At 44.8% G+C, this 60,948-nt stretch overlaps 2 protein-coding genes across 2 annotated transcripts; both read right to left on the minus strand.

Moving 5' to 3' along the window:
* Positions 1-8,558: 8,558 nt before the first annotated feature.
* On the minus strand, positions 8,559-10,940 carry LOC141063320 (uncharacterized). The gene is made up of 2 exons (XM_073557371.1): positions 10,910-10,940; positions 8,559-10,292 (listed from the first exon to the last, which is right to left on the minus strand). Exons 1-2 carry the CDS (start codon positions 10,938-10,940, stop codon positions 9,268-9,270), a joined length of 1,056 nt encoding a protein of 351 aa, XP_073413472.1. The 3' UTR covers positions 8,559-9,267.
* A 21,829-nt stretch (positions 10,941-32,769) lies between these two features.
* Positions 32,770-60,714, minus strand: LOC141063253 (uncharacterized). The gene is made up of 7 exons (XM_073557322.1): positions 60,561-60,714; positions 43,699-43,848; positions 42,376-42,522; positions 42,169-42,292; positions 41,988-42,085; positions 41,699-41,789; positions 32,770-34,379 (listed from the first exon to the last, which is right to left on the minus strand). The coding sequence occupies exons 2-7, from the start codon at positions 43,774-43,776 to the stop codon at positions 33,019-33,021; spliced, it is 1,899 nt and encodes a 632-aa protein (XP_073413423.1). The 5' UTR covers positions 43,777-43,848; positions 60,561-60,714; the 3' UTR covers positions 32,770-33,018.
* Positions 60,715-60,948: the final 234 nt, after the last annotated feature.

The raw sequence follows: 60,948 nt of genomic DNA on the forward strand, positions 1-60,948 counted from the left end.
TGCGGATATGTTTCCCGTCCACAGCGCCCAAGCAGTTTGGAAACTGACATATCTGTTGAAACTTGTCAGCAATTTCAATCCACCTCTCTGTTGTGGGCTCTGGTAAAAACTCTTCAGCTAAGGAGTCCCACAGTGCACGGCATGTGTACTTCACAATTCCAGATATGGTGGAAATCCCGAGTCTGTACTGGAAATGCAGTGACGAAAGGGATTCTCCAGTTGCAAGAAATCTGTGGGGAATTAAAAAACAATAAATTAGTTTTAAATCACAGCATTACATACCAAAACTGACCTAACACTTGGAGATACAAACTACCACCAACAAGATTGCAGTGAAAGTGTGCTCTGATGCGAGCATATCCAATAAATGTGGCTTACCTTAAAGTCACCATCAGACGCTCTGCGGGTGAAACAGAGAAGCGGCAATAGGTGTCCGCTTTTCTTATGAGGTGTGCAATGCGCTCCACCAAGTAATCAAAATTCTCCATTTTCATCCTAACATATCCAAAAAATGTATCCGGGTTTCGTCGAAGGTCCATGCATAGTGTAGAATAGACCCCACGCGTCATTCTCTTGGCTGTGATGGGGTGGATCCACAAACGTCGTCTACAATGCCTGATGCGCTGCTGTCTCGCTCTCTCCTTCTCCAGAACAATCACCCTCAAACGATTCGCCTCCGCTGTAAAATCCGCCAAATTCTTCAAAATATTTCCAATGACAACATCCATCTTCGCCAGTAACTTGCTCTTCTCTCCAACCTGCACTTTCTCCTCTACAACCTGTCAAAGAAGGGCTGTAGGAACATGCTATATATAGTTTTCCAGTAGCCAATCCCGTTCGGAAGGCCACAAGGGTCAATTTTAAAAACCGGATCCGGCGTAATCCGTCGAAAAACGGATAGAAAAACGGATGAACCGGATGAGACGGATCCGGTTTTGTCTGTCCAGAAAAAGACGGATCCGGCAGAAAACCGGATCCGTCACATCCGGTTTTACGAAACATTTGCCGGATCCGGCGTTCCGGCACGACGCCGGATCGCGCCTGACGCCGAAAACCTGATGTGTGAAAGTAGCCTTACGCAAACAAAAGTCTTTTTTCTTGACCAACCAGAAATCAACGCTTAAATTTTAAAGCCAACATACAGATAACATTCTATTATTCTTCGTTTGCTAAAAATAGCCATCTGGTTAACTAAGATACAATGCTGTATATCTTCACAATGCCAAAAGTAAAAAAAAGTTTTAAAAAATATATAAAAAATATATAAAAGTTCAAATCACCCCCCTTCGCCCCATTCAAAATAAAACAATAAAAAGAAAATAACACATATACATATTTGGTGTCGCCGCATTCAGAATCGCTTGATCAATATAAATAAAGAATTAACCCGATCGCTAAGCGGCATAACAAGAAAAAGTCAAAATGCCAGAATTAGGTTTTTTTGGGTCGCCGCAGCATTGCATTAAATAACGGTTGTTCAAAAAATTGTATCTGCACCAAAATGTCATTAAAAATGTCAGCTCGGCTCACAAAAAATAAGCCTCCACCCAACCCAAGATCACGAAAAATGGAGATGCGACGGGTATCGGAAAATGGCGCCATTCTTTCATACTTTACCTAATAAAGAGTTATTTTTACTGATAAATGCTTGTTTTGAGTCGTTTATTTTCTGTTGGTATTTGGTTTATTCTATAAAACTCCCATATAATATTCTCACCTTGAATTTATCCTATAAATCTCCCATATAATATTCTCACTTTGAATTTATTCTATAAAACTCCCATATAATATTCTCACCTTGAATTTATCCTATAAATCTCCCATATAATATTCTCACTTTGAATTTATTCTATAAAACTCCCATATAATATTCCATCCTTGAATTTATCCTGTAAAACTCCCATATAATATTCTCACCTTGAATTTATTCTATAAAACTCCCATATAATATTCCATCCTTGAATTTATCCTGTAAAACTCCCATATAATATTCTCACCTTGAATTTATCCTATAAAACTCCCATATAATATTCTCACCTTGAATTTATTCTATAAAACTCCCATATAATATTCTCACCTTGAATTTATCCTATAAATCTCCCATATAATATTCTCACTTTGAATTTATTCTATAAAACTCCCATATAATATTCCATCCTTGAATTTATCCTGTAAAACTCCCATATAATATTCTCACCTTGAATTTATCCTATAAAACTCCCATATAATATTCTCACCTTGAAGTTATCCTATAAAACTCCCATATAATATTCTCACCTTGAATTTATTCTATAAAACTCCCATATAATATTCTCACTTTGAATTTATTCTATAAAACTCCCATATAATATTCTCACCTTGAATTTATCCTATAAAACTCCCATATAATATTCTCACCTTGAATTTATTCTATAAAACTCCCATATAATATTCTCACCTTGAATTTATCCTATAAATCTCCCATATAATATTCCATCCTTGAATTTATCCTGTAAAACTCCCATATAATATTCTCACCTTGAATTTATCCTATAAAACTCCCATATAATATTCTCACCTTGAATTTATTCTATAAAACTCCCATATAATATTCTCACCTTGAATTTATCCTATAAAACTCCCATATAATATTCTCACCTTGAATTTATCCTATAAAACTCCCATATAATATTCTCACCTTGAATGTATCCTATAAAACTCCCGTATAATATTCTCACCTTGAATTTATCCTATAAAACTCCCATATAATATTCTCACCTTGAATTTATTCTATAAAACTCCCATATAATATTCTCACCTTGAATTTATCCTATAAAACGCCCATATAATATTCTCACCTTGAATTTATCCTATAAAACTCCCTTATAATATTCTCACCTTGAATTTATCCTATAAAACTCCCATATAATATTCTCACCTTGAATTTATTCTATAAAACTCCCATATAATATTCTCACCTTGAATTTATCCTATAAAACGCCCATATAATATTCCATTCTTGAACGCACGCCGCGTGCATCATGTTTTTGTACAATTTGTGAATAATATATATAGGTTCTCCCCGTCTGAGTTATTTTTGAAGGTCAACAAAATACGATTTTCCTGTAATTCATTTCTCACACTCTCGGTATAATAATGACTTTTCCCTGTGTGGGATTTTTGATAAAGAGGTTGACAACTAGTTGGACAACCCCTTCTCATTCCTCATGTTTGGTCCTGTTAAAATAAAACCACTTACACAAACCTCCCATGCTGGCACCGTTTCAGTGGTGTCGGCACTTGCGTTCTTCAGTCTCTTTTGAGGTTGTTACATCATGTGAACCCTGTGCCCAATCAGCGCTGACGTCACTGTCCCCACCTTCGGACAAATCAAGCATCATGAGGCCATCAGAGAGCAGCCGCAGCCCTGGCTTCATGATGATGTTCAGTCCAAAGGAAGGAACAGTGAAGCTGCCTCTGATTGGGTGCAGGGCTCGTGTGATGTGAGAACCTCACATAAGCCCCGGGACAGTGAGTCTTGACACCGCTGAAGAGGAGCCGGCACGCCAGCGGAGTATGAGTGTTTTTATTTTAATGAGGCCAAACATGAGGAATGAGTTCACTGAGAAAAAAAAAAAAAATATATATATATATACCGTATTTTTTGGACTATAAGACGCACCTAGGTTTTAGAGCAGGAAATTAGGAAAAAAAATTAAAGCAAAAAATGTGGTCAATTCTGTACTTAATATCCCCTATCCTGGTATATATGGTCCCCTCACCCCCATCCTGATACACATAGCCCTCTCATCCCTATCCTGGTATGTAGGGCCCCCATCTCATCCTGGTATGCAGGACCCCATCATTATCATAGTATGCATGGTCCCATCCCTATTGCCCCATCTCATCCTGGTATGCAGGGCCCCATCAGATAACATAAAAAAAATTACAGTTACCTACCCGGTGCTCCCTCACAGCGTCCTGCTCCGGTGCCAGCAACTGCTTTATGCTTGTAAGCAGCACATGGCAGGGACGTCATGCATTGCTCACAAGCAGAGCACAGCTGCTGGAGTACTCACCGGGACTGTGTGCACAGAGAGCAGTGAGTATTCATTCCTCTTCAGTAGCGCGCAGTGTCAGCCACCGGCTTCCTGCTGCTGCCGGCAGTCACATGTGCCACTAGTCAAGAGAAATGAATATTCATTGGATTCATTCATTCATTCATTCATCAGGAGACTATTTAATATTGAACTATATTCAAGCGGGACTAGACGAAGAAAACCCTAAAATCATGTATCATGTTAACCGAAACAGTCAGAAAACTAGCCCCATATTGGCAGATCCCAGACCTCAGACTGTATACTGTGTAAGTTTATAAGCCCCTCCAGTGTCAGGAATAGATAGTATGTGAAAATACAGTATATACCACTCAGGGAACACTTACCTTTCAGAGATAATTTCCATATTCATACTAAATAATGGCACAGATCTCCCAGACATTATGACTGCACATATCCCTAGTCTTTATAACAATATTGCACTCATTCCCTGACAGACCGCAGCATGGTCATTAGTTAGAAGCTGCTAATGATCTTTGGAGCAGGTAAGTTTTCCCTGAGTGGTACATATTGGGCTGTCTGAAAACTGAGTTTAGTCTAGGACAATTTGTCTGCAATACTAATTACAATTTATACTCGTGTATAAGCCGACCTGAGTATAAGCTGACCCGCCTAATTTTGCCACAAAAAACTCGGAAAACTTATTGACTCGAGTATAAGCCTAGGGTGGAAAATGTAGCTGCTACTGGTAAATTTCAAAAATACAAATAGATACCAGTTAAAGTAAAATTAATTGAGACATCAGTAGGTTAAATGTTTTTGAATATCCATATTGAATCAGGAGCCCCATATAATGCTCCATACAGTTCATGATGGCCCCATAAGATGCTCCATACATAATACGTCCCATATAATGCTGCACAAAGGTTTATAAAGGCTCCATAAGATGCTCTATAGAATAATATGCCCCATATGCTGCTCCATAAAAGTTATGGCCCCATAAGATGCTCCATAGATTATGCCCCATATGCTGCTCCATAAAGGTTATGGCCCCATAAGACATTCCATAGATTATGCCCCATATGCTGCTCCATAGATTATACCCCATATGCTGCCCCTGTCACGGTCCAATTCTTGGATCCGTGTCAGATTATGGATTCCTTCCGGTAAACCTTTTTTTTCCTTTTCAGGCTTCTGGGGCTTAATATGGGTTTCTGCCCCTGGTGGCCACAAGTGTCACTACAGCCTGATAGGCTCTATTGGTTACCTTTTGCCCTCCGGTGGTCACTGGGGTTATTACATGTTTTTGGTCCCTGCTCATGTGACCGCTCCTCCTTTGCTATATGAGGTCAGCTGGTCTATCAACAGGTGTTGGTGATAGCAGCTTTTCCTTAGTTGGATTCCAACCACGGTGAAGGGAGCAGCTGGCTGAGTTGTTAACCCTAGAATGCATACCTGGGGCCTCGCAGGCCCGCCCTGTTAATTGTTTTCTATTTTCTGCAAGATTACTTTAGTTAGAATTTTGAAACTCTAGGTATTCCTCAGGTATATAGTTGTTTGTCATTTCCAGTTGTTCATTTATTTTTATGCTACAGACATTTCGGTATAACAACTCTTTTTTGTGAATACCCCATATTCACATACCTGGGGCCTTTTAGGCCCGTACTAGGTTTACAAGTGATCCTAAGTCTTTTTGTCTTCACTATTGCTGGGGAAGACTTTGACTCAGTCGTTATGACTCTGCTGTTGCTATGAAGAGTGTGAATTCTGCCTGACTACATGGTCTTGTGATCTTGGGAAGGAGGCTCCCTCACAACGTCATGCGTCTCCGATGTCATCATAGATCCTGAACACTGTTCATTGTGTGCTACTTGCTGAAGAGACTTTGGAGGAAGGCGTCAGCTTTCTTGTTTCTTGAAAAAGAAACTTTCTGAGTTCCAAAAATGCAAAAGCTTCTACTGCACCTAAAAGAAAGTGGTGACCTGCTGAAGGTGAGAGGAGGGGGGCTGCACTTTACCCTTAGCACACACTAACAAAGAGTGTACAACCCTGATTGTAATCTTTTTTTTTCATTTTAGTTTACTGACTTCTAAGGTTACAATGGCACAGTCTACATCCAGGGGTTTGACTGACCAAGAAATCAAAGCAATCATTTTTGATAGTGATGAAGACAGTGAAATTTCTTTGTCTGATGAAGAGTACATGCCACCAGCTAATGTCTCTACTTCATCGACCAGTGATTCTTCAGATGATGAAGAAGTAATGGATCCAGCAGAACGTACAAATAGAACATCCAAAACTAATGTTTTTTGGAACAGTACTGCTGAGGTTCTTGGGCGAACCCTATCACATAATATTGTAAGAGTTGCTCAAGGAACTTTAGGAATTCCACAATTCCTGTCCAAAAGAGATATGTTCTGTACATTTTTTTCAGATGATATTGCAGATGAGGTAGTTTTGTGTACTAACTTAGAAGGAAAACGTATCACTTCAGGAAGAAAAAAACATGGAAAAATATAACAAAAGAGGAACTGTATGCTTATATTGGCCTTACTCTTCTGGCAGGGAGTACAAAATCATACGATGTTCCTATCAGAGAACTCTTTATGAACCCTTTTTCAGATCCACATTACAAAGCTACAATGTCAGTCAATAGATTTGAGGATATTCGGAGAAGCCTTCGTTTTGATGACAAGAGAACTCGTCCTGTCAGTTGTTGCGGTCATTAGTAAAGTAGAAAAGGAACCTTTGAAAAGAGATATTCCTGCAGCATGTTTACTGCAACTTTTATATAAAAAAAACTTTTAGACAAAAAAACATTATTATAAAGAGTTATATCGAATGCGTATATTGGGCGTTTTAAGCCAGTTCAGTTACTCTTTTGGGTTTTTTTGCACATAGTAATGTTTGAATTATTCACATCTTAGGCTGTGTTCCCACTGGCGCTGGGGTCTGCCAGGAGGTGATCCGTAATGGATCTGATCTCTTGGTAACTCCAGTTAAGGCTCCTGGAATGCCGGGATTCCGCCAGCCTTAGCTGGGGTCACCAGGAGGTCAGATCCATTACAGATCTCCTCCTGGCAGACACCAGCGCTAGTGGGAATGCATCCTTACTTTGCAATTTTTAAATAAACTTTGAAAATTATTTTTGTTTGAGTTATTCCATGTTATTTGCACATGGGCCTAAAAGGCCCCAGGTATGTGAAAGTGTAGATTTTTATGGTCATGCGTTCTAGGGTTAACCCACTGCTGAAACCTGGTGAAGTGGGCAGCTGGCTCTGAGGTATAGAGCCACTGCTGAAACTGGTGTTGAACTCTGTCTGCCCGGTATCCGCAGCAGAGTGAGATGGTGAAGGTGGCAGCTGGCTGAGGTGTCGAGCCACTGCGAAAAGTTAATCCGGTGATGCACTCTGCTGCCCGGTGCTGCAGCAGAGCAAGATAAGTGTTTTTGGTGTTTTCCCGTTTGTATATTTTCCTTGGTGTGTATTAGTACAGCGGTGGGGAACAGTGTCTGCATCACCCAGTTCCCTAGAAAGGGATAGGTGCAGGCTGAGTTAGGGACACAGGTATCCTGCTCGGCGACAGGTGAAGAGCCTGTATAGGGAACGCTAGGAGTGTTCAGGGACACTGCCTCAGGGGAGTGCAGGAGGTCTCCACGTCCCCGTTTCCTATTGCAGGGCCCACCATTGTAACTGTTTTCCCTTCCCCTTTGTCTTGTTGTTTGTTACCGGCCTGCGGGTCGTGTCACACAGGACAGTTACACGTGTTGGTCTTGTTGTTTTAGTTACCGAACTGCGGGTCGTGTCACACAGGACAGGTACATGTGACAGCCCCATAAGTCGCTCCATAGAATAGGCCCCACATGCTGCCCCATAAGATGCTCCATAATTATGCCCCCATATGCTGCCCCATAAGATGCTCCATAGATTATGCCCCCATATGCTGCTCCATAAGATGCTCCATAGAATAAGCCCCATATGCTACTGCTGCAAATAAAAAAAAGTGACATAATCACCTCTTGTCGCTGGGGGCCAGGTGCCGGTGTCCTGAGCAGGTGGGGACACCGGCAATCTATGGGGACAGATGCTGGTGTCAACGCTGGGTCAGGACCCGGCACCTGAGATATTCATCTGTCCCCATTCCAATGCTGCTCGCCGCTGTCTGCCGGGTCCTCTGTCAGTGGCCTTCAGGCAGCAGAGGGCGCACACTATCTACATCATCACACCCTCTGCTGCCTGAATGTCACTGACAGAGGACCCAGCAGACAGCGGCAAGCAGCGTTGGAACGGGGACAGGTGAATATCGCATATAGTTACCCCCTCCTGGCGTGGTCTCTGCAGCCCTGTTCTCTCATTCCTGCCTTCAGCGGTCACGTGGTATTGCTCATTAAAGTCATGAATATGCGCATATTCATGACGTTAATGAGTGGTACCACGTGACCACTGAAGGAAGGTGCCTGAGAGCATGGGACAAGCAGGGGGGCTGACACCTCCCGCTCCCCCTCCTCCGCCGACCTTCTGGCATTTATGACTCATGTATAAGCAGAGAGGGGGACTTTCAGCTAAAAAAAATGGGATGAAAATCTCGGCTTATACGCGAGTATATACAGTAACAGCAGTTACAATACCAAACTAGGGAAGTCCCTACAGGAGAAAAAACACAAGAATTATACTGTATTTTCACAGACTATCTATTCCTGACACTGGAGAGGCTTATAAACTTACCAAGTATATAGTTTGAGGTCTGGGAACTGCCAATATGTGGCTAGTTTTCTGACTGTTTCGGATAACATGATTCATGATTTTAGTTTTTCTTTGTCTAGTCTCGCTTGAATATAGGTCAATATTAAATAGTCTGCTGATGAATCACCTTTGGCGAGGACGATGAAACCCATAGAAATGAGAGGCTTGGAGAGTGAGTGTGTAAACGTCACCTTACCCTATATACTGAACTGTGGGATATATGTTTTTTCTATTAGTCAGCTATTGACTAACCTTCAGGGGGCAAATTATGGGTATAGTTTTAGATTTGGAATCAATTTTATAAATTAATAAAGTTTAGTTTTATCCTTTTGTCAGCAAACATGAGGAATGACAAGAGACAACGCATTTAAGAATATTCAATTTTGGTTAAAACTATTTCAACACTACGAACATAAAAAAGGCTTCTCTCCTATGTGACATCTCTGATGTTTATTAACACTTGATTTCCAAGTGTAATATTTCCCACATTAAGAAAATGAAAAAGGCTTCTTCTCTGTGTGACTGCTCTGATGGCGATCAAGAAGCACTTTCTGGTTAAAATATTTCTTACAATCTGAACAGGAAAAAGGCTTCTTCCCCGTGTGAGTTCTATGGTGATCAGCCAAATTTGATTTCCGGTTAAAACATTTCCCACATTCTGAACATGAAAAAGGTTTCTCCCCTGTGTGAATTATCTGGTGATTAACCAATTGTGATTTCCGGTTAAAACATTTCTTACATTCTGAACATGAAAAAGGTTTCTCCCCTGTGTGAGTTCTTTGGTGCCTAACCAATTCTGATTTGTTGATAAAACATTTCCCACATTCTAAACAGGAAAAAGGCTTCTCCCCTGTGTGAATTCTCTGGTGCTTAACACAATCTGATTTACTGTTAAAACATTTCCCACATTCTGAACAGGAAAAAGGCTTCTCTCCTGTGTGAGTTCTAAGGTGACTAATAAGATGCTCTTTCTTGTTAAAACATTTCCCACATTCCGAACAGGAAAAAGGCTTCTCCCCTGTGTGAGTTTTATGGTGATTAACCAAATTTGATTTCCGGTTAAAACATTCCCCACATTCTGAACATGGAAAAGGCTTCTCCCCTGTGTGAGTTCTATGGTGACTAACCAATTGTGATTTCCAGTTAAAACATTTCCCACATTCTGAACAGGAAAAAGGCTTCTCCCCTGTGTGAGTTCTCTGGTGATTAACCAATTGTGATTTCCAGTTAAAACATTTCCTGCATTCAGAACATGAAAATGGCTTCTTTGCTTTAGGAGCAGTTTGTTTTTTAATGCCTGTTTTGTGACTTTGATTTTCCTTAGTAGTCAGTAATGAATCAGAAGATGGGACCTGTTTCATAGGATCAGATGACAGATCTTTGCTGTGAATGGATGATGGTATATCTGGAGTAATGGCATTCACTTCAGTTGTATCTTGCAGGATCTCAAGATCATTAGATTTAAAAATTGAAGATGTCAGCGGTCCTTCTGATCTCCTGGTACAGTCAACTGCTAAGATAAAAAAACGATTTTTTTAATAACATATCCTTGAGTTTTATATTTTTAAACATTTCTACTTAAACTGTCCATAAAAATGGCAAGCTATGTAAAAAACTTTAATTATTTACCAAGACAATGACAGTTCACAGTCTAATAGAAAACCTTGTTGGATGAGCCAGTAGTGTGTGGTGTTCAACTGTTTGTTCATTCTGCTTCCCAAATATCGAATAAAAAGAAACCAATCAATGTTATGTAGACGAAAATAATACCAATTCTTATCTCACAAAAAATAAGTCCCCACTCAGGTCCATAATTTGTCAATAGAAAAACAGATAAGGCAGGTTACAGTTACTGCAATAGTTAGGGTTACTTTTAGGTTAAAGTTAGGGTTAGTGTTATGCTAAAGTTAATTACTGTTAGGCTAAAGTTAGGGTTAGGCTAAAGAATTAGGCTTTTCTCAATTGTCTCCCCAATAATTTGGTCACGTCAGTCATGTCAGAGTTTTCTATTTCCGGAAAAAGAAATAAAAACAAATAAAATCACCCATCAGTTTTATAGTGCAGAGGAGGCTTATGCACTTTTTATGTTCTGACAGTGAAGAAAGTGCAACAACTACTACACCAGGATACCCCTATTTAAAACGCTGGTTGAACTTAACATGGGGGCTTGTGGGACCATTTGCAAAAACCGTTTCCACAATCATTGGTCAGCAAAAAGTTCTAAAAGGGGCAGTCAGGGGCTTTACACAATGGAGAGCTGCTTGTCCTTAAGTATAATAAAGATATTTTTATCCTGAGCTCGATCCACACAGATGCCACAAGGGCCACTGCAGACCAACAGGGATCCACTACTCCAAAACCTATGTCTGTCACTGACTACAACAAATATATGGGGTGTGGACCTTGTAGATCAGGTTCTACAGCCATACCAGGTATCAAGAAAATCATAGATCTGGTATAAAAAGTTAGTCATGTATTTGTTTCAGGTGGCCACATATAATTCTTTTGTGTTATACAAAAAAGCCGGAAATGCAGATACTTTCCTTGATTATCAGGAAAAGGTCACTGAAAATCTTGTTTTTGATAATTTTGTCCCCGCCAATCCTTTAGAATGTGAAGATGTGAGAAGACTCACTGAGCGACATTTTATTGCACTCATCCCAGTAACTGAAACAAGAAAGAACCCCAGAGAAGATGTCGTGTATGTTCCTAGAGAGGAATGAGGCATGATCCCCGCTATTATTACCCACAATGCCCATCACTGCCAGCCTTATGCCTCCATGACGGCTTTACAATCTTCCACACAGAACCACGTTTTTGAACTGTTTTGACATTCAAGCATTTGGTTTATTTAGTGACAGACACATTTGAGTAGAGCTGACTTAACAATTTCCGGGGGTAGGTGGGGGGAGGTCTCCAGAGACACAAGCCGGGCACAATATGTTATTGTGAGGCTTAGAGAAAAAATTACATCCAGCAAAATGTCACCGGCGATGGTGGCTCCTGCGCAGTAGCATCTATAAGTAAGAGATAGATGCTACTGTGCAGGCGCCGCCATCACCGGTGACATTTTGCTGGATGTAATTTTTTTTCTAAGCCTCACAATAGCCACAATATTATAGGCATTATCACCAATAATATCAATGCTATTATATGCATTATGTAATAATGGGGGCAGGTCAGTGAGGGATCAGCGACCTGTCATAAGCCAATACAGATGAATATGTAATCAGAGCACCACATAAAGCCCCGCCCACAGCCCCACCCACAGCCCCGCCCACAGAGCATGAGAGTTTCATTAACTGAAAACTACAAATACAGATTACACAACAGTAAACCAGAGTTGCCCTCATTTATGGTGGATCATTGGAGCTACTATGGATCCTGAGCAGAAGATTAGAGAAAATAATATTGCTCCCCATTTCAGGAGAGATTGTGCAGTAATCTGAATTTCTTAGGATCAAAAACATAATGTAATTTATGACGTGGAGAGAATCCATGACACCAGGGCTGGAGCCAACACATCTCCTGCAGGCGGGAATAAATGTATATTACAGCCCTCAGCCACGCACAGCTTAGAGATCTATCAGGGCACAGGTGGGATGTTTGTCCTGGAGATTCTCACAATCCTCCTTGAAGTTAGTTGGTTCTAATACAAATTGAAAAGTCAGGATAAAGGGAAACTCTGCTGTTATTGGACAGAAATTCACACTTGGCCTCACTGCACATTTACTGTTGTCGCTCATAAAAGGGAAGTTTGGCCAGAAAGACTGGACCTGGTCTTGTAGGGACCATGAGACATTCAGCAGCACAGAAGTGCCCTTTGGAATCCACGGTCTGTATGCAACAAGCTTCCTTTCCTACACAATTATTTTCTGAAAAACTCTCTGAATCTGTTGGCCCGCATGGAAACCTGGATTCAGGATTCTGACACTGTCTCTCCTGCTGCCATTTCCCATGGTGGCTTACAATTCTCCCATTCCCCGAGACTGACAAACAGACCTGGTGGTGGAGTCGGCATACTCCTGTCCCCACAATGGTCATCCATGGTTTCCAGGTCATCCCCCCAGTTCCATCACTCTCATTCCCTTCTTTTGAAGTCCACACCATCAGGCTCTTTCGTCCCCTCTCCCTCAGAGTAGCGGTCATATACCGGCCCCCAGGCTCACCCACCCACTTCCTGGACCATTTCTCTGCCTGGCTGCCGCACTTCAAGTCCTCAGAACTACCAACCCTTATCCTGGGAGACTTCAACATCCCCATTAACAGCCCCACTTCTACATCTGCATCCCAGCTTCTATCACTAACCACTTCTCTAGGCCTCTCTCAGCTCTCAACCTCTGAAACACACAAAGACGGTAACACCCTGGACCTGGTTTTCGCCCGGCTCTGCTCAATCTCCTACCTAGATAACTCACCGCTTCCCCTCTCTGACCACAACATTCTCTCCTTTACACTCACAAATCCTCGTTCACCCCAGCACCCTCCTACCTACCATTCAGTCAGAAATCTACAAGCCATTAACCCTCATACACTTTCAGACTCCCTACACTCATCATTGTCCCCAATCTCTTCTTTGTCCTGTCCTGATCTGGCTGTACATCACTTCAATGACACTCTTAGAAGCACCCTTGACCAAGTAGCTCCCCTCACCCTCAGAACCTCCAAACACAGAGTGAAACAGCCCTGGCTCACATCGCAAACTCGATTTCTCCAGCGATGCTCTAGGTGTGCTGAACGCTTATGGAGGAAAACACGCACACCAGAAGACTTCATACACTTCAAATTTATGTTAAGGACATATAACTCTGCCCTTCACCTCGCCAAACAGACCTACTTCACCACCCTGATCTCCTCACTATCCAACAACCCCAAGAAACTTTTTGACACCTTTCACTCCCTCCTCAGGCCAAAAGCACAAGCCCCTATCACAGACATTTGCGCTGATGACCTTGCCTCCCACTTTATAGAGAAAATAGACAATATCCGTCAGGAAATCCGCTCCCAATCACCAAATTCAGTGACTCCCATCCCTCCCTGCATTTCCCCTGGCTCACTCTCCACATTCGATCCCATCACAGAAGAAGAAGTCTCCAGGCTCCTCTCCTCTTCTCGTCCGACTACATGCACAACCGACCCCATTCCCTCACATCTCCTCCAGTCTCTCTCTCCAGTCGTCACAACTCACCTAACTACAATCTTTAATCTCTCCCTCTCCTCTGGCATCTTCCCCTCCTCCTTCAAACACTCTATCATTACTCCATTACTAAAGAAACCCACCCTCGACCCATCCTGCACAAACTACAGACCAGTCTCCAATCTCCCCTTCATCTCTAAACTCTTGGAGCGCCTGATATACTCCCGCCTTACCCGTTACCTCTCCACTCACTCCCTCCTAGACCCTTCACAGTCCGGTTTCCGCCCCCTACATTCGACAGAAACTGCACTCATCAAAGTGACCAATGACCTTCTGACAGCAAAACGTAATGGTGACCACTCTCTGCTCATTCTTCTCGACCTTTCTGCAGCTTTCGACACTGTTGACCATCCTCTCCTACTCTCTAGGCTCCAGTCACTAGGCATTAAGGACACTGCTCTTTCCTGGTTCTCCTCCTATCTTTCCGACCGCTCCTTCAGTGTTCTGTTTTCTGGCTCCACTTCATCTCCTCTTCCTCTCGCTGTTGGGGTACCTCAGGGCTCAGTCCTTGGCCCCCTTCTCTTCTCTCTCTACATGGCCCCAATTGGACAGACCATCAGCAGATTTGGCTTTCAGTACCATCTTTATGCTGATGACACATAACTGTACACATCATCCCCTGACCTTACCTCCACTGTACTACAGAACGCCACTGACTGTCTGTCTGCAGTCTCCAACATCATGTCTGCTCTCTATCTGAAACTCAACCTCTCCAAAACTGAACTTCTTCTGCTCCCACCATCTACCAACCTCCCTAAATCTGACATTTCCCTCTCTGTGGGTGGTACCATAATAACACCCCGACAGCAGGCGCGCTGTCTGGGTGTTATGTTTGACTCTGATCTCTCATTCACCTCCCATATACAATCTCTTGCCCGCTCGTGCCGCTTACACCTAAAGAACATCTCTAGAATCCGCCCTTTTCTCACCATGGAAACAACAAAAACTCTCACTGTCGCCCTGATCCACTCCCGCCTGGACTACTGTAATGCTCTATTAATTGGCCTCCCTCTCACTCGACTCTCCCCTCTCCAGTCTATCCTTAATGCAGCAGCCAGGGTTGTCCATCTGGCTAATCGTTACTCAGACGCGTCCGCTCTTCGCCAGTCGTTACACTGGCTGCCAATTCATTACAGGGTACAATTCAAAGTACTTGTTCTCACTCACAAAGCTCTCCACAGTGCGGCACCCCCTTACATCTCCTCCCTCATTTCTGTCTATCGGCCTAACCGACCGCTGCGCTCTGCAAATGACTTTCGACTAACCTCTGCCCTAATCCGTACCTCCCACTCCCGACTCCAAGACTTCTCCCGTGCTGCGCCAATTCTCTGGAATGCTCTACCCCAAGATATTAGGACCATCCACAATTTGCATAGTTTTAGGCGCTCGCTCAAAACACATTTGTTCAGAGCGGCCTATCACATTCAGTAATCAAAGTCATGATATGTTTGTGTGTGTGTAGCCCATTCACTATCTCCATCTAACCCCCACCCCCTGAAGGTGACTGGACCATCATTGTAAATACATCATTGTAAATACAAACCTGTGCTTTGTATCTCCCCCACCTCATTGTAGATTGTAAGCTCCCACGAGCAGGGTCGTCTTATTTCGCTTTAATTATTGTATTGTTAACGTTGTTACTTATGACTGTTGTGTTTGAAACTGTTTAACTGTAAAGCGCTGCAGAATATGTTGGCGCTATATAAATAAAGATTATTATTATTATTATTAAGGGAGAGAAGATTCATCCGATAAGATCTCAGGGATCTAGGAAGCCAACAGCATCATTACCCTCCGCTTTCTCTTACAGGCCCAGCATAAGATTTTTCTTTAAGTGATTTTCTATCTTGTCAGCACATTCTAGGTACGCTGTCATTTGGCTTTATAGTTACAGATCTGGGCAGGGAACAGTCATCGTCTCCCAATGTGAAGGAGAGAATGGCTGATGAAATCAATTATTAAACCTTATATACAGTAAGTCAGTTCAGATATGGTGTACCAAGATGGCGTCTGTGTCTTCAGACAACACTCTGGAAGGAATCCTTGGAATGCAGAAGCTGAGATACTGGATACCATATATGGAAGTGAAGGTGAAATGGACCTATCATAGACTGACACTGGCTACTCAGAAGATTGTGTGACACCCATCTCCTGTCACTTTGTCTTTAGAATAAACTTCAGTTGTGTGCAAGCCTTTACTGAGAAAGGAGTAGACATCTAACTCTGTGTTCAGTGTGACTCTTCAAGCGCGCACTCGGCCTATATTAGTTCAGGTACAAGCAATCAAATAGATCTCGCTTTAAGGGATCACCCTCACACTAATCCCAGGGGGTAGGTGGATACTCCAGGTCGTAAGTTCTATAGAAAAGGGCTTTCAATGCCCAAAGAAATTTGAACAGTTTTGGGTGGAGGAGAATGTTGTGGTCTAGAGGCAAAATGGTGATCATGGTAATACGGCCGAACTACACCACCGATAAAGCAGCCACAGCCGGTGACTGAGAGGAATCTGTGACTTCTCTGCATTCAGTGGTTACTACTCACCTGGGTAGTCATATGTGGGAATCTCCTCTTTACACCACTCATCACCCCTCACATATGTCTCTGTAGTATTAATATGGGTCAGATCTTCACCCTGAAACAAATATTGTAAAAGTCACAGACAGATGGAGAAGTCCCATCTATGATCAGCTCTAATCCTGCCATCTCCACCGTTCTCATTACACAAGTATAAAACATATAATACTGGTGGATAAAACAAGACTGAGCACAAGACCTTCACAGCCGTCTACACATCATAGATCTCCTGACACCTTCTCTCCATCTACCTGATGATCCTGAGGAGCACTGGGATCTTCTTGGTTACAGTCCTGTGGAAGAAGAGGACGGGGACATCTCTCTGGTGTTGTCCTCTTACTGGATAGATCTGGAGGAAACACATACAGGGACTTCATTCTCTACATACAGATAATTATAGGCCGTGTGTATTTAGTCCTGTCTATTACCTGGTGATGTGAGGGGCTGGGGAACCTCCATTATGACGTTCTTGTACAGATCTTTGTGTCCTTCTAAATACTCCCACTCCTCCATGGAGAAATAGACAGCGACATCCTGACACCTTATAGGAACCTGACACATACAATAATACCGTCATCCCCCCGATCCCTTCATAGTGTTACTGTATAATGTCCCAGCATTCCCAGCAGTGTCACCTCTCCAGTCAGCAGCTCAATCATCTTGTAGGTGAGTTCTAGGATCTTCTGGTCATTGATGTCCTCATGGATCAGGGGGTGAGGTGGAGGCCCCGTGATTGGGCTCAGGGGTCTTCCCCATCCCTCAGACACAGGGTCCTGACAGCGATCACTAGAGGTGTTCTTCACCACTGTGTAATCCTGGTTATGGAGAGACACATTAATAAATCTCACTCCAGACATTTCCAGAGTCCTCACCTCTCCAGTTCTGTCCATCTGTTATTCCCATAGATAAGAATGATGTAATATGACGTCATCAGAATCTCTCACCTCTCCAGTGAGACGGAAGAGGATCTCTAGGGTGAGGTGTAACATCCTCTCCACCATCTTGTCTCTGTCCATATCCATCCTTGATGGGTAAATCAGGAAAATTCTCTTTTGTAGAAGATCTTCACTGAGAGGATCCGATATTGTAGAGACCTGAATGAGAAGAAGATGATCCGATGTAACATCATAAGAATCCTGTGTAATAATACAATTACTGGAGATAATAAGGGAAACATATGAGGAGATTTATTATCTTACAGGGTTTAGTTTTCTTCCCTGACATCTACTAATAAAACCTATATATTTAGTCCACAGACAACAAGCAGTTTCCTCCTCGTAGTCGGCAGCTGAACACGTTCCTCATAGACTCATCTTCCATAACGCTAATTCTTGTCTCATTACCGACACTGGAATCGGCATTAGCAATACTGCAGGAGATATTCATTACACGCGACATGAGAAATAACTCCTTCATGATGAGGACGACATCTTCATCTTCTACTGCGGCTCTAGAGACAGATTTGGCCAGAGTCGGTCACTGCCTCCATCCCCACCGGCCGTCTATATGAAGGTTTCCCGTCTTCCCCGCACTGGAATCTTCCATCACGTTAGATCTCAGCTCTGAGTCACACACAGAAGTTTGAGGCTTTTAGAAAAGATTTTTTGTTTCCATAAACACAACGGACAGAAATGATCTGATCCCAAAGTCTCCATGTACAGTGATTTATGGGGTTTATTTCTGGCCTTAGACTTTCCTATATTACAAGAAAAACTCCAGAAAAAGCCGATATTAAAATGTTTCTAAGGAAAATTGGCTCCAACAATTCTTGTAAGAAGAAAAAAATAACAAAAAAGCAGAAGACACATTTTATAATTTTTAATATGTTAAACATTTATTAAAAAGAAATTAATCTTTTTGTGCCCCAGGACATAGATGAACACCGCAGGGACGGCACAGATGAGGATGCAACAAAAACCCTGACAGTTTAACCCCTTGCTGCTGTGGAAAGCAAGCATGACATCTAAGAAGGTGTGACAGAGTTTGGCTGAATGCCCCCCGCCCCCAAGTACTCGATAGTATGGGGCAGCCTAGTTACTCCGATACTTACATGCCTAATAATGGTGTCTGGGCTGCAATGTATGAAGGTCTATTAGGCCGGGCCAGAGGCAGCGTCCAATAAGTTACCTTATAACGCCCCCATACACATTAGACTAAAGTTCCATGAAAGCACTGATTTCGGGCGGTTTGGCCGACCATATAATGTATTTGGGGGCCTCCCGACAGATGATGTCAGGGCAGAGAAGGATCTGATATCCTGAATTTCAGAGGATAATCCGTTTGTTCTTCCTGTAGATAATCCTCCTCTAGAGGAGTCTGGAGGCGACTCTCTCATACAGACCACAGGAAAGCTGGAATATTTGTGTGTATGGGGGAGTCGGGAGAGATCGCCGTCTGCCAAATGACCGTTCAGCCAACTCTGATCTCATGTGTATGGGGCCGTTAGTATTACACTGACAGGCAGTGATGATACACGGCACTACAGTAGTACAGGGCATCACCGGAGCCATCAGAGGCTTGTATGTTGTGTGATCGCACTGATCAGAGGGGTTTAAAAAAGGTTTAAAGTGGAAAAAAAATCACAGTTTCAGCAACAAGAAATATCCATCACTATATGGAAAGCAGAGTCACTGCACAATGTTAGTTACATCACGTCCATAACTACTTTATTATACTCTATTATCCTGTACACAGTGGAGTAGATAGAAATCACAGATCCCACAGCAATAGCTGGAATTGGACCCTCCAACACAAAGAAAAAAAAAACTCTCTCTCTCTCTATCTATATACCCTGTTCAAAAAAATAAAGGGAACACTTAAACAACAGAATATAACTCCAAGTAAATCAAACTTCTGTGAAATCAAACTGTCCACTTAGGAAGCATCACTGATTGACAATCAATTTCACATGCTGTTGTGCAAATGGAATAGACAACAGATGGAAATTATTGGCAATTATCAAGACACCCTCAATAAAGGAGTGGTTCTGCAGGTGGGGACCACAGACCATATCTCAGTACCAATGCTTCTGGCTGATGTTTTAGTCACTTTTGAATGTTGGTTGTGCTTTCACACTCGTGGTAGCATGAGACGGACTCTACAACCCACACAAGTGGCTCAGGTAGTGCAGCTCATCCAGGATGGCACATCAATGTGAGTTGTGGCAAGAAGGTTTGCTGTGTCTGTCAGCGTAGTGTCCAGAGGCTGGAAGCACTACCAGGAGACAGGCCAGTACACCAGGAGATGTGGAGGGGGTCGTATGAAGGCATCAGCCTAGCAGCAGGACTGCTACCTCCACCTTTATGCAAGGAGGAACAGGAGGAGCACTACCAGAGACCTGCAAAATGACCTCCAGCAGGCCACAAATGTTCATGTGTCTGCACAAACGGTTAGAAACTGACTCCATGAGGATGGTCTGAGGTCCGGACATCCACAGATGGGGGTTGTGCTCACAGCCCAACACTGTACAGGACACTTGGCATTTGCCACAGAACACCAGGATTGGCAAATTCACCACTGGCGCCCTGTGCTCTTCACAGATGGAAGCAGGTTCACACTGAGCACATGTGACAGCCGTGACAGAGTCTGGAGACGCCGTGGAGAGCGATCTGCTGCCTGCAACATCCTTCAGCATGACCGGTTTGGCAGTGGTCAGTAATGGTGCGGGGTGGCATTTCTTTGGAGGCCGCACGATGTTGGGCTGTGAGCACAACCCCCATGGAGACACAATTGTGCCTTTACCTGGAGATAAATTCCCAGTGGGGGCAATTTCCAAAATGCAATAACTTAAGTGGGGAATTCAGCTCTTTTCACACTTAAGGGATCTGTATATGGAGACTACAAACTACAGTGGGGAAAATAAGGATTTGTTACGCTGACAATTTTGGGGCTAAAGTCACATTTTTGTGAGGAAAAAAAAGTAAAATTGTCATTTTTTCCTTCCACATTGCTTAAATTCCTGTCACACTGTCCGAATTCAGATATCGTCCTGCGAGAAAGGAGAATACAGGGAGCGAAAGGGTTATTAGGACTCACAGGAGGAACCGGCCCAGAAAGCAGAAGATCCAGGAGTGTCCGCCACATATATGACTGCTCTGTGCACAGGACCTGTGATGAGGTCACAGGAGGGGAGGAGTCAGGGGTCACATGATCAGGGGCCTCAGTGTGTGCAGGACTCAGTGTGCTGGAGCGCTCCCGATAATCAGCTGCGTGTGTCGCGCTGTGTGATAGTCACAGCACCTGCATGGAGGGCGACACATGCAGCTGATTATCGGGAGCGCTCCAAGGATCCGGGGTCCCGATGCAGCTATTCGGTAAGTGATATTAGCCAATAACAACTTCTCCGACAATATTCGCTCATCTCTAGTAATAACAGCTCAAAGAAATTCACCAAACTTTTCATTAAGTTTAATAGCAAGACCCTATTAAATATTGAGCACCAGCGGGATGAAGCATTGACAGCGGCATGTAAAAGTGTGGGCGCCCCTGGTCAAAATGACCGTTGTTGTGAGCAGTAGTAAGATGAAGATGAAATGATCTCTAAAAGGCCGAACCTCTAAGATGACACATGGCCTTTGTATTTTAGGCAAAAATAATAATAAAAATAGATATATATAGATTTTTTTACAATTTCATAATTGCAAAAAGGAAAAAGGGGCGATGCAAAACTTTGGGCACCCTTGGAGATTTGTGTACTGAGATAATTTTGACCAAGATTTCACACCTTAATTAGCTTGTTAGGGTTATGGTGAGATCACATGGTGACCAGGAGCTACAGTCTGAGGAAAGGGCTAAAAAGCCTTCACTAGACCCCTGTACAGCTGTATAATGAGGCCCAGGCTTTATAGTGAAGGGACAGGAGTGAGGGCCTGTGCCCAGGAGCTACAGACTGAGGAAAGGGCTAAAAAGCCTTCACTAGACCCCTGTACAGCTGTATAATGAGGCCCAGGCTTTATAGTGAAGGGACAGGAGTGAGGGCCTGTTCCCAGGAGCTACAGTCTGGGGAAAGGGACAAAAAGCCCTGTTCAGTCAGCTACTGACTGAGGAAAGGGCTAAAAAGCCTTCACTAGACCCCTGTACAGCTGCATAATGAGGCCCAGGCTTTATAGTGAAGGGACAGGAGTGAGGGCCTGTTCCCAGGAGCTACAGCCTGAGGAAAGGGCTAAAAAGCCTTCACTAGACCCCTGTACAGCTGTATAATGAGGCCCAGGCTTTATAGTGAAGGGACAGGAGTGAGGGCCTGTGCCCAGGAGCTACAGACTGAGGAAAGGGCTAAAAAGCCTTCACTAGACCCCTGTACAGCTGTATAATGAGGCCCAGGCTTTATAGTGAAGGGACAGGAGTGAGGGCCTGTTCCCAGGAGCTACAGTCTGAGGAAAGGGCTAAAAAGCCTTCACTAGACCCCTGTACAGCTGTATAATGAGGCCCAGGCTTTATAGTGAAGGGACAGGAGGGAGAAAAGTGGGGAAAGGAGCCAGAAGAGCCGGACTGCCCATCACTAACCTGCAGAGCCGCACTCCACATATATGGCTGCTCTGTGCACAGGACCTGTGATGAGGTCACAGGAGGGGAGGAGTCAGGGGTCACATGATCTCCGGAGTGAAGATGCTCCATGGAGCCTTCTCCTCAGTCAGTGACATTCCCGCCATTATTTGCCCCTCACTACTGGCACAATTACCCCGCGCCGCCTTTTCTACACAGTGTTATGTGTGGAATGTAACGTGTGTTTTCTCTGGAGGGAAATAGACCCCACACATGAGGGAATTCTCACCAGTTACCGGCCGTCTACTATATGGCGGCATATGATTGTGCTATCGACTCCACACCAGGAGCTAAAAAGCCCAAATCTCGTTTATTTCCCCCCTTCCAGAGTCCGGCTGAGGCTCATATACGGCCATGCTCCTCTTCAGTCACCGTGGGGGGTTTGGTAGAAGGATGGAGGGTTGGGCCTGTGAGTCACGGGTCACCTTCCCTATCCTTTACCCCTTATACCTGACCTGTTTATCCAATTATCTGGAGCTAAATGGTTTTACAAACTTACCATGAGAGGGGAATATAACCTTATAAGTGTACGTCAGGGGGACGAATGGAAGACCGCATTCAATACACCTGAGGGGCAGATATAAAATCTGATGCTGCCATTCAGGGTAACCAATGCTCCGGCAGTCTGTGAAAATGTCATTAATTATATTTTTTCTCACTGATTGGTAGATTTGTGGTAATTTTCCTGGATGATATAGTGAGTTACTCCCGTCCTCTGGAGGAGCATGCTGAGCATGTCAGACAGGTTCTCCAGGTTCTTCGTGACAACTATTTATTTGGTAACCTGGAGAAATGACAATTTGTGGTACAGCAGGTCCAGTTCTCAAGACATTTGGCTTCTGCATTGGGGGTTCAGATGGACCCCGTTACGGTCCCAGCAGTCCCTTCATTGGTTTGGACTATAAGCCGCACTAGACTATAAAACGCACCCCAAATTTTCAGAAGGAAAATAGGGCAAAAGTTAATGTGTCAAATGGGGGTCTGTCCCACAGTCTGAATTCAGTAAACCCGGGGGGGGATCGGCAGCGCTGGTGGAGCCGGGTCACAGGAGGTGTGCGGTGATCCGGCGATGACCTGACTTATCCCAGGCTGGTGCAGCAGGAGCCTCTGTAACATCTGTAATCTCACTGAGGCCATTTGGAGTAAGGGGGTTTAGTTTATAAATCCAGAAGATTTCTTCCCGATGTAGTTGTCCAATGCGATTCTGACCCTGTGGGGGAATCTCCTCTGTGGGGAATATTCTCAGTTGTGTGGAATCTTTCTTGTGTTTGATGGTGCAGTGACGTGAAAGCCCATGTTGGAGAAAACCCTATGGAGTATTGGAACGGTGTGAGTTCAGCCTTTTGTGGAGGGGTTGGGTCGTCCTTCCCACATATAATTTCTGGTATGAGCATATAATCACGTAACATAACTGGTGGAACATGACATGGGACTATTGGTCAGGAAAATTTCACCAGTAGAAATAAGGGTGAATTCAGAGAGACCATGGCAGATCGAGTCACAACAGAGGCAAGTTTTCAGATTGCATGTAAGGAGTTTATTCGGGAGACAGGCGATTTTTAGCAAATCTTCCTTCTCTTTTATGTTTCTTGGTGCTAGGACATTTTTCAATGATGGAGGTCTTCAAAATGTCAAAAAGGGATTGCTGGGTAATGTTTTTCCCACTCCAGCTGTCTGACATGCTCATGATGCTCCTGCAGAGGATGTGAGTAACTCAATATATCATCAGGTAAACTACCGCAAATCTACCCATCGGTGAGAAAAAAAATGACATTTTTAAAGACTACCGGAGCATTGTTTAATCTGAATGGCATCACCAAATTTTCACTATGCCCCTCCGGTGTATTGAATGCGGCCTTCCATTCATCACCATTGTGTATACGTATAAGAGTAATCATAAAGAATTGAAGGAATTGTCACCCAGATCCTTCTTACAATTTTATTCCATGGTGAAACGTGACATCAGACCATATTAGAGTGCGGCGTGCAGGTAGCAGGGAGCTATACAGATGAGAGAGCCTGACGGACTACGGCCGTTTCGCACTTGCTTAGCACTTCTACCGGTCCATGCTTGTCAGGGGGTTACCCCACTTCCTTTTAACAAGGGTTAGGGAATGGTTAACTGAGAAGTGCAAAACATTTATAGTGAGTACAGTGAAATGATTAATATAAAAAATTAAAATATAACATAGATCATAGCCACACAGACATATTCAATGTATCACTGAGGCCAATGGGAACTTGTGCATCGCAATCCTCAATCCATGCTGCTTCTCTTTTTAGTAGTAATCTATTCTGGTCACCGCCTTGTACAGGATAATCAGCGGGCTCAATTCCTGCAGATCTCAGCACATTGGGGTCCGCATTATGGACCTCTCTTATATCATTAATGTCACAGATCCTTCTCCTGTGTAACTGAATGGAAATGTTCTCTGAGCCTGATGTGCCGCGGTCTAATAGTCTGGGCAATATAATAATTGTCCTGGGCAGTATATGACATAAAGCGCTTGCTCTGTGCGGCCCGTGATTGGTTTATCTACCGTCATCGCCCCGATCCTCAGATTTCTCCTGTAAGATGGAGATGACAGAAGGAGCAATCCCCACAATGGAAATGGCCTCTTGGACGTCTTCCATGTAACCAGGTGACTTTATTGTTCTTCTCCTGGAATCTTTCCTGTAGCGATGTCATCTAAGTCACCGCTTCTTCTAGAAGCAATCGCGGGTTGTTCTTTGCTGCTACGGCTAAATCTTTATCTCCTCACAAATGCCAATTCCTGTTTATCGCTGATTTTATTACATTCATATTGGGATTAGGTGTAAAAGTAACAATAAACCTTTTATTATCTCGTCCTTTTTTCTGCTCTTCCTCCTGGATCTTGTAACTAGACCCACATGGGTTCCTCCGTCGCTCTAGCACAGTGTAATAATGTTGGCGGATGACCTCTGTGTAATAAGTCGTCTGTCAGGTTATTCGCTTGTTGTAGGAAACCTTCTTCTCTACTATTCACTGTTCTCAGCCTCAGATACCGGCTGTATGGTCGGCCTCTGTTAGTATGTTCCAGGTGTGCATTATTAGAATGGAGGGACATATTGGTGGCTGCAGGTTTTTATAGGTGCTGGTTATTATTCTACCATCCTCTATTTTATTATTCACATCTGAGAAATCTAAGTTATTCTGTCCAAATTGTGAATAAATCTCATATTAACCTTATTCTCCTCGATCAGATATGTAATGAAATCATTAACCCCTTTCTGTATCAGCCCACACCAGAAACACATCATCCACATACCGGTGGTCCGCACGGAGGTGTCAGGTGGGGTTTTACACTATAAATATATTTATTTTCACAGTCTGGCAAGAACAAATTAGTGAAACTGCAGCATCTGGCGCCCCCATCGCTGTCCCCGTCATCGGGGTGGACCAGCTGCCCCCAGAAGAGAAGGCCTTATGGGACAATATAACATTCAGGCTTTCCAGGATGAATCCAATATAGTCATCTGTTTCAGCAGTTTTTTCCATAGATTTTTTATTGCTTCCAGTCCTGTGATTTGTGGAATTCGTGCGTACAAGCTCCCGACGTCGATCAAAGCCAATTTATAACCCTCCTGCCAATCTATATCGGGCACAGTTCTCTATAAATCTCCGGTGTCCTTGATGTGAGCAGGTGCTATTCTCAGTAATGGTCTCACACACCGGTCTATAAATGTAGATAAAGATTCTGTTACTGATCCGACCCCGCACACTATCGGGCGGCCTGGTGGGGGCGCTGCGTCTTTGTGGACTTTAGGAATATAATACCAATGCGGCTTGTGTGGAAATTCAGGGAAGAGTTTCTCTGATATTTCTTATACAATCATCCCTTCTCTATGTGAAATCTCAGAGAAGATCTTAGTTGTTCCTTCTCGTTATTTGTGGGATCAGCGCTTGTTTTTCTATGTGCTGCTATCTGATCGCTGTCTTTCTGCTTCCTTAATATATTGTTCCATTGCCAGCGGCGTATCTAGGGGGGGCAGCTGGGGCTGTTGCCCCTGGCGCAGCCAGCAGGGGGGCGCAGTCGGGCCGCCTAATGCAGCGGTCCGCAGTGTCCTCCCTGGCAGCTGCGTTCTGCCGCTCCCCAGCCTGAGAGTCAGCGGTTCTCTGTGTCAGCTGTCAAGCTGACAGCCGGCGCAGAGAAGGTGCCGTGTCGGCTCCCAGGGAACAATTATATACAGACCCCAGTACAATTGAAGCTCTGACCGCCGGGTCAGAGCGACGTCAGCAGCATGATCAGGTCATGTGATCACGCTGCTGACGTCAGTCCCCGACACCCAGAGTGAACGCTGGTGGTAAGTAACTGTGCTCCAATGTGGAGCTGAAAAACCACCAAAGATGGGAGATGGGGGGTGTTAATGTGGGGAAGGGGGTTAATGTGTGGGGGGGTTAATGAGTGGGGATTAATGTGTGTGGGGGATTAATGAGTGGGGATGGGGGTTAATGTGTGTGGGGGGTTAATGAGTGGGGATGGGGGTTAATGTGGGGGGTTAATGTGTGTGGGGGTTAATGAGTGGGGATCGGGGATAATGTGTGGGGGTTAATGAGTGTGGATGGGGTTAATGTGTGGGGGGTTAATGAGTGGGGATGGGGGTTATTGAGAGGGGGGTTAATGAGTGGGGATGGGGGTTAGTGTGTGGGGGGTTTAATGAGTGGGGATGGGGGGTTATTGAGTGGGGGGTTAATGAGTGGGGATGGGGGTTATTGAGTGGGGGTTAATGAGTGGGGATGGGGGTTAATGTGTGTGGGGTTAATAAGTGTGGATGGGGTTATTGAGTGGGGGGTTAATGAGTGGGGATGGGGGTTAATGTGTGTGGGGATAATAAGTGGGGATGGGGGTTATTGAGTGGGGGGTTAATGAGTGGGGATGGGTGTTATTGAGTGGAGGGTTAATGAGTGGGGATGGGGGTTAATGTGGGGGGTTTAAAGAGTAGGGGTGGGGCTTAATGTGTGGGAGGGTTAATGAGTGGGGATGGGGGTTAATGTGTGGGGGGTTAATGAGTGGGGATGGGGGTTAATGTGTGGGGGGCTAATGAGTTTGGATGGGGTTAGTGTGTGTGGGGGGTTAATGAGTGGGGATGGGGGTTAATGTGTGGGGGGATTTAGAGTGGGGGTACATAATGTGTTGGGGGCTTTGGGAGTAGGGATGTGGGGTTATTGAGTGGGTGTGGGGGATATTTAATGTGTGGGGGGATTTGGGAGTAGGGACAGGGGGTTATTTAATGTGTGGGGGGATTTGGAGTGGGGATGGGGGTTATTTAATGTGTGGGGGTATTTGTAGTGGGGATGGGGGGTTATTTAATGTGTGTGAGGGATTTGGAGTGGGGATGGGGCGTTATTTAATGTGTGAGGGATTTGGAGTGGGGATGGGGGGGTTATTTAATGTGTGTGAGGGATTTGGAGTGGGGATGGGGGGTTATTTAATGTGTGAGGGATTTGGAGTGGGGATGGGGGGTTATTTAATGTGTGTGAGGGATTTGGAGTGGGGATGGGGGTTATTTAATGTGTGTGAGGGATTTGGAGTGGGGATGGGGGATTTAATGTGGGTGGGGGGATTTGGAATGGGGATGGGGGTTATTTAATGTGTGTGAGGGATTGGGGATGGGGGGATTTAATGTGTGTGGGGGGGGATTTGAGGACACAAAATGAAGAGTGTGTATGAGGAAACAGTATGGGGGATGGGTGCAGACAGTATAGACAGGGAGCAAACGAGTTAATGTATGTGGACACAGTATGGGGAGTGAGGGTGATGGGATGTGTGCAGACACAGTACCATCCACCTTTCCTACAGCCCCTACCCAACATCCCTACAGTCCCTTCTGTACACTTGCTTTGGCAAAACTAATGTGTATTTAGTCCTGCCAATAAAGCTTCTTTGAATCTTGTATGGGGAGTCGGGGGTAAGTGTGAGCAGACAGTATAGTAAATATAGGAGGAGACAGTATGGTGAACAGGGGGGATGTTAGAGGAGACAGTATGAGGAGGGAGGGGAATAGTGAGGTGACAGTATATTGCAGATATTTTTATTTAGGAGCACTATAATGACACTTCTATCTTTAAGGGCATCGTGTGGAGATTTGCAGCAGAAGACCGGAGAAGATGGAAGTCTGCAGAGACGGCTGTGGATGAGAAACTCATCATGGGGTCTGGACAAGAAGAAGAAAAGGAGACCGACTCCAGAAACAATGTCATCTGTAAGGTACCTGGATGTAAGTGTTATCTGTGATACTGACTAATTCTCTTGTTTTTATTTATGTTAGGAGCATTACAGGGGTTCTCCAGGTTTGTGCTGAGTCTGCAGACATTCTATGTGACTGCAGACTTCTGAATTCTCACAGTGCTCACTGAACGCTGTCAGGATTCTCTCATGCCGGTAATTTACATACATGCGGTCACATGCTGACTAGACATGTGTGGCCTCACTCAATGAAAATGAACAGAGCGGGGCCGGGCACGTCTAGTCGGAATGTGGCCAGAAGTATACAAATCACATACATGTGCTGACATTACTGTACATCGGCAAGGGAGAATCCTAAAAGTGTGCAATGCATTCGTTGTGAGGATTCAGAAGCTGCAGTGTCAGGATTCAGCTCTGCAGGTTCCCGTGTCATCACATGGACACGTCACTCATATGCGACTCTCATACTTATGGTCCTGTGACAACGAGCTTCTCTTCCTGCTTCTCTCAGTTCTCACTGAACATTGAGAGCATTAGGGAGAGCAGCTCGTCAGAACATGACTAAGTGTGCAAGTTGCATATGTACTTTGGGGGGGCAAACCAAATTCTTGCCCCGGGTGCCAGAAACCTAGATATGCCTCTGTCCATTAGTATTAACACTACATTATTGCCTTTATCGGCTTCTCTAACAGGATCTTGGAGTTTTTATCTCCTTCGGTGCTCGCTGTTCTTTTTTGTTACATTATCTGTTGTTTTTTGTGCAGCACTGCCTGTGTGTCTTTTACCCCTCTGTAAAAAACATAAAAACAATTAACCCGATCAGTAGTGTTGAGCGATACCATCCGATATACAGAAGTATCGGATCGGATTGGATCGGCCCGATACCCAAAAAAGTATCGGGTATCGCCGATATCGATACCGGAAGTCCCATTCAAGTCAATGGGACAGAAATATTGGAATTAAAAAAAAACCCTTTCTTTCCTTGTACATCCTGTTCGGGAGGGGGGGGAAGAGTGTGGGCGGACACTGTGCGGGTCTGTACGGGCCTCGGGGGTCTGTACGGGCCTGATGGGGGTCTGTGCGGGCCTCTCGGGGGTCTGTACGGGCCTGATGGGGGTCTGTGCCGGCTGCCGGGGGTCTGTGTAGTCTGCCGGTGGCCTGTGCGGGCTTCTCGGGGGGTCTGTGCCGGCTGCCGGGGGTCTGTGTAGACTGCCGGTGGCCTGTGCGGGCCTCTCGGGGGTCTGTATGGGCCTGCCGGGGGTCTGTGTAGACTGCCGGTGGTCTGTGCGGGCCTGCCGGGGGGTTGTATGTGCAGGCATCGTCCAATAGGACTACAAGTCCCATCGGGATATGCCTGCTACAATGACAGTGATTGACACATTAGCCAATGATGGGACAGTAGTAGTCCCATCATCCGGCTAATGTGTTGAATGTAAAAAGAAAAAAAATACTACATACTGTATATACAACATACATACTACATACATGCTTCATATATACAAAATACATACATACATACTACATGCATAATTCATATATACTACATTCATACAACATACATACTACATATATACTACATTCATACGACATACATACTACATATATACTACATTCATACGACATACATACTACATTCATACGACATACATACATACGACATACATACTACATTCATACGACATACATACTACATTCATACAACATACATACTACATTCATACAACATACATACTACATACATACATACATACTACATTCATACAACATACATACTACATATATACTACATTTATACTACATATATAATGCTACAGACATACAACATACATACAATACATACTACATTCATACAACATACATACATCATGCTACAGACATACAACATACATACATACATTATACATACATACTACATACAGACATACAGTACATATAACAGAGTACATACTCAACATCACTTGTCACTTTGTTCCCTGAAGCCAGTGTCATCTATGAAAAAAATTAGAAAATAACAAACAAGCGATATACTCCCTGATCCGCAGAAATCCACGAGTGTCCCACGCTGATCTCCCATGGAGAACAGCAGCATCAGCTGATGCGACCGCTCTCCACGGGGCTTCAGGAATCTAATTAAGGGTAGGTAGGTATCCTTCCGCACTGTATTCCTCTGCCACTGTAAAAAAATAGTCCCTAGTCTCACTTTTGGCATTGCTGTGTGAGAAAGTTCCCACGCAGCTTTTGCCATAAAGTGAGACTAGGGACTATTTTTTTAGAGTGGCGGAGGAATACAGTACGGAAGGATACCTACCTCCCGTCATTGGATTCCTGAAGCCCCCTGGAGAGCGGTCGCATCAGCTGATGCTGCTGTTCTCCACGGGAAATCAGCGTGGGACCCTCGTGGATTTCTGCGGATCAGGGAGTATATCGCTTGTTTGTTATTTTCTAATTTTTTTCATAGATGACACAGGCTTCGGGGAACAAAGTGACAAGTAATGGTAAGTATGTACTGTATGTTATATGTACTGTAGGTCTATATGTATGTATTGTATGTAGTATGTATGTAGCATGTTGTATGTCTGTAGCATGTTGTATGTATGTAGTATGTATGTTGTATGAATGTAGTATATATGTAGTATGTATTGAATGAATGTATTGTATGTAGTATGTATGTTGTATGAATGTAGTATATATGTATGTTGTATGAATGTAGTATGTATGTTGCATGAATGTAGTATATATGTAGTATGTATGTATGTTGCATGAATGTAGTATATATGTATGTTGTATGAATGTAGTATATATGTAGTATATATGAATGTTGTATGAATGTAGTATATATGTATGTTGTATGAATGTAGTATGAATGTAGTATATATGTAGTATATATGTATGTTGTATGAATGTAGTATATATGTAGTATATATGTATGTTGTATGAATGTAGTATATATGTATGTTGTATGTAGTATATATGTATGTTGTATGAATGTAGTATATATGTAGCATGTATGTAGTATGTATGTTGTATGAATGTAGTATATATGTACTATGTATGTAGTATAAATGTAGTATATATGTAGTATGTATGTTGTATGAATGTAGTATATATGTAGTATGTATGTAGCATGTATGTTGTATGAATGTAGTATATATGAAGTATGCATGTAGTATGAATGTTGTATATATGTAGTATGTATGTTGTATGAATGTAGTATGTATGTTGTATGAATGTATTATGTATGTATGTAGTATTTTTTTTTTTTTTTTTTTACATTCAACACATTAGCCGGATGATGGGACTACTACTGTCCCATCATTGGCTAATGTGTCAATCATTGTCATTGTAGCAGGTATCGCCCGATGGGACTTGAAGTCCCATCGGACGATGCCTGCACACACAAGACCCCCGGCAGGCCCGCACAGACCACCCACAGCCGGCACAGACCCCCCCAGTAGCCGGCACAGACCCCCGACAGCCGGCACAGGCCCCCGGCAGGCCCATACAGACCACCGACAGCCGGCACAGGCCCCCGGCAGGCCCGTACAGACCACCGACAGCCGGCACAGGCCCCCGGCAGGCCCATACAGACCACCGACAGTCGACACAGGCCACCGCAGTCGGCACAGACAGCGCATCATGATGACATCATTTCAGCAGCCAATCACAGCCACAACAGTGGCTCATAGCATTATGGGAACTTCCGATTCCGATATCCAATACTGAAAAAATATCGGTACTCGGTATCGGAATTCCGATACAGCTAATATCGGCCGATACCCAATATTTGCAGTATCGTAATGCTCAACTCTACCGATCGTAAACACCGGAAATAGACAAAATATGAGAGTGCCAAAATTATGTTTTTATGGTTGGCACAATTCCACAAAAAATTGCTGTAACGAGCAATCACAATTGTACTAATAAAAACGTTATCTCGTCCTGCAAAAAATAATCCATCATACAGCTCCACCGGAGGAAAATAACAATGTTACGGGTCTCGGAAAATGGCGAAACTGCTCCAAAAATGTTTCTTTGCAAACCTCAGATTTTTTTAATCCACTAAAATAATTAAAAAAACTGGACATGTTTGCTTTTTTACAGAGGGAAATGAGATCATTGGGTGTGAAACATAGAGCCACAAGTCACCTGTGTATAGAGCGAGTGTATAGAGCTGTGAGCCTATAGTAACCCACTAATATCTGGATTTATACGTAATGCCACCACTAAATGCTCCATCACCGGTGTGTATAGAAGTGATGAGGGACGCCCTTGTCTCGTCCCATTATTAATAGATGATGTGTCAGATAGGAGGCAGTCTCCCCTAATTATCAGTTTAAGGTCAGTGTGTAAGGAGAGAATGATAGATAACAAGAAAAGGCCCAACCCAATATGTCGTAGTATATCCAAAGAAATGGGCCTACCATTAATGGCACTTCAAAAATACTGATATATCCAATAAGACAGAAGTATGAGCCATAAAATATACAACTTTATTAAAGCACAATGGCCGAACAATAAAGGCACAATAAAAAGGAGATACCTGGCCAATAAACCAAACAAGGTAAGTATGTATGTATAAATCCACTAAGGGATGTACCAATAAAAGATGAAGAAAATCTTATGACTGAATAGCATCCCACACACAAAAAAGGCTTCTCCCCTATGTGTCGTCTATGATGTTTATTAACAGTTGATTTCCAAGTAAAATATTTCCCACATTAAGAAAATGAAAAAGGCTTCTCCCCTGTGTGACTGCTCTGATGTCTAACAAGAAGCGCTTTCTGGTTAAAACATTTCCCACATTCTGAACATGAAAAAGGCTTCTCCCCTATGTGACTGCTCTGATGTCTAACAAGAAGCGCTTTCTGGTTAAAACATTTCCCACATTCTGAACATGAAAAAGGCTTCTCTCCTGTGTGGGTTCTTTTATGACTATCAAGACTTATTTTCCATTTAAAACATTTCCCACATTCTGAACATGAATATGGCTTCTCTGCTGTGTGGATTCTCTGGTGCTTAACACAATTTGATTTATTGTTAAAACATTTACCACATTCTGAACAGGAAAAAGGCTTCTCCCCTGTGTGAGTTCTCTGGTGGGTAACAAAATGTGATATCTGGTTAAAGCATTTCCCACATTCTGAACAGGAAAAAGGCTTCTCTCCTGTGTGAATTCTCTGGTGAGTAACAAAATGTGATTTACGTGCAAAACATTTCCCACATTCTGAACAGGAAAAAGGCTTCTCCCCTGTGTGAGTTCTATGGTGATTAACACAATCTGATTTATTGCTAAAAGATTTCCCACATTCTGAACAGGAAAAAGGCTTCTCCCCTGTGTGAGTTCTCTGGTGATTAACAAAATGTGATTTCTGGTTAAAACATTTCCCACATTCTGAACAAGAAAAAGGCTTCTCCCCTGTGTGAGTTCTCTGGTGAGTAAGAAGCTCTGATTTCTGTTTAAAACATTTCCTACATTCTGAACATGAAAAAGGCTTCTCTCCTGTGTGAATTCTCTGGTGAACACCAAGGTCTGATTTCTGATTAAAACATTTCTCACATTCTGAACAGGAAAAAGGCTTCTCCCCTGTGTGAGTTCTCTGGTGAATAACAAAATGTGATTTCTGGTTAAAACATTTCCCACATTCTGAACAAGAAAAAGGCTTCTCCCCTGTGTGAGTTCTCTGGTGAGTAACAAAATGTGATTTACGTGCAAAACATTTCTCACATTTTGAACAGGAAAAAGGCTTCTCCCCTGTGTGAGTTCTTTGGTGCCTAACAAAATGTGATTTCCATGTAAAATATTTCCCACAGTCTGAACATGAAAATGACTTCTTTCCTTTAGGAGCAGTTTGTTTTTTAATGCCTCTTTTGTGACTTTGATTTTCCTTAGTAGTCAGTAATGAATCAGAAGATAGGACCGGTTTCATAGCATCAGATGACAGATCTTTGCTGTGAATGGATGATGGTATATCTTGAGTAACCGCAATCACTTCAGTTGTAACTTGTAGGATCTCAAGATCATCAGATTTAAAAATTGAAGATGTCAGCTGTCCCTCTGATCTCCTGGTACAGCCATCTGCTAAGATAAAAAACAATTATTTTTAATAAGATATCTGAGTTTTATTGTCAGGAACACCGCACTACACTCGCTCACTGAGCCAGTGCGCGTGTCCTGAGTACAGAAACAGTGTTAAAAGATACCTGTGGAGCAGAGTAGCAGAGGTGACCATGCGTGCATCAAACTATCGGTGTCAGGATCCTGTCAGCGCCGGAAAGTAAAGATGCACAGGACCTGAGGACGCTGAAGTTAGCAAGCTGGCACAGGACCTATGGTCATGTGACTGCAAGGGGGCGGGGCTTAGCGTCCTGCTTTCAGAGATGACAGGACACCATACAACAACTCAGAGTCAGGAAAAACGGAGGTCACACACAGTCCGGGCAAACGAGGCACAGGAGGGACAAACTGACGGGTGGTCAGACAAAGCCAAAGGTCATATACAAGACGGCGACGTGGTACCAAGGGGACAAGCAGAGGGAAGTCGGGTCACAAGCAGAGAGTCATACTCGAGAGGTAGCGCAGTACAAGAGGGACAGGCAGAACTCGAAACAGGGACAGAACTGGATCAAAACCAAACAAGCAAGTTATCAGGCACAAGGCACACGTACGCACAAGGTCAACTAACTCAGCCGAGGGCAGGAGTATAACTGACACCGGACCTAGGTCCAGCGAGCATTAAATAGCCGCCCTCTGCCAGAGAGAGGCAGAAACAATTAACCCCCAGTCTGATCAGGATGGGCCAAAGCGAAACCCCGCCCTGGATCATGACATTTATATTTTTGAACATTTCTACTTAAACTGTCTATAAAAGTGGCAAGCTATGTAAAAAAAACTTTATTTACCAAGACAAATGACAGTTCACAGTCTAATAGAAAACCTTGTTGGATGAACCAGTAGTGTGCGGTGTCCAACTGTTTGTTCATTCTGCCTCCCAAATATCAAATATAGAGAAACCAATCAATGTTATGTAGGTGAAAATAATACCAATTCTCATCTCACAAAAAACAAGTCCCCACTCAGGTCGTACATCTGTCAATGGAAAAACAGAGGTTCCCACACTATTAGTGGCTCAAAGGCTGTTGAAAAGCAACAAGGTTTCTATAAACCAATCCAGCAAAATCCGCTCTCACTTCGGAGTCTTGCAGTGAGCGCAAACAACATTTAGGATCCCTGTATTTAGCAATATTATAGTGAGAAGAACCCACTTAATTTGTGGTGTGTGTCTCCTGGAGCACAATCTGGGCGCTATGTGCTGGGTAAGAAAATGGCAGATGTGTAATTTTCACTCTCCAACATCCACTGCGTGTTCATTTCCAGAAAGTGGCTGTAGAGTGAAAATATTCACTCCTCCTACACACGTGGCCAAAGTTGTTGGTACCCCTCGTTTGATGACAGAAAATCCCACAATGGTCACAGAAATAACTTGAATCTGACAAAAGTAATAATAAATAAAAAATCTATCAAAATTAACAAATGAAAGTCAGACATTGCTTTTCAGCCATGCTTCCACAGTATTTAAAAAAATAAAACTCATGAAATAGGCCTGGACAGAAATGATGGGACCCTTAACTAAAATATTTTGTTGCACAAGCTTTTGAGGCAATCAAACGATTCCTGTAACTGTCAATGAGACTTCTGCACCTCTCGACAGGTATTTTGGCCCAGTCCTCAAGAGCAACTGCTCCAGTTGTCTTGTGTTTAAAGGTTGCCTTTTCCAGATGGCATGTTTCAGCTCTTTCCAAAGATGTTCAATAGGATTTAGGTCAGAGCTCATAGAAGATCACGTCAGAATAGTCCATTGTTTTCCTCTTAGCCATTCTTGCATGTTTTTAGCTGTCTATTTTGTGTTGCTATCCTGTTGCAAGACTCATGACCTGCGACTGAGACCAAGCTTTCTGACACTGGGCAGCACATTTCACTCTAGAATCCCTTGAGTCTTGAGATTTCATTGCTCCCTGCACACATTCTAGAAACCCTGTGCCAGATCCAGCAAAGCAGCCACAGAACATAACAGAGCCTCCTCCATGTTTCACAGAAGGGACAGTGTTCTTTTCGTGATATGCTTCATTTTTCTGTCTGAGAACATAGAGCTGATGTGCTTTGCCAAAAGTTCCATTTTTGTCTCATCTCTCCATAGGACATTCTCCCAGAAGCTTTGTGGCTTGTCAACATTTAGTTTGGCAAATTCCAGTCTGGCTTTTTTATGATTATTTTCAACAATGGTGTCCTCCTTGGTCGTCTCCCATGAAGTCCACTTTGGCTCATACAACGACAGATGGTGCAATTTGAAATTGTTGTTCCTTGAGCTTGAAGTTCACCTTTAATCTGTTTAGAAGTTTTTCTGGGCTCTTTTGTTACCATTCATATTATCCGTCTCTTTGATTTTTCATCAATTTTCCTCCTGCGGCCACGTCCAGGTAGGTTGGCTACAGTCCCATGGATATTAAATTTCTGAATAATATGTGCAACTGTGGTCACAGGAACATGAAGCTGCTTGGAGATGGTCTTAGAACTTTTACCTGTAACATGTTTGTCTATAATTTTCTTTCTAATCTCCTGGGACAACTCTTTCCTTCGCTTCCTCTGGTCCATGTTCAGTGTACACACCATGTCACCAAACAGCACAGTGAGTATCTGTAGCCTCTATACAGGCCACTCACTGATTCCAAGATTGTAGATACCTGTGATGCCAATTAGTGGACACACTGCGATTTACCATGTCCCTTCTGTCACATTATTTTCAGGGGTACCATCATTTCTGTCCAGGCCTATTTCATGAGTTTTATTTTTTTTTTAAAATTCTGTGGAAGCATGGCTGAAAAGCAATGTCTGACTTTCATTTGTTCATTTTCATAGATTTTTGATTTATTATTACTTTTGTCAGATTCAAGTCATTTCTGTGACCATTGTGGGTTTTTCTGTCATTAAACGAGGGGTACCAACAATTTTGACCCCGTGTGTATAGATTATAACCCTCAGTGAATTAATTTATAAAATGGAATCACTTTATGGGGATTTCGACTATTCTGGTTTTCTGTCATTTAGTTACATTAGGGCTTCTGCATATGGAGTGTCCAATCTCATCTGGGATCTGTTCCTGCTGTCCAGCTGGAGTAATCTGCTCCCTACTTCAGCCAATTGGAAAGCACCACACCCTACTAAAGCGCAAAGCACATGGCCGGAATCTGCCAGATACAGCGCTGTTCTCCTCTGGTTCAGTCCTCTGTGCTCAGCTTGCGGCTTGTGTATTTGTTTCCTGCTGTGACTGTGGCCTGTTTACTGACTACTCTTGTGTCTTCTGATTCTGTCCTTCTGGTTCTGACCCAGCTACCTGACTATTCTTCTTGCCATCTAACACCACAGAATAGCAGGTAACACCATGGCCCAAACCTAGGGGTCCCAGTGTTAGTCTAGGGCCATGTATTGGTGTTAAAGGGCGATGAGCAAGGCAATCCTTGGGATATGGAAAGCAGAGAAGATAGAGCCAAGCATGTTCATGGTGGATATCTTTTGATGAGCGAGAATACTCATTGCTCGGGTTTTCCCGAGCATGCTCGGGTGTCCTCCGAGTATTTTGGCAAGCTCGGAGATTTAGTTTTTGTCGTCTCAGCTGCATGATTTGCGACTGCTAGACAGCTTGAATACATGTGTGGAATGCCTGTTAGGGAATACCCCCATGTATTCGTCCTGGCTACAAGTTGCAAATCATGCAGCCGAGATGATGAAAACTAAATCTCCGAGCATGCCAAAATACTTGGAGGACACCCGAGCATACTCGGGAAAACCCGAGCAACGAGCATACTCGCTCATCACTAATTGTGTCTGCAAACTATTCCAGCTAGATCTGCATTCAAATAGCTAAATGGCGCTCCTTCCCTTCTGAACACTGCCATGTGCCCAGACAGTAGTGTACAACCGTATATAGGGTACAGTGCGAAGCTGGAAAATAATTTGTAAGATCCATTTGTTTCCTATTATCCTCTGTGAATAATTTATCACCACATAAAGTGACACACGTCAGATATTAATAATGGGGCCTGATTAAGAACACAAATCTGGCTGCAGGAAGAGGTTAAGTCAGAGGATTTTGGACACTACTGTAATCAAACACTGTGACTATAGACAATAACATCTACTGAAATGATCAAACTCCACAGTCTCCATCAGTAATAAATGAGCAGCTAGTGGTGAAACCTCTCTGGGGTAATTAGAATATGGGGCTCGGTGACGTCACAATCTAAACTATCGTAAGCTCCAATATTTTCTGTCAGATGAGTTTCAAGAAGAAATATTACACATTTATAGAGAACTGTGTATAATAGTGCAGAGCGGAGATGTCTTAAAGGGAACCTGTCAGCCGGATTGTGCTCAGTAACCTACAGACACTGTCAGGTCAGCACCGTTATACTGATTACAATGATACCTGATGATGAAATCCGTCTTGTGGTTGTTGTTTAATCTGTATTTGTAGTTTTCAGTTAATGAGATTCTCGTGCTCTGGGGCGGGGCTGTGGGTGGGGCTGTGGGCGGGGCTTTATGTGGTCTGATTACATATTAATCTGTATTGGCTTATGACAGGTCGCTGATCCCTCACTGACCTGCCCCCATTATTACATAATGCATATAATAGCATTGATATTATTGGTGATAATGCCTATAATATTGTGGCTATTGTGAGGCTTAGAAAAAAAATTACATCCAGCAAAATGTCACCAGCGGCCCCTGTCCAGTAGCCTCTATCTCTTACTTATAGATGCTACTTGTGCAGGCGCCGCCATCTCCGGTGACATTTTGCTGGATGTAATTTTTTTCTAAGCCTCACAATAGCCACAATATTATAGGCATTATCACCGGTAATATCAATGCTATTATATGCATTATGTAATAATGGGGGCAGGTCAGTGAGGGATCAGCGACCTGTCATAAGCCAATACAGATGAATATGTAATCAGAGCACCACATAAAGCTCCGCCCACAGCCCCACCCACAGCCCCGCCCCAGAGCACGAGAATCTCATGTCAGTACATTCTACGTACGCTGTCATTTGGCTTGATATTTTACAGAACTGGGCAGGTAACGGTCAACATCTCCTAATCCCAGGAGGTAGGTGGAACCTCCAGGTTGTAAGTTCTGTAGAAAAGGGCTTTCAAAGCCAAAAGTCATTTGCACAGTTTTGGGTGGAGGAGAATGTTGTGGTCTAGAGGCAAAATGGTGACCATGGTAATACGGCCGGACTACACCACCGATAAAGCAGCCACAGCCGGTGACTGAGAGGAATCTGTGACTTCTCTGCATTCATAGTAGCATAGTTTTGAAGGCTGAAGGAAGACCTTATGTCCATCTAGTTCAGCCTATTTTTAGTGCAGCTGTTCTGCATTCAGAATTCACACATAAGAAGAGCATTCTGCCCAATATGAATAAACATCAGAAAGGGTTAGATTAAAACAATAATCCTTTTATTAATCATCACATAAAACCACAATAACATAGTAATAGTAGATGAAGTAGTCGGTGTTTGGGAAACAAAAATAGATTCCCCGGAACTGATTCAGAGCCTAGGCATAATAAAGTGCACCATGAGAGAAATCCCCCCAAAAAAGCAGTAAGGTACCCGTATCAAGTCATCACCCTGTACATACAATCTCAAATCACTATGGATCCCATAAAGAGCAAAGTATCCTAATGCAGGATAGAGAGACTGCTAATAAAAGAGCACTGTGGCTAGTATGCAGGGAATCGCCCACCATAGAGGCTATACCTTCTTTGCTATACTTGTACATATATATTAGGTCTCCCCTAAGTCTTCTCTTTTCTAGAGTAAATAGACCTAATTTTGATAACCTTTCTGGGTATTGTAGTAAACCAACTCCATTTATCATTTTAGTAGCCCGCCTTTGAACCCTTTCAAGTTCAGTAATGTCTTTCTTGAGCACCGGCATCCAAAATTGCACACAATACTCCAAGTGTGGTCTGACGAGTGATTTGTACAGAGGGAGAATTATGTTTTCATCTTGTGTCCCCAGACCTCTTCTAATGCATCCTATGACCCTATTTGCTTTGGTGGCAGCTGCCTGACACTGGGCACTCCAATTTAGCTTCTTATTGACTAAGATGCCTAAGTCTTTTTCCATGTCTGATTTCCCCAGCAGTTTCCCATTTAGTAAGTAATTGTAGCGTCTGTTTCTCCTTCCCATGTGCATAACCTTACACCTTACACTAGTGTAATGACAAAAAAAATTGTTTTATGAAACCATGTGCAATGGAGGAACTTTTATGGGTTATTTAAGAATAAGTATTGCTTTTTTTGTTTTTTAAAAAAAGTTCCCCCTTTCATTCAAATGAACTAAGGCAAAAATGGTATTTTTCCGCCAAGAAAGGACATGCAATTTTGCATTATTATCTTTTATGTTGACAATAGGAGGGCAGATTCCTCGTCCAGATAGACCTGTTTGCTTTTACACTGTTGCTGGAATTTCTAGAAGACATTTTCTGAATGTACTTCTTGATCATAAAACTTGAAGCTTTGCACTGAAAATGAAAAGATAATACTAAGTTCCAAAATATTTTAAAATATTCCAGAATGTTCTAGATGTGAATAAAATACCACTTTTTGTTACAACTTAGAAAGATATTTTCTTTAAAGATTAAAATTAAAAGATGAAAAATCTTTTGAAAAAGAGGGGGAACTTTTTTGAATATTTTACAAATTTGATGATACTAATGTCATTTGAATGCAATTGTTCCTCCAATGTAAGGGGTTTCATTTTCGTTTTGCAAAATTTTTAAAATTGTCATCACCCTACTTACACTTATCTGTGTTAAACCTCATTTGCCATTTTTCAGTCCAATTCTCCAATTTACTCAAATCTGTCTGTAGTTGCAAACTGTCCTCCTTTGTGTTAACTACCTTACATAGTTTTGTATCATCTGCAAATACTGATATTTTACTGTGTAAGCCATCCACTAGATCATTAATAAATATATTAAATAGTAGGGGGCCCAATACAGAACCCTGTGGTCCCCCACTAGTAACCCTGGCCCAATCTGAGTGTGCCCCATTAATAACCACTCTTTGTTTTCACTAAGCCAGCTACCTACCCATCTACACACATTTTCCCCTAGCCCAAGCTTTCTCATCTTACTTACCAATCTTTTATGTGGGACAGTGTCAAATGCTTTAGAGAAGTCGAGATAAACGACATCCAGTGATTCTCCTTGGTCCATTTGAGAGCTTACATCCTCATAGAAGCTGATCAGGTTAGTTAGACAGGAGCGATCCTTCATAAATCCATGTTGATATGGAGTTAAACATTTATTAACATTCAGTGGTTACTACTCACCTGGGTAGTCATATGTGGGAATCTCCTCTTTACACCACTCATCATCTCTCACATATGTCTCTGTAGTGTTAATATGGGTCAGATCTTCACCCTGAAACAAATATTGTAAAAGTCACCGACAGATGGAGAAGTCCCATCTATGATCAGCTCTAATCCTGCCATCTCCACCGTTCTCATTACACAAGTATAAAACATATAATACTGGTGGATAAAACAAGACTGAGCACAAGACCTTCACAGCCGTCTACACATCATAGGGGAGATCTCCTGACACCTTCTCTCCATCTACCTGATGATCCTGAGGAGCACTGGGATCTTCTTGGTTACAGTCCTGTGGAAGAAGAGGACGGGGACATCTCTCTGGTGTTGTCCTCTTACTGGATAGATCTGGAGGAAACACATACAGGGACTGAATTCATTCTCTACATACAGATAATTATAGGCCGTGTGTATTTAGTCCTGTCTATAACCTGGTGATGTGAGGGGATGGGGAACCTCCATTATGACGTCCTTGTACAGATCTCTGTGTCCTTCTAAATACTCCCACTCCTCCATGGAGAAATAGACAGCGACATCCTGACAACGTATAGGAACCTGACACATACAATTATATCGTCATCCCCCCGATCCCTTCATAGTGTTACTGTATAATGTCCCAGCATTCCCAGCAGTGTCACCTCTCCAGTCAGCAGCTCAATCATCTTGTACGTGAGTTCTAGGATCATCTGGTCATTGATGTCCTCATGGATCAGGGGTCTTCCCCATCCCTCAGACACTGGGTGCTGACAGCGATCACTAGAGGTCTTCTTCACCACTGTGTAATCCTGGTTATGGAGAGACACATTAATAAATCTCACTACAGACATTTCCAGAGTCCTCACCTCTCCAGTTCTGTCCATCTGTGTTAAGGGCTGGCGGAATGCACCAAATAATAAAGGTGGTATGAGGTGCGTTCGCAGCCTGGGGTCCACCATGCAGAGATGGAAACCTGCTGCTCAGTAATGGTGGTGACTATACGGCAAATAATAAAGAGACACACGTGGGTTAGCTTCACCTGGTGTGTACGGGAGCGAGTTCTGTTGATTCACAGAACCGAGGTGCCGCACAATGTAGGTGCCGAAGCCTGTTAAACTCACAGGGCTTGGCCGGATGAGCGCTAGTATACAGACACAGGACTCCGCCCCAAGGATACGGGGTTAGAGTCCCTCTAGTCCACTAGCGCTCAGTGCACAGTAGCGGAGCCAGCAAGAGACCAAATGAGAGATAACGCACCAGTGTGCACTGCACCAGTCTGGCGGATGCCACTAACCACCCAGAGTGGGGAGGAAAGCGATAGATTTGCTCACGGCGCTGCATTGGCAGTTACTGCTACCTGACGCGGTAGGACAGTGCCTTAAGCAGAGCGGCAGTCAGAAACTAGCAAGTGCAGAGGACTGTGGCATATAGCCTAGCCACTGACAGGTGCTGACTCTAACAACATACACAACCAAGGGTAGGGATTTCATAATGAGTCATTCGAAGTAACAAGCATCCGTCATCATACACACCATAAGCCACAAGAGTCTATACTAGCGCATGGCCGAGCGGCCATGCGACTCTTTTATAGCAGTGTCCTTTCGGGACCTTTACAGTAGTGGACCAATCCGAGCAGGAACGGGACCTGCGCATGTGACCTCCTACCTCCAATGAGGTCATCCCACAGGCATGCTCAGTACCCAAAAGACAGGACTTAGTCCCAGAAGTGTCTACTTTTGCTGCTGACTCAAGCATGGAGTTATAGCAGAGCCAGAAGGAGCAACCAGACGCCTAGCATCAGCCTGGGCAAGACGCCTGGACCGACGCCTCTGCTCAGCAGGAATCTCTGCGACTGCAGAGGAATGGGAGACCGCAGAGGACATGGCTTGAGATTCCCCCTGTGCAGTGGGGGAAGCTCGGCGCCTAACAATCTGTTATTCCCATAGATAAGAATGAGGTAATGTGACGTCATCAGAATCTCTCACCTCTCCAGTAAGCCAGAAGAGGATCTCTAGGGTGAAGTGTAATATCATCTCTGCCATCTTGTCTCTGTCCATATCCATCCTTGATGGGGAAATCAGGAAAATTCTCTTCTATAGAAGATCTTCACTGAGAGGATCCAATATTGTAGAGACCTGAATGAGAAGATGATCAGATGTAACATAAGGATCCACTTGCTGATGTGAAAAGCAAACATGGCATCTAAGAAGGTGTGACAGTTTGGCTGAATGCCCCCTGCCTCCAAGTACTCGATAGTATGGGGCGGCCTAGTTACTACGATACTTACATGCCTAATAATGGTGTCTGGGCTGCAATGTATGAAGGTCTATTAGGCCGGGCCAGAGGCAGAGTCCAATAAGTTACCTTATAACGCCCCCATACACATAAGACTAATGTTACATGAAAGCACTTATTTCGGGGGGTTTGGCGACCATATAATGTTTTGGGGGCCTCCCGACAGATGATGTCAGGGCAGAGAAGGATCCGGCATCCTGAATTTCAGAGGACAATCCGTTTGTTCTTCCTGTAGATAATCCTCCTCTAGAGGAGTCTGGAGGCGACTCTCTCATACAGACCACAGGAAAGCTGGAATATTTGTGTGTATGGGGGAGTCGGGAGAGATCGCCGTCTGCCAAATGACCGTTCAGCCAACTCTGATCTCATGTGTATGGGGCCGTTAGTATTACACTGACCGGCAGTGATGATACACGGGAGTACAGGGCATCATGGAGCCATCAGAGGCTTGTATGTTGTGTGATCACACTGATCAGAGGGGTTTAAAAAAAGGGTTAAAGTGGAAAAAAAATAGAATTAGACTTACCGGTAATTCGATTTCTTGAAACCTTCCGCGACAACATAGGAGGTCGTCTCCACACCCTAATGGGGGACAGGAAGCACGAGAGGTTAAAAGGTCCTTCCCTCCTCCCTTTCACCAGTGACTTACAACTGATTACCATAGCACCGGTTACCTTTAAGATTCTCAGAATTTGTCCAAGAATACAGGGAGGGAAATAGTGGTGTCGTGGAAGGTTTCTAGAAACCGAATTACTGGTAAGTCTAATTCTATTTTCTCTAGCAACCTTCCACGACAGCATAGGAGGCATAACAACCTATACTGCACTGGGGGGGGGAGACAACGGCCTGAAGAACTTTTCGGCCAAAGACTAGATCCCTGATGGATACGAGGTCTAATCTATAATGTCTAGTAAAGGTAAAGGTTGCTGCCCTACAAATCTGCTCTGAAGATGCGCCTGCCCTCTCAGCCCATGACTTAGAGGTAGACCGTGTTGAATGCGCTTTGATTCCAGCAGGGGGAGTGATGTTTTGTGTCAGGTAAGCTTCAGAGATAGCCCTTCTAATCCAATTAGCAATGGTGTTCTTTGCCACCTTCTTCCCTCTGTTTGGGCCAGAGGTATGAATAAATAGGTTGTGGTCGACTCTATAGGGTTTGGTAAACTCCAGGTAGTGGAGAACTATACGTCTTACATCCAGCGTATGGAACACATCTTCCTTGGGGTTTGCTGGGTTCTGACAGAATGACGGAAGGATTATATTCTGTGACCTATGGAAGTTGGACACTACCTTCGGCAGAAAAGATGGGTCAAGAGAGAGAACTATGGAATCATCTCTAATAGTTAGGTAGGGTTCTCTAACTGAGAGCACCTGGAGCTCTCCTACTCATCTTGCTGAAGTTATTGCTACAAGGAAGGCGACTTTACAGGTGAGAAGCTGGGAAGTGCTGGATGACAAGGGCTCAAAGGGAGATTGAGTGAGTCCCGTAAGCACCACATTCAAGTCCCATGTTGGGACCGCTATTAACTTCTTTGGATGAAGTCTAGTGGCCGATGTCATGAATCTTCTTATCCACCTGTGGTTGGCCAAGTCACAATCGAACATAGCACTTAATGCTGACACTTGAACTTTCAAAGTGGTAGGTTTTAGACCTAGTTCTATCCCCCTCTGCAAGAAATCCAGGATACGAGAAATGTTAGGTTTCTCTGGATCAGGCAGGTCTGGTAGACACCATGAGGAGAATCTCTTCCATATCTTATAATATATGGCGATAGTGACCGGTTTTCGGGATTTCTGTAGGGTCTTTATTACCGCCACTGATAAGCCCCTGGCCCTCAGGATCTGGGCTTCAGTAGCCAGGCCGCCAACCTCATTCCTCCTAGGTTTGGGTGATGTAGGGGGCCCTGCGAGAGAAGGCAGTCTTCCATGGGTAGGATGAATGGTCCATCTACCACCAGTTCCGTGATCAGAGAGTACCAGCTCCTCTTTGGCCATAATGGAGCTACTAGGATGGTTGGGGTATGATTGTCCCGAATCTTCTTCAGGGTTGCGGCAAGGATTGGGACTGGCGGAAAGGCGTAAGCTAGATGGAACCTCCACCTGTGGGCGAAGGCATCCATTCCCAGGGACCTGTCTCTGGGGTTCAGTGAAAAGTATTTCTCCACTTGAGCATTTTCTCCTGAGGCTAATAGGTCCACTTCCGGTAGGACCCACCTGTCGACCAGTTTCTGGAAGATTATTTTGCTTAGGGTCCATTCGGCCGGCTGGATGCTTTTCCTGCTTAGGAAATCTGCCTGAAGATTGGCGGTACCCTTCAGGTGAATTGCCATCAAAGAGCGGAGGTGCTTTTCGGCCCAGGAAAATATTCGGTTTGAGAGGCCATCCAGGCTGCTGGATCTCGTACCCCCCCTGGTGCCTGAGATGGGCCACCGTTGTTATATTGTCTGAGTAGACTCTGATGTGCTGGCCCTGGACCAGGTGTCTGCCAGTAGAGCTTCTTCCACTGCCTTCAACTCTCTGAAGTTTGAGGATTTTGCGCTCACTTTCTGGCTCCATAACCCCTGGAATGAGTGACGAGACACTACCGCTCCCCAGCCTTTTTTGCTGGCGTCTGTTGTTACCGTGACTAAAGGGGTCTGAGACCAGTTGATTCCCCTGCACAGGTTCTTGTGGTCCATCCACCATGCCAGCAAGGCTCTCACTACCCCTGGGGTCTGGACCTTTTTGTTCAGACAGGTGTGATCCCGATTCCAGTTTCTTAGGATATGGGACTGGAGCGTTCTGGAGTGGGCCTGTGCCCAAGGTACTGATTGGATACAGGCGGTCATAGACCCTAGTATGGACATAGCTGACCTGAGGGTCGGGGGATCTCTGATCCCTGAACTCTGAGATCCTTGATATTATGGATCTCTGGTGCTCCTCCGGGAGGAAGGAGGTCTGAACCTGACGGGTGACCAAGCTGCGGATCTCGTCAATTAGTGACGGGTGCTCGGCCCTGACCACTTTATCTGTGCATGCCTGACATAACTTTTTCTCCCAATAAGAGGGAAGTTTCGTGCTGCATATGGCACATTTGGCCGTTTTGCTGGATGTATTGGTGCTTTTATGAGCAGACTTTTCTCCTTATAAAAAAAGAGGGGGAGAAGTATTTTAAGGACCTCTATCCCGGATCGCACCACTAGGACCCACCCCAGGTAACACTCACTGTGGCTGGGGCAGCGCTGGGCTCTGCAGATGCAGGGCAGGAAGAACCATCCATGACAGCAGGGGATCCGTCTTACCTGTCGGTGTCTTCCGGCGGGTTAATGAAGGGTTAACTCCGCCCTCAGCGCATTAGCTTGTTTCCCCCTCCTCCTCCCTGGGTCCTGGAGCAGGCACAGCAGATGCTGGCGAGCTCCGCGCGCTGGCAGCAGCATGGGGGCCGCCATGACAGCGCGCCCTCCACATACCCCAGAAGTGACCCGCGCGTACAGCACGCAGGGGAGGAGGAGACGCCGGAGAGCACTGGCCCGCTTTACTCCCCAAAGGGGAGAACGGGAGGGCCAGGAACGGTCCCGAATGCAGGGGCAGAACGGAGGAGGGGAGGCTGCGCCACCGACCACCACTGCCCGCCTCTTTCACACAGCACACCAGACCTCTCCATGCCCCATGGGGGACAGGAAAGACACTGGTGAGAGGGAGGAGGCAGGGACCTTTTAACCTCTCGTGCTTCCTGTCCCCCATTAGGGCGTGGAGACGACCTCCTATGCTGTCGTGGAATGTTGCTAGAGAAAATCACAGTTTTAGTAACAAGAAATATCTGTCACTATATGGAAATCAGAGTCACTGCACAATGTTAGTTACGTCACGTCCATAACTGCTTTATTATACTCTATTATCCTTTATACAGTGGAGTAGATAGAAATCACAGATCCCACAGCAATAGCTGGAATTGGACCCTCCAACATAAAGAAAAAAAAAAATCTCCATATCTCTCTCTATTATATATATATATATATATATATATAGCAGAATCATATCTCCTGACTCTGCAGTTAGCCAGTGAGTATATATTGGTGGCGCAGATTTTATTCTTCCCATTGAGCTGGCTCTTCAGGACCTTTGATGGTGTTTGGATGTTGCCGCTTTCCTTGCCTCCTCATCATGGTTACCGTATCCCTGTGGGATGCGTAAGTCTTTGTAGCATGTCTGTACATCTGCTACATGCCCTGCTGATAATTCCACTCCATCAGTCTTAACTACCTTGCCTCTCTTTATTACCAACTGACCGCACTTATCCAGTCCGAAGGACGCTCCGATGTCCCGATATCTTCACTGTAGATCCTTGTCAGGTGGATAAGTGAATTGTTGTCTTGATCGTTTTTCGCATACAGCTTGAGGTCATCCATGTAGAGGAGGTGGCTGATGGTGCTTCCACTCTTGAACTTGTATCCATAGCCAGACTCTGCAATTATCTGACTGAGGGGCTTCAAGCCTATGCAGAACAGCAATGGGGACAGTGCATGACCTTGGTATATGCCGCATTGGATGGTCACTTGTGCTAGTTGTCTTGAGTTGACTTATAATGTTATTCTCCATAGCCTCATTGAGTTTCTGAGGAAGGTTCTTAATTTCTTGTCGACATTGTAGAGAGCCAAGCATTCACAGATCCATGTGTTTCGTATTGAGTCATAGGCTTTCCTGCAGTCAATCTGTGAAGGGTTAATACTAAAATCAGAGCTGAAGTTTCACTTCTCCATTTTTCCTGAAGGTTTCATTTCTCCATTTTTGTTGCTGTAAGATAAATTTTGTAATTAGGTAAAAGGTCAAACTGTCATGAAACCAGACTGTTCCCATCAGGTGCAAGATTAGGGAGTTGGGGGTGTATTACTCTGAAGAATATGCCATTATATTACTTTCTATGCTATTTGGATACAGACATATATGTAGTTTCCGGTTTTCTGCAATATTATTGGCTTATAAAGTGAAATGATGCTATTGGTACTTGACTTGAGAACCTTGCATAATTAAGCAAAAGATTATAAAAGAAGTGACTAAAATAAAGGGGACTAGTGATCTGTCTCGATCCTCCCATACAGAGACCCCCGTCTCCGTGTGGTCATTTGAGTTGCTAGCAACACTCTGTGGATTAATTTGGACATCACTGGCTCAACCGTAAAGGGTTAATTTAGCCCTACCTCGACAGCTGGCGGCCCAACGTGGGGCCCCCGAACAGGGACGCCTCTGCGCATGGAGGACAAGACAAAGGACCCTCGGAGCGGACACAGGTGCTGGAAAATTGGGACTGATCATCCCCCACAACAACCACGGTAATTTGGCAGTTAACTGTTCAGACTGACCGTTGGTGTGGTTTTCCTGTGCTTGTTGCTGCAAAGAGGATCTGAGGTTTGTCTCCGTGGTGGGGTGATTCATGGGTGGAATCATATAGAGGTGCAGTCCCGTTGGGGGCCCAGTGCTCAAACCGTACCTCATAAGGAACGGACACCCCGGATTGACCAGTGATTGTGACTCACTTTATAGTCAAAATATCCTGAATTCCTGATCATTGTTAGTAATCGGGCGTGGTGACGTGATCGAAGACTGGGTAGGATACATAACTCAGGTATATATAGATAGATATATATAACCAGAGGTGTCCGGAGGGATAGTCTGAGACGCCCTCCTCCTTTCACTGAGTACCGCGAATTTTGGGTATCCCAGAGGGTGATTATTGACCCGGTGGAACAGACTGATACGGCCGCTCCAGATCTGTGCACAACTAAAGTAAGGATATTTAGCGCTAAATGAGAGAATCCGTGGAAGGAAAAGAATTTTGTGGCTTGGCACATGAATTGTGTGACGAAGGTGTTAGGAAGAACAGAGGAAGTGAATTCTGATTGTTTCTGTTACTGCTATGTTGAAGAAGGAAAAATTGTCTATTATGGCAAGGACTGGATGTATTGTGGTTCAAGAAAGTGACTGTGGTGTGAGAAAGTGATTGGTTTAGAAGGAACTGAGATTGATACTAATGTGTAAGGCAGACAAATAGTTAAAAGTGATGATTTGAAAGAAGAGGTCTCCCTGCTAGATAATAATTGTACAAGGAGACCAGGAGACGCTGACGGTACCTACTATCATCCGCCGCTAGCCTCAGTCCCTGCTATGTCTAATATTGCTAGTGGTTATGAGTATACTCCCTTCACCCCATCCCAAATAGACACCCTTTGCAATCAATTACCCAATCCAGAGTCTTCCCCCATGGCTTTCTACAGGCAAATGGCAGCAAATTGAGAGATTTATTCCACTTCCCGAAGAGATCTATTACACATACTTCGAGTAAAAGTTGGGGAGGGGTATTTTCCAATTATTGAGGGTGGCATAATGTATAATGTCATTCTGGATGGGGGAACCTATGAGAGTGGTGTTGATTTCTGCAATGCTTTAAAGGTTTGGGCACAAGATAAATTAGCGGACCAAGCTATCTCTCTCAAAGATATCACAAAGGCCGAAGGGGAGACTGCCGAGAAGTTCTATGGGCGTCCTATGGCAGTATTTAGAGATCTGGGATTCTCCCTGTATAATGAAGCCCATACACATCTTTTTGTGGCACTTTGATGTCCGGCCTCAGACCCGAATTGCAAGAGGCAATAATTTCAGTTAGACCTGACGTTGAGAATTCCACTCCGGACAATGTATTGAAAGTAATAAAAAGTTTTCAGAAGACTTTAACCCGCTCTGTTCAGCATAGAGAAAAAGAAAAAAAAACAAAAAACAAAACTAGCAACCTCCAGCCCCCACTGCAGCTGCGAGCACAAAGTGTGCCCTTCAGCCCACACAGCAAACTCTCGCCCCCCCTCAGACTTCAGCTACTGAGAACCTTACTCCTCAGCCCCTCCCTGCTAATTCTCATCAGCAATTCTGGCGCTGTGCCCGATTCGGACACTTTTATGGAGATTGTCATACAGGCCGCTGTTTTAATCAGAGTAGATGGCAGACCCAATTAATATACTGTAATAAACCCCATAAAACCCTTCCCCGAGGTTACTATTCAGTTTGTAATCTCTCCCACATGTCCAGTAAATTTACTAGGGGCAGATTTATTATCACAGTTCTGCTCCGAAATACAATTCCAAGATGATGGTCAGATGGTTCTTAGGTTATATAATCCCTATGTAGATGAAGACAGTGAGGAAATCTGTATTTTGCATGCCTTTCCCACAGTTATGCCACAAGGGGCCCAAAACAGTCCCAACCAGTATGCAAAAAAAATATGAGCAGGTGTCTTTTGCCATTTCTGGCATTGTTAGCCTCCTTAAGTATCTGGCAGCACTGAACTGTCGGGTTTCGGCCTCGAGACTTCAGTTCTGCCTTGGTCAAGTGATATTCTTGGGTCACTTTCTCCTTCAGGGTGTCTGACACCTCGCAGAAGAAAGAAAAATAGCTGTCAGCTCCCTTCTTTTCCCAAAAGATGAAGCTGAACTCCAGCGTTTTCTTGGACTATGCACTTATTGTTGTCAGTGGATACCGGATGCATCCCGCATAATGCAACCTCTTTACAATGCCTTGAAAGACGGTATAATGAACTATAAGGGAAGATGGCAGTGATGAGGATTACCTCCAACATGATTGTTCCCAATTTCTGATAGAAGAAACAGCTACTCCACCAAATGTCAGTGAGAATCCACTCCCAGATCCTGATCTGGTGTTATACACGGATGGTTCAAGATATGCTGACGAGTTTGGTAGATTCCACACAGGATACGCTGTTACCACAGAGGACACTGTAGTGCACGCAGCTGCGCTCCCGCCCTCACAGTCAGCACAAGAAGCAGAACTCCAGGCTCTGTCTACTGCATGTACTTTGGCCAAGAACAGACGGGCTAATATATACACGGACTCACGGTATGCATTTGGTTTTGCTCACGATTTTGGGGCTCTATGGACCAATCGAGGGTTTATTACTACTGCCCGAACCCCAGTGAAAAATGCTGAAGCTGTTAAAACCCTCATGGACTCGATCAAATTACCTACTCAGGTGGCTATTATCAAAGTTAAGGCGCACGGTCCTAGGACCAGTCCACAGACTGTTGGCAACGCATTTGCGGATATGCAAGCAAAAGCCGCCGCTCTTTTACCCGTTGAACTAACCATACCAACTGTGGTGACCACACGCTCTCAGTGTAAACAGTTACAAGAAGCATTAACCCTACAAGAACCTGATGATCTACAACAGACTGAAGTTTTCTGTCGGACCCTGTTTAATGACGATGCAGAGAATGTCTCCAAAGGAAGAGGTGAAGCAATGGAAGACTGATGGGGCACGAATGAATAATGGTCTCTGGAAAAAGGACCAACTTGTGTGTCTCCCTAAGCGGATGTACCCTGCTATTGCCACATGGGCACATGGACCTACACATCGAGGAAAGAATCAGGCCCTCACACTGGTGCAAAAATTCTACTGGGCCCCGGTTCTCCAGTTGGCTGGAAGCATTCCCTGTTACCAACATGACTGCAAAAACCACAGCGAAGAAATTGGTGATGGAAGTCATATGCAGATATGGGGTTCCAGAAGTTGTTGAAAGTGATCAAGGCCCGGCCTTTTCTTCTCATGTGTACCAAGAAGTTCTGACAATGCTTGGATCCACTGTAGCCCTCCATACTCCGTACCACCCACAATCCAGTGGTGAAGTTGAGAGGCTGAACGGCACACTGAAGGGACAATTGACCAAAATGATGCAGGAGACTACGGCTCCATGGTCAGAGCTCCTACCCATTGTACTATACCATATCCGTACTCCCCTATTACAAAATATTGCTTGTCCCCATATGAGATATTGTTTGGTACTAGGCCCCCAGTTGCAAATTTCCAGCCCCAGCAGTTATCAGAAGAAACTGACAGTGCTGTTCAATATGTTATTCTGCTTAGTAAAAATCTTGCTAACACCTATGCTCTAGTTTCCTCTTCTTTACCAGATTCAGTAGAAACCGACACCTGTCATAACCTGAAGCCTGGTGATTTGGTAATCGTGAAAAGGCATCTCAGGAAGCATGGACTAGAACCCTTGGATGACGGTCCCTATCAAGTCCACCTCATCACCCAACAAGCCAATAGCAAATAAAGGGGGGCATAATGTTTTAGTTTTCGCATTTTTCATATTATTATTGGTAGAAGTTAAAGTTAGAAGATATACAATGAGTCAGAGATCAATACGATAAAGATAATGATCGTAATAAGGACAGTTGGTGGTCAGACACCTTCTCCTTTCTCAATCCAGCCAATTGATTTAAGGGAATTGGGGGCTGGATAGCTGGGATTTTACAAAGCTTGTTACATATTGCTGCCTGTATCCTTGTTGCATATGTGATACTAAAAATTGTTCTTTGGTGTGTTTCTGTATGTATTAGGAAATTCTACACTAAGCCAGCTAATGATGGTACCAAAGGCGTCGTTGACCCTGCTCTTCTCTGCACCGATTTCAAAAGGCTACTTGATGAAGACGTCGAAGCCAAGCACATGGCTACCTACAAAAGATCTCCACCACAGTTATCAAAAATTGTTATTCGTGAACTGCAGTACACAGGGGGGACGGGTGCACCGCGACAGCCATGACTGGTAACACAGCATCAGTCATGTGAAGACCAGTACCCCTCAAGCTGTTAGCTTGGGATAACAGATATGCATCATCAGAGGTGCTAACAAAATTTATCTAGGGGTGAATGTGAAGGGTTAATACTAAAATCAGAGCTGAAGTTTCACTTCTCCATTTTTCCTGAAGGCTTCGTTTCTCCGTTTTTGTTGCTGTAAGATAAATTTTGTAATTAGGTAAAAGTTCAAACTGTCATGAAACCAGACTGTTCCCATCAGGTGCAAGATAAGGGAGGTGGGGGTGTATTACTCTGAAGAATATGCCATTATATTACTTTCTATGCTATTTGGATACGGACATATATGTAGTTTCCGGTTTTCTTGCAATATTATTGGCTTATAAAGTGAAATGATGCTATTGGTACTTGAGAACCTTGCATAATTAAGCAAAAGATTATAAAAGAAGTGAATAAAATAAAGTAAATGCTCCTGTACAGAGACCCCCATCTCCGTGTGGTCATTTGAGTTGGTTTGGTCCCGTAGCCCATTTATCATCAGATTGTCTTGGTTCCTCGACATCTGACGCGGACCTTGTTAAACTGGGCAATGTCCCAGCTGGAAAGACTCTTTGTTCGAGAGACACTCTCATGTTTATTGAGGTAGGCACCATAGTGTTATGGACCACTTCTGGTATATTACGTCCAACAGGGCAGAGCTAGGATTTGAACCCAGTTTCCCACATTGGTGGCTGTGACTTTACTAAACGTGGCACGTGTATTGCCGGCTTCTATTATATCTTTTACCGAATGTTACCGACTTTTATGTTACGGACTTTTTCCGATCATAAGAAAAATTTTCATTTTACCAATCATGAATCAGAATGTACCATATTAGCGCTGAATTTATGTTTGGTGATCGTTTTCCTAACATATTTGCTCATCTCTAATTTTATTTTTGGAGGTACTGTAGGAACATTATACTGTGTGTGGGGGTATGGCGGTACTATGAAAAGATTATACTGTGTGGGGGTATGGCGGTACTATGAGAACATTATACTGTGTGTGGAGATATGGCGGTACTGTGAGAACATTATACTGTGTGTGGAGATATGGCGGTACTGTGAGAACATTATACTGTGTGGGGGTATGGCGGTACTATGAGAACATTATACTGTGTGTGGGGGTATGGCGGTATTATGAGAACATTATACTGTGTGGGGGTATGGCGGTACTATGGGAAGATTGTACAGTGTGGGGGTATGGCGGTACTATGAGAACATTATACTGTGTGTGGGGGTATGGCGGTACTGTAGGAACATTATACTGTGTGTGGGGGTATGGCGGTACTGTAGGAACATTATACTGTGTGTGGGGGTATGGCGGTACTGTAGGAACATTATACTGTGTGTGGGGGTATGGCGGTACTGTAGGAACATTATACTGTGTGTGGGGGGTATGGCGGTACTGTAGGAACATTATACTGTGTGTGGGGGTATGGCGGTACTGTAGGAACATTATACTGTGTGTGGGGGTATGGCGGTACTGTAGGAACATTATACTGTGTGTGGGGGTATGGCGGTACTGTAGGAACATTATACTGTGTGTGGGGGTATGGCGGTACTGTAGGAACATTATACTGTGTGTGGGGGTATGGCGGTACTGTAGGAACATTATACTGTGTGGGGGGTATGGCGGTACTATGAGAACATTATACTGTGTGTGGGGGTATGGCGGTACTATGAGAACATTATACTGTGTGGGGGTATGGCGGTACTATGAGAACATTATACTGTGTGGGGGGATGGTGATACTGTGAGAAGATTATACTATGTGTGGTGGGATGGTGATACTGTGAGAAGATTATACTGTGTATGGTGGTACTGTGAGAAGATTATACTGTGTGTGGTGGGATGGTGATACTGTGAGAAGATTATACTATGTGTGGTGGGATGGTGATACTGTGAGAAGATTATACTGAGTGTGGGGGTATGGTGATACTGTGAGAAGATTATACTGTGTGTGGGGGGAAGGTGATACTGTGAGAAGATTATACTGTGTATGGTGGGATGGTGGCACTGTGAGAAGATTATACTGTGTGTGGGGGGATGGTGATACTGTGAGATTATACTGTGTGTGGAGGGATGGTGATACTGTGAGAAGATTATGCTGAGTGTGGGGGTATGGTGATACTGTGAGATTATACTGTGTGTGGGGGATGGTGATACTGTGAGAAGATTATACTGTGTGTGGTGGGATGGTGATACTGTGAGAAGATTATACTGTGTATGGTGGGATGGTGGTACTGTGAGAAGATTATACTGTGTGTGGTGGGATGGTGATACTGTGAGAAGATTATACTATGTGTGGTGGGATGGTGATACTGTGAGAAGATTATACTGAGTGTGGGGGTATGGTGATACTCTGAGAAGATTATACTGTGTGTGGTGGGATGGTGATACTGTGAGAAGATTATACTGTGTGTGGGGGGAAGGTGATACTGTGAGAAGATTATACTGTGTATGGTGGGATGGTGGTACTGTGAGAAGATTATACTGTGTGTGGGGGGATGGTGATACTGTGAGATTATACTGTGTGTGGAGGGATGGTGATACTGTGAGAAGATTATACTGTGTGTGGTGGGATGGTGATACTGTGAGAAGATTATACTGTGTGTGGGGGGATGGTGATACTGTGAGAAGATTATACTGTGTGTGGGGGGATGGTGATACTGTGAGAAGATTATACTGTGTATGGTGGGATGGTGGTACTGTGAGAAGATATACTGTGTGTGGTGGGATGCTGATACTGTGAGAAGATTATACTGTGTATGGTGGGATGGTGGTACTGTGAGAAGATATACTGTGTGTGGTGGGATGGTGATACTGTGAGAAGATTATACTGTGTGTGGTGGGATGGTGATACTGTGAGAAGATTATACTGTGTGTGGGGGGATGGTGATACTGTGAGAAGATTATACTGTGTGTGGGGGGATGGTAATACTGTGAGAAGATATACTGTGTGTGGTGGGATGGTGATACTGTGAGAAGATTATACTGTGTGTGGGGGGATAGTAATACTGTGAGAAGATTATACTGTGTGTGGGGGGATGGTGATACTGTGAGAAGATTATACTGTGTGTGGTGGGATGGTGATACTGTGAGAAGATTATACTGTGTGTGGTGGGATGGTGATACTGTGAGAAGATTATACTGTGTGTGGGGGGATGGTGATACTGTGAGAAGATTATACTGTGTGTGGGGGGATGGTGATACTGTGAGAAGATTATACTGTGTGTGGTGGGATGGTGATACTGTGAGAAGATTATACTGTGTGTGGTGGGATGGTGATACTGTGAGAAGATTATACTGTGTGTGGTGGGATGGTGATACTGTGAGAAGATTATACTGTGTGTGGTGGGATGGTGATACTGTGAGAAGATTATACTGTGTGTGGGGGGATAGTGATACTGTGAGAAGATTGTACTGTGTATGGTGGGATGGTGATACTGTGAGATTATACTGTGTGTGGGGGGATAGTGATACTGTGAGAAGATTATACTGTGTGTGGTGGGATGGTGATACTGTGAGATTATACTGTGTGTGATGGGATGGTGATACTGTGAGATTATACTGTGTGTGGTGGGATGGTGATACTGTGAGATTATACTGTGTGGTGGTGGGATGGTGATAGTGTGAGAAGATTATACTGTGTGTGGGGGGATGGTGATACTGTGAGAAGATTATACTGTGTGGGGGGATGTGATACTGTGAGAAGATTATACTGTGTGTCGTGGGATGGTGATACTGTGTGTGGTGGAATGGTGATACTGTGAGAAGATTATACTGTGTGTGGTGGGATGGTGATACTGTGAGAAGATTATACTGTGTGTGGTGGGATGGTGATACTGTGAGAAGATTATACTGTGTGTGGTGGGATGGTGATACTGTGAGAAGATTATACTGTGTGTGGTGGGATGGTGATACTGTGAGAAGATTATACTGTGTGTGGGGGGATGGTGATACTGTGAGAAGATTATACTGTGTGTGGTGGGATGGTGATACTGTGAGAAGATTATACTGTGTGTGGTGGGATGGTAATACTGTGAGAAGATTATACTGTGTGTGGTGGGATGGTGATACTGTGAGAAGATTATACTGTGTGTGGGGGATAATGATACTGTGAGAAGATTATACTGAGTGTGGTGGGATGGTGATACTGTGAGAAGATTATACTGTGTGTGGTGGGATGGTGATACTGTGAGATTATGCTGTGTGGTGGGATGGTGATACTGTGAGAAGATTATACTGTGTGTGGTGGGATGGCGATACTGTGGAAATATCTTTTGTGTGAGAGATGCCAGTACTGTGGACACACTATACTGTGTGAGGGGCATCATATATACTGCATAAGGCTGGTTTCACACTTGCGCTTTTTTGCGTTTTACATGGGTGCGCATACACATGCGTTTTTTTGTAGTGTACGCTCGCGCGCACAAAATGCATCTTGTTGCATTTTTTGTGCGTCCAACCTGTCCCAAAAAAACTCATGTGCACGCAATGCGTTTATTTTCACCCACTCATTATAGTCTATGGGTGTGCTGACGTGCGCATGGTAATGCGCACATCAGCGCAAAAAAAGCATGTGTATTTTTTAAAAAAAACGCGCCTAAACCCGCAAAAAATGCACACAAACGCATGATGCATTTTTATGTGCGTTTGCAAAAAGTGTGAAAGTAGCCTAAGGGGTGTTAGAAGGAGAGTCATAAGAACAAATCCTCAGGGCTGTGCGGCATTTGTACATAGACTGCCATCTGCCATACAGATAGCAGTCTATGTGGAATCAATGGGGAGAGGGAGAGTTTCAGGGAGGAAGAGTCTAGATGGTGCACCAGGTCAGGTGACCTTGAGGACACAGTTTCCTGATATTATAAAGGCCACAGTCCCAAAGGAAAGGGGTGCGGGAAGGAATCTGAGGTACCGGCCATGGTAAAGTGCCCGAGGCAGCTGGTTGTGGGGCAGAACCCTGCTTACAGGGGCATAATGGGGGCATTACACTGTGTGGGGCCAAGAAAGGGGCCCTGTACTATGGGAACACTCCGTGCGCAGTATGAGCCTTTTTGACAGTGCGCCGACCTGCCCCAAACGCAACCTGCTGCAGTTTGGTTGCGCCGACGCACCGTCAAAAAGGCGCATGCGCCGCCAAACGCATACTGCGCATGGCCTGTGCCCCCAGTGATAAAGATAGGGGACGCAGGGCGCATGCAGCGTCATGCGCCGGTAGGCGGAGCTACCGGCGGAGGCGCGGCAGGGGCGGGGCTTAGCGACGGCCGTGCGCAGGCCGTCGCTGCGCTCAAAAACGCTAGTGTGAAACTAGCCTTAGATTGTGTACAGAGGCCACGACTTTACCACTGATGACCAATCCGTATCCTTAGGACGGGTGATCAATGTCTGATCGGTGGGTGCAACACCGCCACTCCCATCACTCACCTGTCACTGGAGGCTGGAACTGCACATACCCTGCACCCCTCCATCTCCCGCACCCTGCAGCCTCTCACACCCCTCCATCTCCCACACCCCCTGCCCCCTCTCGCTCCCCTCTATCACACACCCCCTGCCCCCTCTATCACACACCCCCTGCCCCCTCTCGCTCCCCTCTATCACACACCCCCTGCCCCCTCTCGCTCCCCTCTATCACACACCCCCTGCCCCCTCTCGCTCCCCTCTATCACACACCCCCTGCCCCCTCTCGCTCCCCTCTATCACACACCCCCTGCCCCCTCTCGCTCCCCTCTATCACACACCCCCTGCCCCCTCTCGCTCCCCTCTATCACACACCCCCTGCCCCCTCTCGCTCCCCTCTATCACACACCCCCTGCCCCCTCTCGCTCCCCTCTATCACACACCCCCTGCCCCCTCTCGCTCCCCTCTATCACACACCCCCTGCCCCCTCTCGCTCCCCTCTATCACACACCCCCTGCCCCCTCTCGCTCCCCTCTATCACACACCCCCTGCCCCCTCTCGCTCCCCTCTATCACACACCCCCTGCCCCCTCTCGCTCCCCTCTATCACACACCCCCTGCCCCCTCTCGCTCCCCTCTATCACACACCCCCTGCCCCCTCTCGCTCCCCTCTATCACACACCCCCTGCCCCCTCTCGCTCCCCTCTATCACACACCCCCTGCCCCCTCTCGCTCCCCTCTATCACACACCCCCTGCCCCCTCTCGCTCCCCTCTATCACACAGCCCCTGCCCCCTCTCGCTCCCCTCTATCACACAGCCCCTGCCCCCTCTCGCTCCCCTCTATCACACAGCCCCTGCCCCCTCTCGCTCCCCTCTATCACACAGCCCCTGCCCCCTCTCGCTCCCCTCTATCACACAGCCCCTGCCCCCTCTCGCTCCCCTCTATCACACAGCCCCTGCCCCCTCTCGCTCCCCTCTATCACACAGCCCCTGCGCCCTCTCGCTCCCCTCTATCACACACCCCCTGCCCCTCTCGCTCCCCTCTATCACACACCCCCTGCCCCTCTCGCTCCCCTCTATCACACACCCCCTGCCCCCTCTCGCTCCCCTCTATCACACACCCCCTGCGCCCTCTCGCTCCCCTCTATCACACACCCCCTGCGCCCTCTCGCTCCCCTCTATCACACACCCCCTGCGCCCTCTCGCTCCCCTCTATCACACACCCCCTGCGCCCTCTCGCTCCCCTCTATCACACACCCCCTGCCCCCTCTCGCTCCCCTCTATCACACCCCCCCTGCACCCTCTCGCTCCCCTCTATCACACACCCCCTGCCCCCTCTCGCTCCCCTCTATCACACCCCCCCTGCACCCTCTCGCTCCCCTCTATCACACACCCCCTGCCCCCTCTCGCTCCCCTCTATCACACACCCCCTGCCCCCTCTCGCTCCCCTCTGTCACACACCCCCTGCCCCCTCTCGCTCCCCTCTATCACACACCCCCTGTCCTCCCCATGTTCCCTGTTCCCGCCATTACCTCTCACAAGTTTCCCATCTTCTTCAGCTTCCAGCCTGCAAGCTCTCTGGCTCCTCCCCCTTAAATTACATGATCGGTACCTCATCGCAGGTCCTGTACCATGCATCGGTGGCCCCAGATCATGTGACCCCCTGACTCCTCCCCTCCTGTGACCTCATCACAGGTCCTGTGCACACAGAGCAGTCATATATGTGGCAGACTCTGAGGCCCGTGATCATGTGACCCCTGACTCCTCCCCTCCTGTGACCTCATCACAGGTCCTGTGCACTGCACAGAGCAGTCATATATGTGGCGGACCCTCCTGGACCTTCTGCTTTCTGGGCCGGTTCCTCCTGTGAGTCCTATTAACCCTTTCGCTCCCTGTCTTCTTTCTGACAGGACAATCTCT

Source organism: Dendrobates tinctorius, unplaced genomic scaffold (assembly GCF_039654945.1).
Source record: "Dendrobates tinctorius isolate UK_male_01 unplaced genomic scaffold, ASM3965494v1 ptg000249l, whole genome shotgun sequence".
Classification (NCBI taxonomy): domain Eukaryota; kingdom Metazoa; phylum Chordata; class Amphibia; order Anura; family Dendrobatidae; genus Dendrobates; species Dendrobates tinctorius.

Excerpts from the sequence above, each read along its gene's own strand:
- LOC141063320 (XM_073557371.1), bottom strand. The coding sequence starts at position 10,940 with ATGTTAAGTTCAACCAGCGTTTTAAATAGGG. Across the intron at positions 10,293-10,909 it reads AACCAGCGTTTTAAATAGGG|CAGTTGACTGTACCAGGAGA; the intron begins GTATCCTGGTGT and ends TTTTTATCTTAG.
- LOC141063253 (XM_073557322.1), bottom strand. The coding sequence starts at position 43,776 with ATGGATATGGACAGAGACAAGATGGCAGAGATGATATTACACTTCACC. Across the intron at positions 42,523-43,698 it reads TCTTCTGGCTTACTGGAGAG|GATTACACAGTGGTGAAGAA; the intron begins GTGAGAGATTCT and ends CTCCATAACCAG. Across the intron at positions 41,790-41,987 it reads GTGCTCCTCAGGATCATCAG|GGTGAAGATCTGACCCATAT; the intron begins GTAGATGGAGAG and ends TATTTGTTTCAG.